Below are 69,436 nucleotides of genomic sequence, written 5' to 3' on the forward strand. Positions count from 1 at the left end.
CCCTGCAAACAGCCACAGAATCCACCTGGGACCGTCCCTATCCCCTGGAAAACCAGCAGCAAAGCATGAGAAACCAAACCTCTGGGTCTGGCTTCAGCAGTGGCCAGGAACACTCCAGGGGGAGATCTGGCTGAGCTGAACACACCGAGGGTGATTTAAAAGCTTCAGTTTGCTCTTTTTCCAGAGGAATGGGAGTTGTGCCTGGCTCTGAAGCAGCTCTTGGCTCTCTAAGTGCTTTGGGTCCTTCCCTCCAGCTCTAATTCCTCCCCTTGACCCTGTGCAATTCTTGCCAGCCCTCAAGGCACCGTTCTGCCTCCAGGTCTGTGACCCTGGTACCACAAAGTGCTGCATGAAAACATCCAGTGCTCCAGTTCCAGGAAGTCCATGAGTCCTGGCCCAGCTGGATTAGCTCCTGTTAACCCCCCCAGTGCAATTCTTGGCTGGTGCCCAAGCTGTACCCTTCAGAGCTCTGCAAATGCTGCTTCAGGCCGTCTGCAGGGGACATCTCCTCTGGGGAGAGCCTGGCAAACAGCACAGGGTGGATTTTGCTGCCTCTGCCCCTTCCTTTGCTTCCTTTCTCTGCAGCCCTCCTACCTGCCTGCCCCTTGCTCTGCATCAAACGCTGCTCCTGCTGCTCCCTCGCTGCTGCCAGCCTTTCATATTCCCTGGGCTTTTTGTGGGAGCAGCCTTTCCAAACTGCCTCTCTTTCATCCTCCCTGGCAAGCCAGTCCCTTTCAACCGTGTTCTTGAAGAGCACAGGGGAGGGGATGGGGAAATGGGGCTTTATTTCTCTTTTTAGAAACTCCAGCCCAAATGGATGGAAATTACCAGAGTAACAAGCCCAGAGCTAAGACACAGCTTGCAGGTGCCTTGGATGGTTATCCCCAGGCATCTCTCCTCTGCTGGAGGGGTAGTGAGGGAAGGAGGAATTCGGGCTGTGCCAGACCCTTCTGTGGTGTGATGGGAGTTTTCCATGTGGAAAATGAGTGTGCAGCCCTGAGCCCAGCAGTGAGAAGGGGCTGGCAGTGAGCTGGCCAGGCCATCCTGCAGGTCCCTGGGCATCCATCGGGATCCCAGCCAGGCACAGAGGGATGTGCAGCCTGCCTGCCACCTGCAGCAGCACCACAGGCAATTGTGCTCCCTGTTTGTTTTGGGACAGGGTTCAGTTGTCCCCTTTCCCCCTTCTTTCTGTAAATGGAACCACTGCTTTAGTGGCTTCAGGGGCTCTCAGAAAGGCTTCACAGCCCTGAGGGGCTCCAGTGGGATGGGGGAGAGAACATGGAATGGTTTGGGTTGGAAAGGCCTTAAAGCTCATCCCTGCCCTGGGCAAGGACACCTCCCACTACCCCAGGCTCCCCAAGCCTCATCCAGCCTGGGCTTGCACACTTCCACAGCAAAGAATGGAATCCGTGGCAGATTCCTGGCAAAGCAGGCTGCAGCTCCCCACTTCCCACGCCATCGGAGCAAACTGTGCTGCTGTTTGTTTGTTGTGGTGTGGAAAGTACCTTGGAGTGCTTGGGATCATCTGAGCACGGCAGGACAGCGCCTGGGAGCCAGGGCTTGTGCTCAGCCAGGAAAGAACCTTCTTCTCCAGGGATGCCACAGATTCCTGGGCTGCAAGGGGCTGCAACACCCCATCTCCTCCCTGCTCCTGCCCTAAGAGCCTCATCCTGCTGCCTCAGCCACAGGTGCTGCCTGGCAGGGCTTTGGAAAAGAGGATAGAGCAAAACTCTCCTGGTTTGGCTTTCTAAAGGTCAGCAAATGCTACTTGTCCTTCCCTGGGTGGCTGCACCTACACCCCTGCAATGTCCATGCACTCCTCTGCCTTCCAGAACCTTCTCTGAAACCAGACATCGCTTCTTGAACAGGGCTGTAAACTCTCAGCTCAGTGAACACAAGGCACTGCACAAAAATAGGAAAAAAACCCCAACCCAAACCCCTAAAAAATTCCAGTCACCCTCCCAGTCTGCACTGAGGTAACTGGGTCCCTCAGAATGGCTGGGCAAACAGTTTGGGGAAACAGCTAAATTCAGTCACTTCACCACAGGCCTGCTCCCTTCCCAGGGGATATCTGCCAGGGTGGCAGCAGGGAGTGAATGTTCCCCTCTGTGTATTTCTTTTCTGCATATTTGGGTTGAACTTACAAGTTTTGTTTTCTCTACTAAATTCCATCCTGGAGCCAAAGATGACAAAGCTCCCCAGTGGCTGTGGCTGGGTAACACAATTCACTCCTGGGTGGGAAGGAACCCCAGGACGGGAAGAATGCAGGAAACAGGCAGCTGAACCAAAATAGGGCCAGGCTGGACTTCCACCCCATAATTACAGACAGAGCCCCCTTCAGGGAGCCCAGGGCTGGCTACTGCTGGGCTCAGATGGTTTAGCCACAAGCTCTACCCAGTCTGGAGAGGGCTCCAACCTCATCCTCTGATCCTGCAACCCTGGGAAAAACCCTTCTCCAACTGCAAAACCAGGAATGCACCTGAACTCCCACATGCTTCAAGCACTGACCATCAGAAAATGAATGCTGATAACACAGAAAGTAAGAATTATAAACATCAGTCACAGAGGTCTGCAGATTCAGTACAAAACCATTTATTAAAAATGATTTATTTTAAAAAACCTACTCCACAAAACCCTTCATGTTTATGGCTTCTGCTCAGTGCTGGCACCACTGAGACACTCAACAGGAGAAACTGCTTTGTGGGACACAAACCCAGGAGGCTGCAGGGTCCATGGGCTAAAGAGTGAAGACTAATCCATGTGAAGGAGCAAGCTGCACTCCTGAGGAGGAGAACAATGTGTGGATGGATCCATGCAGTGCAGGCAGAGTCCATCCCATCCAGGACAGCAGGAAGCAGCCCTGGGTCCATCACTCCAAGCACAGCTTGGCCGTGGGCTGATTCACCTCACCAGCACGGACCGCAATCCACATTTCGCCGTCACACTTTGGATTCTGGGCTCTTTGTGGACTTTCCCGCCAGTTTCTCCTTCTCTGGGTCTGCCTTCGTCTCCTCTGCCTGGCTGGCTTCCCTCTCCTGCTTCCTGAGGATCACATACACGGCCACGAAGCACAGGAAGGCGCCCACCTCGAAGAAGAACTGCAGCCCCAGGTACCTGTGGGCACAGACACGACGGGTCAGGGCAGTGGGGATGCTCCTGAGAGCTCCAAGCAGCACCCTGGCACTCTGGGGAGGCTGTTCCAGGCACGGGCTCTGCCCCAGAGCAGGGAGCTGTCCTGGAGTCACCCTCCGTGGTGAGGGGCAGGGGAGCGTCCCTGGGTGCTCCCGGTGCGTGGCACAGGGTTTATCCCGCTGTCCCTGTGTCCCTACCTGTGCCTGAAGAGGGTATTGTCGTAGTATCTGCAGGCTGCCCTGCGCTCGCAGCGCCTCTCCCACAGCACGCAGGTGGTGTCGATGGCGCTGCCGTACAGCACCGGGCCCGGCATCCATGCTGCAACAGCACAGCGTCAGACTGGCCTCCCCTGCCCTCACACACCCCAAAACAGGTACCGGGGCCACAGACACCTCAAAACAGGTACTGGGGCCACAGACACCTCAAAACCATGGCACTGGGGGCAACAGCCCTAGCCATGGCCCCAGAGGCCACAGCCCGAACCCTGGACCAGGGGCCCACAGGCACCCTGGAAACAGCCCTCAGGGGCCACAGACACCCCGGAAACAGCCCTCAGGGGCCACAGTCACCGCAAAAACAGCCCTCAGGGGCCACAGACACCCCAGAAACAGCCCTCAGGGGCCACAGACACCCCAGAAACAGCCCTCAGGGGCCACAGGCACCCGGAAACAGCCCTCAGGGGCCACAGACACCCCAGAAACAGCCCTCAGGGGCCACAGGCACCCGGAAACAGCCCTCAGGGGCCACAGTCACCGCAGAAACCGCCCTCAGGGGCCACAGACACCCCAGAAACCGCCCTCAGGGGCCACAGACACCCCAGAAACAACCCTCAGGGGCCACAGGCACCTGGAAACAGCCCTCAGGGGTGACAGGCACCCGGAAACAGCCCTCAGGGGCTACAGTCACCCGGAAACAGCCCTCAGGGCCCACAGCCACCCGGAAATAGCCCTCAGGGGCCACAGGCACCCGGAAACAGCCCTCAGGGGCCACAGCCGCCCGGAAACAGCCCTCAGGGGCCACAGGCACCCCAGAAACAGTCCTCAGGGGCCACAGGCACCCCAGAAACAGCCCTCAGGGGCCACAGTCACCCGGAAACCGCCCTCAGGGGCCACAGTCACCCCAGAAACAGCCCTCAGGGGCCACAGGCACCCGGAAACAGCCCTGAGGGGCCACAGCCGCCCGGAAACTGCCCTCAGGGGCCACAGTCACCCCAGAAACAGCTCTCAGGGCCCACAGGCACCCGGAAACAGCCCTCAGGGGCCACAGGCCGAGCCACAGCCTCAGGTACTACCGCCACCCCAAAAACAGGCCTCAGGGGCTATAGCCACCCCAAAAACAGGCCTCAGGGGCTATAGCCACCCCAAAAACAGGCCTCAGGGGCTATAGCCACCTCAAAAACAAGCCCCAGGGGCTAAAACCACCCTGAAAATAGGCACCAGGGGCCACAGGCTGAACTACAGCCACGGGGGTCACAGCCACCCCAAAAACAGGTCCCAGAGGCCACAAATGCCCCCAAAAATATGGCCCCAGGGGCTACAGCCACCCCAAACCACGGCCCCAGGGACCGGGGATGGAGCCCTTGGAGCTGCCTTGTCTCAGCCCCCCATGTGCCCCCAGACCCTGCAGGGCAGCATCCTTTCCTGCCCTGGGAAAGCCCTCTCCAAGAGCTGCCATTATTTTCCAGGAAGGTATTTTAACACATTTCAATTTACCTAAAACTCTCAGCAGCATGAACTGTATGCCGACAGCAAATGATTTGTCTTCAGGCTGGATGCTCCTGAAAAATAAAATGGAACAAAATGCCCTCTGGCAATCCCTCCAGGATGGATGCTTCCCTCGCCCACACGCTCATCCTTCAACCCAGCCTCCGAGGATCCCAGGGAGTTCCCATTCACATCACCAAAGCTGATGAGGGTTCATTCATTAGGGCTGAACACCATGGCCTTTTCCTGGCCTGAAAATCCTGCCTGGCCCAGAAGAGCTTGGAAGTATCACTGACAGACTAAGACAGAGATTCCCCCATGGCTTTCCCCTCTGCCTCATGCTGGGCACCAGCCCCACCAGCCTGGGCGCCCATCTTGGCTGGCTCCATCCTGCTGCCACCTGCAATCTAAGGGCTGGTGTAACTCCCACCCAGGGCTGGTGTAACTCCCATCCAGGGCTGGTTTAGCCCCTGTCCAGGGCTGGTTTAACCCCCAGTCCCGCAGCTGGTGAAATCCTTCCCCCTGCGCACAGACCCGCTCTGGACGCCCTCTGTGCCTGCCCAGGAGGTGCCCAAGCCGTGCCCACCTGAGGATGAGCATGAAGGAGGGCGTGTGGGAGGTGCTGGCCAGGATGCCAGCCAGGCAGGAGAGCACCACGAAGGGCACGAAGAGGTGGGAGCAGCCGGTGCCACAGGGGCCTGGCCTGGCAGCGCCCGCTGCCCCGACGCAGCTGCAGCCCGTGTAGTTCTGCAAAGAGGAGACACACCACATCCACAGGCTGCTTCCAGAGGTGGAAGGGAACGCTGCCAGCTGACAGAGCCAAGGAGAGCAGGTAAGGTTTGTCTGGGAATAATTAGCAGCAATTAGCACTCACTGCTTCGGGGAGAGCTCAGAGACACGTCCAGGGCTCCAGCAGAGCTGGAGAGGGACTGGGGATGAGGGACAGGACACAGGGAATGGCTTTGCAGAGGGCAGGGATGGATGGGATTTTGGGAGGGAATTCCTGGCTGTGCCACCTGTGCCAGGCCCTGTCCTGCTGTGACCCCCTGCATCCCAGGCAGAGCTGCAGCCACAGCTCAGGGAGTGTTTAATCAAACATGTGTAACCTCACCTTTGAGAGAGGCTCATAAATAACTAGCACAGCCTTATAGCAAAGAAAAGATGCCTTGGGGTGGTGGATGAGGAAATTCTCCATTTCTCTATTTCTTAGTCACATTATCTCTTTTTTATCTGTTTCAAACAAGAAACCTCTGTGTTGTTTTTTTTGTTTTAAAGAGACCTTTAAATAAAATGAGTACAATCTTTTGGTTGTTAGGGGGTGGCAGTTTGCATAAGAGTGATCCCAGAGGCAGGGGCAGCTCGGGGTCTCCCAAAACCTTGTTCCTACATCCAAGCTTACATGGTGCCCTCTGGGAGGGCTGCAGCAAAGCTGGGCACACAATTGCAGGGTTTTCTGTAAGCTGGGAGGGTTCCTGGAAACCCTGGGACAGGGAAGGCAGCAGGCAATGAGTGCCACAGGTCCCTGTACTGCTGAAAATGGTAAGAAAAGTGTAAAATTTCTAAGAAAGCAAGGGCTGGAAGAGAGAGGCATGGTTGAGGAGGAGAAAAGCAGTTGGAAAGGGTCTGCTGTACAAGAGGCAGGCGTGGGGGTGCAGGAAAGCACATTTGGGACTGAGTCTGGCAGAAAGCACAAGTGTTATCAAAATGAAGCGCCGCTAATTAACAAAACGCTGCTGCAAACCGCCCAGGCAGCTCCCTGCTGCCATCACAGCCTGTGCCACGAGCGCAGGGAAAGCCACTCATCCTACACGGGCTGCTAACGCCCTGCAGCTCGGGCTTTGAGTGGCAGACGTTTCCTCAGGTGGGTCTGCCGAGCTGCACGGTCCGCAGAAGCAGGGGAGCAGCGGAACGAGCCCCAGCAGGGGAAGGCAGGAGAGAGCAAAGCGCTGCACGGTGACCCCGCACTGCGCTCCCCTGTCCCGCAGACACTCGGGGCAGCGCGGTGGGCCGGCAGGGCCAGCTGTGGCCAGCTGTGACTCACCAGCACGGAGCCGTCGGGGCGCAGGGCCAGGCCGCTGCAGCCAGCAGAGCAGGGGGACGCGTACTCCACGCCGTCGGGGCCGCACACGGGGTTGAAGCCGCGCTCGGGGCAGTGGCACCGCGCGTTGCACGCCATGGCGTGGTGGCCAGAGCCAGAGCTGGGGCCAGGAAAGGGTTAATGCAGGCACGGGGCATCACCCACGTGCATCTCGCAGAGAAAACCAACAGTGTGTGCGCTGGGGTCGGCAAAACCCGCCCGATTGCACAAGGAGCCCTTCCCCATGGGAATCCCACCGTCACCCCAAACCTCTGCTCTGCCTGGCAAAGCATCCCCACCACCCACTGCCCTCATTCTTGGTCCCAAACCTGGCCTTTGGGGTTCTTACAACACCACACTGTAGGAGAGAGCGAGGTTCTCCCTGAGGGCAGGGACCACAGGATGCTGAACAGGGAATTCAGAGACCTGGATCCAGCCTCCAGGGCACACAAGGAGCTCCTGCCCACATTTAGCTGTCGCAGCTTACACGGTGTGATCCCAGGGCTGGCCCCTGCCTGAATTATTCATCCATCACGCTTTCCAAGATGAAAACTTGTGCTGTTTGTGCCAAAACCGTGTTTACTTCGGGTTGCACGCTTGCTCCTCAGTAGGAAATCTCACTGGTGGAACTCTTGTAACCCTGCTCCTAAAACCCCGCTGTTAAAAAGGTTTTAACCCATAGGAGATAAAGCTGAAATGACTCCACCATGTGTGGATAAGTCACAAAGATGAGCTGTACATTTTCTGCCCTAAACCTGAGGACACAGCAAACTCAGATTTTAGTTTACCTCCGCTGGCTGCCTCTCCTGAGGGAACAAACCCATTTCTGGGGATTCTGCCTGGCTCCCACCCCCAGGGAGTGTGGCTGGGGTGTGCCCACCCTGGATGCCCCGTGCCCAGCCCAGGAGCTGAGGTACCTGTCCCAGTGGGTGACACCGGCCACCTTCTGCGTGGGGCAGCCCAGGAAGAGCAGGGGAAAGGCGGTGAGCAGGCAGAGCAGCATGCCGAGCACACACAGGGCACTGCACTGCCTCAGGGACATCTGGAACCGCTTCAGGATGGCACCGCCCACCACGATCCCCACCATGGCCCCGGGGATGTTCACAGCGCCTGGGGAAAGGCAGGCATGCAGTCAGGGAACCTCCAGCACCACCCTGTCCCATCCCCTTCCACCTTCCAGGCTGCTCCAAGCCCATCCAACCTGTTCTTGGGCACTTCCAGGGATGCAGGGGCAGTCACAGGGAACAATTCCCTCCTAACATCCAATCTAAACCCAACCCCTTAGTCCTGTCACTGTACCTTGTTCTCCATCTCTGCTCTGTGCCTGTCCCTTCTCACAGCAAAGGCCCAGAGGATTTGCTGTTGGGTTGCTATTTTTCAGCACAGGTGGTTCAGAAGGGACCAAGGTTTTTGTAGGGATTGGTGCAGTAATGCTACAAAAAAGCTGCTTTTCAAAAGGATCCCACAGCAAGCTGGCTGCCTTGTGGATCCATGGGTGGAAGCTGTCAGGAGCAGTGGAAAGCTGTGCCTCACCCAGCAAAATGTGATTTTTCAGTGTGGACAGGAAGAAGCACCAAATCAGCCTGAGCAGGGTGTTTAATTTCTGTGCAGGGTAGGATTGTGCCCATTTCTGTGGTCACCCTTGTAAACCCCCATTTCCATAAAATCCCATTTCCATAAAACCCCCCATTTTTTGGGGGGAGACCAAAGTTCAGCTAGAGACACGCAAAGTGTTTAATTCAGCTGAGAATGCACAGGGAGGTTGCTTTCAGCCCCTCAATGCCCACGCAAGGAAGGAATTTCCAGCTACAGAAAGCTTTTTGATCTGAAAGGAAAAGGCCAAGCGAGACTCAGCGGTGGGAACAAAGGCCAGATAAATTCATCCATGGAACACGGTGCTGACTTGAATGCAGAGGGTAAATCAAGGCTGGGAACAGCTCAGCTGGCACCTCAGGGCAGGACAGCACTGCTTCAGCATTTAACCTTCCTGCTGCATTCAGCCCTGGCTCTGCCAGCCTGTTCTGCTCATTTTGTTCTGATTTATCAGTCCCAGACCTCAGAGGCCTCTTTCCCTGAGGTGCTGTTTGCTCAAAAACGTGTTTTAAACACTTCTGTGGCAGGATGACTGAACTCTCTGAGAGGGAGGCTTTACTCCAGAGGAACTCTTCCCAATTTCTATATGGTTTTTAAGGAATCCAGAGCTCAGCAGCACTTACCAATGATCATGTTGGCCAGGGAGGCTGTGAGGGAGAACTGCCTCTCCAGGAACTTGCCCATGAAGGTTGCCAAGCCAGCCACCATGGCAGAGAGGTTGACCTGAGCCAGCACCACCAGCAGGTACACGGGGTGCCTCAGGTTCCTCAGCAGCACCACGGGGAAACCTGAAAGGACAGGGAGCAAAATTCTGATCAGGGAGCCACAGGAGAGTTGGGGTTGGAGGGCACTGCAAAGCTCATCTCGTTCCACCCCTCTCCCTGCAGCTTTCTGGCAGGGCTGCTGCTAAAACAAACACAAAAGTAATGGGTAGTCATTACAAGTTAATTTATTTGTTTGCTGCGGTGGCAATTTCAGTGTCCTTTCAGTTTCAATGAGCAAATGAAAAGCGAAAAGTGCAATTTTTGATAAGAGCCAAGGAACACTCCAGCAAACTGCCCCAGGGCTGAACCCTTGAGCAGGAGAGGTGTGCAGCCTGCTGAGCACAGGGAGTGCCCCGTGCTGCCAGCTGGGAGCTGCCACTGTCCCTGCTGGAGCGATGTCCCCTCCCTGCACAGCCCAGAGCCCCTCTCTGCTCTGCTGCTGCTCCCCCTGTGCCTCCCCCTGTGCCTCCCCCTGCTCAGGAGCTGCCACTGTCCCTGCTGGAGCGATGTCCCCTCCCTGCACAGCCCAGAGCCCCTCTCTGCTCTGCTGCTGCTCCCCCTGTGCCTCCCCCTGTGCCTTTCCCTGCTCAGGAGCTGCCACTGTCCCTGCTGGAGCGATGTCCCCTCCCTGCACAGCCCAGAGCCCCTCTCTGCTCTGCTGCTGCTCCCCCTGTGCCTCCCCCTGTGCCTCCCCCTGCTCAGGAGCTGCCACTGTCCCTGCTGGAGCGATGTCCCCTCCCTGCACAGCCCAGAGCCCCTCTCTGCTCTGCTGCTGCTCCCCCTGTGCCTCCCCCTGCTCGGGCTGGCAGCAAAGGGCAACTTCCAAACAAACTGCTGATGAGTGTCCCAGATGAGGGCCAGGGCAGCCAATATGCTGGAGCAGAGATAAGGAATTAGCAGCGAGGATTAATGCAGAGGACTGCCATCAATTAATGGTGCTAATTCTCAGCACTGACAAACAAGAGGGACAATCTTTCTATCTGCTCCAGCAAAGCGGTGCTGGGGACATCTCCCTGGGGTTTGTCTGGGAGCTGGCCCCAGATGGGGACGGGTTTTGGCTGTCCTAAATCTTCTGTGAAGAGCAAAAGGACTCTCTGAGGGTGCAGTGGGGTCCCCCACGTCCCCAGCTCCCCTTCCAGCTCAGCACTCTGCCCTCAGGTCAGGCAAGCAGCCAAAAATCATAGGGAGCTACAAAAGCAAGTCCTTGGAGGGGCCCAGGCATACCAGCATGGACAAGGACCCTGGAATGCTGACCCTCTGCAGGCTGGCAGGCAGCAGGGAGGGAAGGAGCTGCATTACACCACTGTCAACCCACGGGGGGAGATGGTTTTGCTCTCAAGTACCACTACAAATACTGATTTTTGAAGAGTATTCCCCGAATTCCTTAGCTATGCTGCAGATGGGAAACCTCAGCTTGCTGGCTGAAAAATCTCCTGAGAGCCAATCCAGCCTTTTGTGGAGGATCTTTCACCAAAAACTCCTTTTCCCTGGAGGTCTCTGATCTTTGTAATTAAGCCTTCTGTCACCCCAAATCAGAGGTGAAAAGCTGAGGTCTCCACTTCATGGTGGGAGCAAGCAAGATTTCCACCCTCTGCAATCCCTAATTGGATCCTCCTCACAGCTCCGGAGAAGCAGCTGGGCAGACAGGGAAAACAAGTGGAAACTTTAAAATAATAAACAAAAACCATCCTTGAAACTGCCTTTGGGGACCATAAGGGAAACAAACGAGTCACGAGTGCAGCGCTCCAATTGCTTTGAAGATCACCTTCAATGGGCTAATTCCCAGTATGTGCAGCAGAATCTGCACATCCTCCCAGGTGTTTCCAACAGAAGCCTGGAAATTAGCAATGGAAATGACTTCAGGCAAGCTAAATCCTACATTTTCCATTACTGCAGGAAGACCTGATGCTGCAGCAGGAGGAATTTGGGAGGAGTTTGTGAGTGTGAGGAGCAGGGTGTAAGCTGGTGCCACACAGAGTGTCTGTGCCAGGGCCAAATCAGTGCCCAGCTCTGAGTCCAGAGAGAGCTCCATGATGGGCTTGGAACATCCCCAGTGCTTGGAACGTCCCCAGAGCCTGGTCTGACCCTCACCCTGCACACAGCCCCGTCCTGGTGCTGCTGCTGGGCTGGCAAAGCCCTCCCTGCCCCGACAGAGCCTCCAGGGCTCTGCAGCTGCCCCTCACAGCCTGCCCAGGGAGGCTCAGGGGCTCCCAGGAGCTCCTTGTGGGATGGATGAGTTCCAGCCCACCCTTGCTCTGCTTGCAGGACGTGGCAGGAATTACCACAGGGGTGATTTTGCTCTCTGGGTATCCCCAAAGCAACAGAAGACACGGCAAAAGGGTTTCCTTCTCCACAGTGATGGAATGGTTTGGGTTGGGAGGGACCTTAAAGCCAATCCAGTGCCACCCCTGCCATGGCAGGGACACCTTCCACTGCCCCAGTGTGCTCCCAGCCTCGTCCAGCCTGGCCTGGGGCACTTCCAAGGAGATTCAGGCTGGAGAATCTCATCTCCAAAGGCTGCTTTAATATATTATAATGCAGAAAATAATAGTTAAAAGAGAAACGGAGAGAGGAAACAAAACCAGCAGGGGAGTGGTGAAATGGGAAGGAAATTGTCTTTCCAGTGACTTGCAGATGAGCCAGCCCTGAAGTCTTTGGGCTTCACCCAGATTGTCCCAGGTCCCCATCACACACTACCTGCCACCCCATTCCTGGCTCTAAAAAGAGTTTTGTATGAGAGATCCCGGTGATTTCAGCAAGGCTGCTCTCCTGACATAAACCAGACACTTCATTTATTTCAGAGCTGGGCTTTGGGGGATAAATCCTGAGAAGCCCTGACACAGCAACGCTGATTCCAGCCCCGCACCAAAGCTGCAGCCGGAGCAGGGAGCTCATTTTGATTCGTGTTTGGGAGGCACAGAGTAGAGGGTTGGTGTGAAAATCCCATCTGAGCACCATCAATCTGCTCCCACGCAGCCTCTCCCAGCACACAGGTTTCTAAATGACAGTGCCACAGGGTCAGGGAGGGAAGGAACCCCCGAGTGCCTCTTCTAATTGAGCATTAGGCTGACAGCAAGCAGGAGGAAAGTCTGCCCACGCCTGCCTGGCTGAGCCTGCCCTGCACTGACCTTCAGAACACGGAGAATTTGCCATAAATTGATGGGATAATAGTTGGGAAATATGGAGGAAGCTGACACGGAGTGTCTTCAGAGGGTCACTGTTCTTCAGTGGCTGCCAAAGTGCAGAGTATTTAAAAAACCCAAACTTCCCAAGCACTATCAGATGCCTCCACAGACTGAAGCCCAGCTGATCCCCTCCAGCATAAAGAGCCCACTCATTTCCAAACAATTTAACTGCACTGGGTTCAGATCTCCTTATGGGTTTTAAGTGCCCAGACCCTGGCCCCAGGCAGTGCTGGCCACCCTCAGCGGGACAGGGTCAGCCTGCCTTGGACAGCATCTCCAGCCTTGCAGGAGGGAGTCTGATGAGGATTTTTGGGGAGGAGAAGTTGCCAGTGCTGCTGTGGGACCGATTCCTGATTCCATGGCCTGAGCAGTCCCCAGACCCCTCTGACTGAAGGGCTCTGTCCCTTCCCACAGCTCTGCTCCAGCCCCACAGCCAGCACCCCTCCTTCCTGCCTGCATTTGGGCTCTGGTGAGACTTTGGCCTCTGATTCCCACTGCCCACATGAGCCATAGATCACAGAGTCACAGAAGGATTTGGGTTGGAAGGGACCTTAAAGCCTATCCCATCCCAACCCTGCCATGGCAGGGACACCTTTCACTGTGCCGGGTTGCTCCAAGCCCCGTCCAGCTTGGCCTGGGGCGCTGCCAGGGAAGGAATGTGACACTCGGAGTGACCAAGGCCAGGTGCTTTGGCTGGCAGGAGGTGCAGCAGGGCAGGGTGGGCAGGGAGCAGAGGGCTTAAACCCAGCCCTGAGCCTAAGGCGCTGATCCAGGGGCTGGGCTGAGCCCAGGGGAGCATCCCTGCTCCCTGGCAGCACTGCAGCCCTGGCGTGGCCCAGTGGGAGCTGCTGTCTGTGCAGGGGGCTGGCTCACTTACGTCTGATGAACTCCATCAGGGAGAGGCTCTCCGTGTGCTGGGACCTCGGCCTGAGCTGGCTCAGCATGTCCTCCTTCTTCTTGCTGCCTCTGTCCTCCCCTCTTACCACCTGGGGACACACCAGAGGCTGTCACTGCACACGCCATGCCACAGCTTCCCCTGCCCTGGCCCTTCTCTCCCAGACCTGACACACAGCAGCCCAGCATGGCCATCCCTGTGGTGTCCAGCTGTGCTCCCTGCCCACACCAGGGCACAGAAAGCCAAAGGGGCACTGCTGGGTGTGTTCTGATGCCAAAGGGGCACTGCTGGGTGTGTTCTGACCCCAAAGGGGCACTGCTGGGTGTGTTCTGACCCCAAAGGGGCACTGCTGGGTGTGTTCTGACCCCAAAGGGGCACTGCTGGGTGTGTTCTGATCCCAAAGGGGCACTGCTGGGTGTGTTCTAATGCCAAAGGGGCACTGCTGGGTGTGTTCAGACCCCAAAGGAGCTGCAGGGGAGCCCCAGGAGCAGGCTGGGATGTCACTGCAGCCGCTGGGACACCGGCACTGACAGGAGCTGTGCTGCTGTGCCTGGCAGGGCTCAGGGCAGAGAGGTTTCAGGGGAAGCCACAGAGTGTTTACAGCTCTGCCACCCCATCAGCTCAGCAGCCCTGATCCGAGCTGGGCAAATGAGTTCATTGAGCAGCAATTAGAGAGCTGTAATGGACAGGAGGAATCGGCAGCTCTTGGGCTGAAACCTCTGCTCTGAGATGAGAGTGCTCATTAAACAGCAGCGAGGTCACAGTGTCTGTGCTGGGGCTGCCACCTGCCCTCTTTGAGGGCAGAGGCAATGAACTCCTTTCCTGTTTTGAATTGCTGCAGCTCAGGCATTCATACATTTTTCAAATGCAAAGATAAAACCCCTTTCACTTTTCAACTGCCTCACAGGGGCTCTTCTCTGCTCTGAAACTGCAGCGTTTTCCAAAAATACATTCAAGCTGCTCCTTCCTCAGCTTCCAGCTGTTTGTACTTGTGAGAGTCAACAGTCTGCACGTCCAGACAAAAGCCAGCTCCCCCCAGTCCCCCAGGCTGGGATGTCCCTGTGTGTGACCCTTGCAGGGCACGTTTCCGTGCCTCAGCTGCGTGCACACGGAGCAAAGCCCTCACAGAGGGAGGCAGCTCCTCTCCCTGTGCTGCCTTGGCCCTGGCAGGGTGTTTCGCTGTCTGAAAGGATCAGGAAACACATTCCTATGGGCTGAAGGAAAGCAGGGGCAGAAGGAAAAGCAGGAATCCTGCCTGCTTGCTGTGGATGATGCTGGAATGGTGCTGCTGCACCATCAGAGATGCCCAAGCCCTGAGGAGGATGCTGTGCCTCTGCCACGGGGGATTTTGGCATTGTCACAGCAGAAATTTGTCAGGCTGGAGCTGGAAGGCGCAGTAACACGAACTGGCTGCTCAGCCCTGCCCCAGCATCTTGCCAAGGAGAAACAAACTCAGCTTGCAAAATGCCCCCACACTTGGATCTTCCTGGATGAATCCTTAAAGGACTCAGCTCCTTGCTGCCACTCATTACATCTGACGGTTCTGCAATCAGATTTTATCTGCATTTTTATCTGCCCCTGGACCCCTGAAATGTCCAGGTTGGACACTGGGGCTTGGGGCACCCAGGGACAGTGGGAGGTGTCCCTGTAACCCAACCATGCCATGATTCCATGAGTCCACTGGCATCACTGCCACCCTCGGGGGGCTGGAGGAGGCAGACAGGCTTCTGGGGAAGGAGAATGAAGCTGCCTCACAGTCTGCATCAGGAACAGCATCCCCAGCCTGAGCCTGGCCTGGGGAAATCCCCCACCTCCCTGCACAGACTGGAATAAACCCGGGCATGGCTGAGCAGGGCTCTGTAGGAGAGGAAAATGAAAGCAGCTTTCCCTGGCAGCTCCTGCTCTCCCCACCTGCTCTGCACCTGTGAGAAGGGCAGCCAGAGGTGCCAGCAGGCTGGCTTGATCCAAATGCACCCCTGGAAACAGGGATAAATGACCTGCTCTGTGACAGAGAGGTTCTCTTTGTTTATTTTGAGGTTTCTGCAGAGTTTCCCTCTGTCTGTGAACAGAACCTGGCACTCCCAGCTCGCTGAAAAGTAAGGTCAGAGAAGTTATTTTCATATTAGACAAACAAAGTGTAAAGCCTCACTGCTTGGGAAAGAGTTATTTTCCTTTTGACAAGGTCAGGCTCCCTACAAACACCTCATTATGCCTCTTCCAGCAGGTGTGGGTCCCTCCAGGGACCCTATTTCCAGGAGTGCTAAAATAACCAGCTGAGGGGCACCTTGCTCCCACCACAAGGGAGGATTATTTTTAGCTGCTGTTTGTGCCTGCCTTTAGAGCTCCCTGGGGAAAGTCCAGCTGTGGAGAGCAGGATTCCTGCAGCCTGTCCTGCCACTTGGCCCTCTTTGTTCCTCAGACCGTGCCCTGGAAGTGTCTGTTTTGTCTCTGAGAGCAGCTTTGCCCCTTTCAGTCCCTTTTTGTGTCACCCTCAGAGCTGCAGGATAGGCAGAGCCCGTGTGCCAGGAATTTTGGAATCTTGTGACAACACTGCTGCCTGCCTTGGGATGCAGCAACACCAGCAGATGGCAAAGCATGAGCTAAACTGCGGCCACACAGCAACTGGAGCGTGCTGGGAGTTCCTCACAGGAACAGGACACAACTCCAAGGAATGGTCTGGGCCCATGGAGGCAGGATTAAACTGGAATTACTGGGGAAAAAGCTGCTGTTGACTGAAACCAGTTTGTCCAGTATAAGAGCCTCATCCTCTCATCCCCTTCCTGAGATCATGACAACATCATGGCTTTGCCATGGTCAGCCCTCAAGAGGATCACTCAGGATACTTTGGTGCTAGAAACCCACAGACAAGCAGCAAAGCAGAGAAATAAAAATGTTCTGGGTTTGGAGCGACTAATTTAGGAGAAAAAGATCAAAAGAGCAGCTCCACACTATCATTAATGTTAACACCAGCCATTCCAGGGACTTCAAAGGAAGAATTCATCAGGAAAAGGTGAAGCTGCAGCGTGGAATAAAACACGTGGATGTGTCTTGGCTGGTGGGAGGAGGCAGCTCAGTCCCCAGAGGCAGAGAGGGCTCAGTGACACCCAGTGTTTGCTGCAGTGCCCACTGGGGAGGGTGGGCACCAGTGGGATCCCAGCTGGGGCTGCAGGAGCTCCTCAGAGCTGAGCTTTGCCAGGCTGTGCCTGAAGGGATGTGCTGTGGGCAGGACAGCACACACACACAGGAGAACACCCACTTCCAGCACAGCTTGGAGTGTGAGCTCCTGCAGCTCACATGTGTTACCCAGAACAGCACGTGGCAAACTTTCTGCAGAGCTTTTTATTTGAAATTTGTAGGCAGGGCTCCTCGCTAGTGCTGATACCCCCATGGGACAGGTGTGGCTGCCCCAGTGCCTCCCCTTCTGCAAGGAGGGCAGAATTTGGCTATTTACTCACTTTTCCTGCTATTATTTTTAGCTGTCAGCAGATTCCAAGAGCTTTCTGAGGGAGATGCAAAAATGGGGGAAATCCAAGAATTCAAGAAACTCGCATACTGCAGAGGGACACGTGGGTGCTCAGCCATGTGGGATGCTCCCTACAGATCCCAGCCAGCAGAGCAGGGTGAGATCTTCCTGCTCCTTTTAAAATCAATAGCCTGCTCCCCCTTAAACCCTTCCAGAGTGCAGCACTTGCCAGGAAGTGCAGCTGTGCTAGCTGGAAGTGCATTATCTGCTCTCGAGAGGCGTTTATGAAATTAATATTCCCATCAGCCCTAATGAAGAACTTTTCCCTAAGATGAGCCTCGAGCCTGCTGGCCCAAACCTTTCCCAAGGCTTGAGAGCAGCCCAGGCTGCAGGAGGAGCAATCAGGCATGCTGCATTTGGGGTCACCCCCTCCTGCCATGCACAGGGCACCCCATCACCTCACAGCTCAGGTCAGCAGCAATAAATCACTACACCCCCAAGCTGAGCTGGCAGAACAGGTCAGGGAACCCCCAGTCTGCACTGATTCCTGTGGAGACTCAGGCAGCGTCAGAAGAAATGAAGGATTGCTCTGCGCAGACTTGTTCAGACAGGGAGGTTTCGACGCTGTCCCGAGGTGCAGCACACGTGGAGGGCACCGACACCACCTCCAGCACGGCCAAGAGGAGCACAGCTTCACCTCCTGAGCGTGTCCCAGCAGCTCCAGCCACATCCCAGCCCTCAGAAACAGCTCCTCTGCCAGCACAGCTCGTTCTGCTCTGCTGCTCCCGAGGCGCTGCCACGCACAGCCGGGACGCTTGGGATGCTCCTGAGCTGTGTCACGCCCTGGGGAGCAGCTCTGGACTGCTCAGATACTCCCTGCCCTGCTCCCCAGCTCTGCTGTAGAAGAGCTGTCCTCATCTGCCAGGAGCCCACTGATGGAATTTCGATTCCCCCTCCAAAGGTAGTGATTTCTCCTGGACAAAAGCTGCCAGGGTGGACAAAGCCGGTGCCCTTCACCTCCCCTGGCAAACCTCTGGTAAACATGAGAGTCTGGGACTGCATCCTCGCCAAGGCACAGGACTCTCAGCGGTTCTGGTTCCTGAGGCAGACATTTCAGCCCTACCGAGGTGTATGTGTGTGTGCAGAACCTCTCCTACCTCTTTAGGCATTTCCCGTGGGAAGAAGAAGTATGGCAGGGCGCACAGGGCCACCAGGCTGGCGGCCACCAGGAAGCCGAGCCACCAGGCCCCCACCCAGCGCGGGTCCTTGTTGGTGAGCTGCACCTCAGCTGCAAGAGGAGAGGAGAGGGGCATCAGACCGTGCTGGCACAAAGCAGGGACCCAGTGCACCAAAGGCTGGCCCCTGCCACCCCCAGCACCAACCAGCCCCGAGGTGGTGGCTCCCAGCCTGGGACCATCAGTCCTGGGGCCTGGGCAGCATTTGTCCTGCTCATCCCACCACTAAATCACATTTCATGGTCTCTGCCCCATTTCATTGCCGCCCCCAGGGCGTCCAAAGAGCCCCTTTGGATGGAGACAGCAGGCACAGGGATGTGCTGGATGCCCACTCTGCCCCATTGACACAGAGAACCCCCAGGAGGCTGGAACACCCCTGCTCCAGAAGCTGTGCCAGCACTTGTGGTGCCTCACCTGATGTTACTTTGTCGATGTCCACGTAGAACCTGAGCATGGCAGAGCCCAGCATGAAGGCCACCCCCGGCCCCACGACCGTCAGGGAGAACAGGATTCCTGTGGGGCACGAGAGCAGGGAGGGCTCAGCCTGGGAAAGGGACCTGGGGGACACAGGGGCCTCAGGGTGGGACCAGGCTCTGCTGCACCTGCCTCCAGCACAGCCCATTTCCCTGGCAGCTTTCCCATCTCCAGGAGTAACAGCCCCATGCTCCCCACCTTCCTTTCCCACGTGGAATTCCCTTTGGCTCAGACCTCTCCTGACACTCAGCCTCCCAGAAGGACTGCAGTACTCCCAGGAACAGGAGGTGCCCCTTGGCATCAGTAATCCAGGGAACACCAACTTTTACAAGGTGAAGGAGATAAAAGTTATGCGTGAACTCTTCTCTGTGAATTGCTGATAAAAGAAATCCACACATGTAACATTCAACTCCTACCTTACATGTGAGGGGTTTGGATCATCTACCAGAACAAAACTTGATGCTGTGCTTCCTTTTTTCAGCAGTAATGACCTGCTTTTGATCTACCTTTGCTGCTCCATTCAGTTCAAGGCTGTCACAGGTAGCGGCTGGGAAAACTGGAAGGAGCTGCAAGGACCACCTTGTCCATCCCACCATGCCGGGACATCCCTGTGGGCCTGTGCCCAAGCTGTTCTCCAACAGCCCCTCTGCTGAAGGGTACCCTCCCCTCTCCCAGGTGGTTAATACTGCTTTCTTTGGTTTGTTTGGTTTGGTTTAGTTTTTTTGGCTTTGCTGGCAGCTAAACAGGGTCCCCACTGCTGCCCCTTAAACCTACAGCTGCCACTTGTGAACACAGAGATCAGACTGTCCCTCTGGTCCTTCCTGAAACCTCTTTGGAGGAGGATATGGAGTTTTTGCCATCCTCAGGCCAAAACCCCCAGCTTCAGCCCCAAATGGCGTTTCCCAGCTCTCCTGCTGCCTGCCCAAGCCCGAAGCGCATAAACCCTTCCTGCAGAATCCTTCCTGGCCGTGGGCAGAGCAGAAGGGCTGTAATGAACCCTGCTCTCATTAATGCCCATTATCCCAGCCCGAGAACAGCCTCACCCAGGTAGAGGGGGGAGTTCCTGTGGCTGGCGAAGTCGTCGATGTAGGAGATGCCGAAGGGCTGGATGGGCACGCCGCCGATGCCCAGCAGGGCCTGGGCCACGAACATCACCAGCAGCACCTCGTGGTTCTCCCTGGAGCCGTGGGGAGGGCAGCTGGCGTCGCTCAGGTTGGCCCCAGCGCCCGGGGCCCCGGGCTGGCACAGGTCCGTGGTGTTGCTGAAGGTGCCTGAGGTGACAAGGGGACAGCTCTGAGGAGCTGGGTCTGCAGGAAGGACTTCTTCATTTAGGCACTGGAAGGCTCTGAGCTCTCCCTGCAGCCTTTCCCAGGAGAACACCCCCAGCTCTGGATCTGCTCCAGCAGCTCCATGTCCTTATCTCGGTCCTTGTCTTATCCTTATCCTGGTCTTAGATGGCAGGTGAAAGAAAACACAAGGAAGTGCAAAGATCACTGCACTGGTGTTTACAGAGACAGGATCATGAGCCAGGAAAGCCTTCAAGGCTTTTCCTCCATCAAAGGTCACTCCCAGAACCTTTGACAGACCGCCCAATACAGGTAACTGAGCAAACCTGCAGAGTTTGTGAGCGGCTACCCAGGAAATGAGAGCTCGTTTTTCTCAGAAGAGGAAAGGGCTGATTCTAGCACCCTCATCTTCCTCAGAACCCCAGGCAAGGGGGTGCTGGCAGCAGGATTTCCATGGTTATGCCCCAGATCCTGGGGAACTCCAAGCGCTTGGACTCTAGCCCACCTGCAGCAGCACTGCTGAAACACCAACTCAGTGTTTCCAAGCTGGGGTTGCAGCTGGCCCCTGCTTGCAGCCAGCAATGGTTCACCTATTCAGCCTTCCTTTGGTGTCTGCAGTTGCCTGAACCAGCTGCTCTCCCTCTGGTGAGCCAAACAAAAGCTGTTCAGTGGAGGTTTCTAGAAGGTTTGCTGGAACTTCATGGCAGGAACTGGGGAGGTAGCGAGTTACTTGTTTTCTCCTTTCTTTCTGTTTCCATCCCTTCATTTTCCTTAGGGAGAAAATCCCAAACCTACGCTGTCCTGTTCCCTACATGAGTGATTTAAACCCTTTCTCAAGGGAGGCTGATATTCCAGTGGGGTCTAAAACCTCAAGGACAGCCCAGCTAGACCAGGGAAGGCAGGTGAGGCTGGACATGCAGCAAACAAGGGGAATCCGAGGGACAGCCTGCATTTTGATTGTTTTCCTGCCCTTTCCCATGGTTCCCACATCCCCCTGGCTCTGCTTTCCACCAGTAGCTGTTGCCTCTCAGGGCTGGGATGATTTCATTCTCAGAAAAATAACATTTCCTGAGGACAAGCCAACAGCTTGCAGCTCTTAGTGCCTGGTGGGAAGGGCATTTCACAACAGCTCCCACTGCCAGGGGGCAGGGATAGGTGGGATGTTGGGAAGGAATTGCTCCCTGTGAGGGTGCCTGCCAGGGAAGCTGTGGCTGCCCCCGGACCCCTGGGCTGGTGGAAGGTGTCCCTGCCATGGCAGGGGCGGAACGAGATGATCTTTACGGTGTTTTCCACGCGAACCATCCTGTCACTCTGCTATTTGCTCCTGGTGTCCCAGGGCCCAGGGCAGGTTCCTGAGCAGGTTCCTGAGCACTCACTGGCCACGGAGCGGTCGTACTCGTAGGGCCCCGTGAGGAAGTGTGGCAGGGCCATGAGGAAGCCGGCCAGGGACACCAGCAGGGCCCCGCAGCCGATGAGGCGCGGCCGGTGCACGCGGCTGCCCAGGTAGCTGACAAAGACGATCAGCAGCGTGTTCCCAACCTGCAGGGACAGAGCAGCGCTGTGTCCCCGGGCAGGGCAGCACGGGGACAGCGCCCAGGGGCACGGGGACACGGCTGGGGACACGCTCACCTCGTTGAAGGAGGCCAGCAGCCCCGAGGTCTGGCTGGAGAGGCCGTAGCGGCGCTCGATGGTGGAGATGGAGCTCTTCAGGTAGCCCGAGACCAGGAGCTGGGAGAGCTGCAGCAGCCCGTGGCAGAACACAAAGAACTGCCAACACAGAGATGGAACCCCCAGCAGGGTCACCCAGAGCTGCAGGGTCACCCAGAGCTGCAGCACAACCAACTGCATCCCCCCCAGAAAGGCACCATTATCCAACTTAAACCTCTGACCACAAGCCCTGGAAATATCACCCCTGCTCTACCAGCAGTGAAATCTCCTGAGGTCAGGTCAGAACCACGGAATTGACCCCTGCCAAAGATCACAGCAGGGTCAGTATCTGCGAGAAGGCTGTAATATCTTAGCTGAGAAGTGGCTTTGGACAAACACATGGCTTCAGCTGGGATGATCCCTGTTTGTGTTGGCCCTGTCCCTCGGATGCAGCAACAGAAGGGAGGTTGCACAACACCCAGGGGCAGACAGCCATCCCAGTGCTGGGAGCTTTTCTGGGACAGGAACGAGCCCTGCCAAACACACCAACAAACAACTCCTCTGGAGAAAGTCAGCAGGGACAAGAATTCAGGCTGCTTTCCTTTCCCTCTCACAAAGCCCTAGATGTAAAACACATCTCCTTTGGAAAATGTCATGGCTCTATTCCACTTCCAGACTGAAGCCACCTCCCTCCTGGTGCCTTGTGGCTCTGCCAGGCACCCCTCCAGCCCCCGAAGGAGCTCAGATATCCAGCCCAAACAGTCACGCACCCTCAGGACACGGCCCACCCATCTCCCTGTGGGACAGGCTGGATGCCCTGGCTCCTTCCAGAGCTGCTGCCCTCAGCCTGGGCTGGTGCCCAAACGCTGGGGCACTGCTCCTGCTCTGTGTGTTTTGCAGCAGCTCCCACCATGGAGAAACTGCTGAGTCTGGCCTGGATTTCTGGATTTCTGCTGCATCTCGTTCTGATCCAGGCCTCAGTGAGGTCACTGCCAAACTGGGCTGCTCTGACAGCCAAGGCAGCAGCCCCAGCACAGAGAGGGGGAAGGTCAAACCCCTGGGAATGGCAGGGCTGGGCTGAGGTCACTGCACACCAGGACAGCATCCAGGACCCCCTCCTTCCAGGCTCACGTCACCACTGAGGGCTGCAACGTGTCTGGGCTGGGAAAGTGTCACCCAGCCAAAGGAAAGCGTCCCCAGTCAGCTTTGCTGAACTCCTGCGTTCCTCCCAGTCACTGCCCGTGTCCAGGCTCTGCTTGCTGAGCACATCGCTTCAGAGGGAAAGGCTGAAACCAGAGCTGCTCATTGCAGCATCCACAGCACACAGCCCCCCGAGCATCCAGATCCTGGAACTGCAGGGGTTTACAGAGCTGCCCAGCACTGCCCTGCATCCTCTGCAGCTCCAAGTGCATTGGCAATCTGGTATTTTAGGAGAGATGGCCCTGCAGTGGCTTGGGCAATGACCCCAGTCCTGCCTCCAGGGGCTCTTTGCTCTCAGCCATCCATTTTCTGTCAGGAAAAGAAAGAGCAGCCTTTGCCTGGCCTTTGGATCTGCTGGACTGGCGGGACTGATGTGGTGCCCAGCAGGTGACCTGGACTGGCAGACACCAGGCTTTTCCCAAGGCAGCAGGACACACCATGGACACCAGGAGCAGCCCCAGGGCTGAGCTGTGCTTGTAAAGCCTTCCCTTAATCCATGGAATTAAACAGCTCAGAGAACCCAAACCACTGCTGCTCCCACCCCACATGTGCAAGGGAACAGAGAAACACCCTCCATCCTAGGCAGCCAGTCAATCACAGAGCTGGGAATGAAACGCCAGTAGTTCCACTCCTGGTGGTGTGGCAAAGGCCCTTTTCCAAGGGCTGCCTGTGTTTGCAGGGTGGATGGAGCAGCTTGGCAGCAAACTCTGCCCCGAGGGCTCCCAGCTGACAGCAGCACGTCCCCACCACGCTCCCTCCTCGTGCCTGGGACGTTCTGGGGCTATTTTCAGAGAGGGTTTGTGCCTCAGCACGTGGCACAGGCACACTGGGCTGAGCTCACGGCAAATGGCTCTGGCAGGAAAAGCCGGACCAAAAACCAGTTTGGCTGGGCCTGTGGCTGGGAGGGGCTTAAATCCCATCCAGTGCCACCCCTGCCATGGCAGGGACACCTCCCACTGTGCCAGTCCCATCCAGGTGGCCTTGGGCACTGCCAGGCATCCGGGGCCTCCCCACCCTCCCAGGGAGCAATTCCTTCCCAATATCCCATCTAAATCACAGTGCTCCTTGAAGCCAAGCAGGGCAGGTTTTGGTTATGTCCCTCAGCTGCATTGGGACATGTGGTCATGGTTTTTGTGACACGCTCTCTGGAGATATAAATACCCATAAAAACTGCAGTGCTGTGATTTTTGGTCCTCCAGCCACTTCAAACACATCCAACCACATTGTGCAATGGTTCTGCGGCTCTGCAAGAGCCATTCAAACCCTGGGCTGCAAGTTTTGTTCTCTGAGGAAGTCATTTAGAAACCGGACAGGGCGGCCTGACTTCTTGAAAAATAAGCCCAGGAGAAAAAGGGAAAACATCCTGTGCTGAGGACAATTGTGCTCTTGGTGACAAGGGCTTCCTCCACATCTGCCCGTGGCAGGGCTTGCGACAGGAGGGTCTGCAAGGTCCCCCCAGCCCAAACCAGTCTGGGATTTTGGGATCTACCATCACAGGTACAGCAAAATACAACTTGATTCTGCTGCCCCTGCCCCTCAATGCTTCAATCTTTGAACTCTTTAAAATATCTCCTCATGGAAAAATCAGCAGGGCCATATTTCTAGAGATAAACTTGCTGGGGAGTAAAGAAGAACCAAGCAAAGCCCAGCAGATAAAAAGCAGCTGAATGGGCTGAAAGAGGACTGGGCAAGAGCCTCAGGCCATGCTCTGTGTCTCCAGCCTCTGTGCAGGCTCTGCCTCAGTGACTCACTTGGCTCCTGCCACAGAAGGAGGGTGAGTAAATGCACCAGCATTTGTAGAAAAACCCTCAAAACCCCAAATCTTTCCCACAAAAGGGACGGAGAAGTCTTGAGCCTTTAGGTCCAACTGTCATGTTGTGCACTCTGGCCTGGTGAGACTCCCTAATGAGCCAGGTAATTGGCTTCCAGCTACCCTGAATGTTGTAATGCACTGTGATAGGGTGCCACTATTGGTAACAGGGAATTATTGAGCCAGAAGGGAAAGAAGCAGATGTTGCAAACACAGGGAACCATTCCACGTGCAGCCTGTGGTCCTGCAGAGCTCCTCAAGCCCTCACATGGTGGGCCTGGGCTTGCACCAAACCCAGGAGGACCCGGGACTTAGAAGTAAGGCTTCACACTGACAGAGCCAGGGCTAGATGGGCTCTTGGGCAGGAATTGTTCCCTGCACAGGTGCCCAGAGCAGCTGTGGCTGCCCCTGGAAGAGTCCAGGTTGGACAGGGCTTGGAGCAGCCTGGGACGGTGGAAGGTGTCCCTGCCATGGCAGGGGTGGCACTGGATGGGCTTTGAGGTCCCTCCAAGCCATTCCAACCCATCCCATCCCAACCCATCCTGTGACTCTCTGGAGGAGCTGGGAGTCAAACCTGCACTGAAACGTCACTGCCCCACCACTGGCTGTGGAATGGAGACACCTGCACACCAAAGGCACCTGTACCCTGGGAAACCCAGGGGCCATTTCCCAAGCACACCTGGTGCCCATAAATCCTCCCAGGGCCCTCTGCAGGGGGCTGAGCTGCTGTTTCCCAGCCCGGGGAGCCGAGGGGGTGCTGGGGAGGCAGGGGGTGTTTACCTTGATGCTGAGAAAGGGGCTCCTGCAGAGCCTGCTGCGGGCCACGTCGGGCTGGCTGCTCCCCGTCATGCTGTCAGCCTGTCAGGGATAAATCATCAGCACAATGCTCCTGGCCGGGCCTCAGCTCCCCCCTGCCCGGCAGGCAAAGCCCTGCCAAACACCCCCACAGCGGCACACGGGTCTCCCCGGCGGGCACCGATTGTTCCTGCGACAAGGCAGCCTGCGAAATGTGAACCCCAGAGGCTGCGAGGTGAAACGCTGCTCAGCAGGGCCAAGGACAACATTGTGCAACACTTCTGGGGTCGGTGTGACTCCTTATCAATGGCCCGGGTGATGGGGCACCCTCGGCTGCTGCCGGCAGCAAACTCTGCCAGGGCAGCTGGCAAAGCTGATGGCTGTGCTGCCATCCAGAGGCTCCTCAGCTGCCTGGAGAAGTGCGAATCGAAGGGGAGCAGTGGGCTGCAGAAATGGGTTTCCAGAGGGATCCCACGGGCTGCAGAACCCCAGAAGTTCAAGGAGACGCAAAGTCCTGGCCCTGCCCTGCCCAGGACTCCCTGCATCCCTCTGGAGGGATCTGTCCGGGCTCGGGGGCAGCAGCTCCTTGCTCAGCAAGCCCTTCCCATCCCTCTCCATGCTGGGCACTGCTGGATTAAAGCCCTGCATCCCTCCCTGTGCTGGATTAAAGCCCTGCATCCCTCCCTGTGCTGGGCACTGCTGGATTAAAGCCCTGCATCCCTGCACATCCCATTGCCACCGCGGCGTTCCCGCATCTCCCCTGGAATTACCCCTCCAGGCTCGCTTCTGGACCCTCAGCCAGCACCTAAACGCGCCCATGCAATGGAATTCCAGCCCGTGGGGAGCCAGCAGCCCCTCCTGCCCGCAGGTCTCCTTCCCTCCTCCCCAGGGACCCGCGATGTCTTTGTTGGGTTTCAGCGGCCAGGCTTCCTGCTCAGGAAGCTGCATTGTTCCCAGGCACGCTAGAGCCATTAGGCTTTAACTTGTTGTTCAGCACATTCTAATAGATGTTTTCATCTCCGCAGCAAATGGGGTGAAAGGCTTCCCATTATTGCTGTGTGTAATTCTATTTCCCCCGTGATGAGAGGCAAAGGAGCGGGGACCCGCAGCCTCAAACTAATTAACAAAATGCCGGGCTTGATGTAACTTCTCGCAGGAGCAGCCTGCCTGCGCTGTGGTGTTCATAAACCCTGAGAGGTGAATTCCACAGGGGACCCGCACGAGTCCTGAGTGCCACAGCAGCCTCTGCAGAACGCGATTGCTGCCCTCAGCCCCTTCTGAGAGAGACTGCTGTAACAAATGCAGGCTGGGATCAATACAGCGGGTTTGATCCTCGATGGAAGCAGGCAGGAAAAACTGCCCGGCCCCTGGAGGTCCAGCTGAGCAATGCTGGGGCAGAGGCACCTGCCTGGCTCCAGCCCTGATCAATTATCGACAGCCCCGAGCTTGCTGCTGCTGCTGCCCCTGGGGTGCTCAGGGGGCAGGAAAAGGGTGGAACAGCAAAGGCAGGAAACCCAAGGGAGCCTGGATTTCCGGGGATGGGAATACTCATGGAGCTGGAAGCAGGCTCCATGTCCTCTAATGTCTCTGTCCCTCATTAGACCTGCAAACCACAAATCCAGAATGCACCCTGTTATCCTTTCCAGCTCTCCTTTACATGTGTGGAGGAAGGAGGTAGGGCGCCTGACCCCCGGGCAGTGCTCAGCAGAGACATCAAACACCAGGGTTTGCCAGCAGATCAAACTGAGCACAAACCCTGCCCTCAGATCCCGCCCAGCTCACCCAGCTCCTCTCCCTTAGGAAGGAAACTAAACAGAAAAGTACTTTGATCCTGCTGAGAGGACATCAAATAAAGAGGGAGATAAGGCTTAACTGATAAAAAAAAAGAAAAGAAGGAAGGAAGGAAGGAAGGAAGGAAGGAAGGAAGGAAGGAAGGAAGGAAGGAAGGAAGGAAGGAAGGAAGGAAGGAAGGAAGGAAGGAAGGAAGGAAGGAAGGAAGGAAGGAAGGAAGGAAGGAAGGAAGGAAGGAAGGAAGGAAGGAAGGAAGGAAGGAAGGAAGGAAGGAAGGAAGGAAGGAAGGAAGGAAGGAAGGAAGGAAGGAAGGAAGGAAGGAAGGAAGGAAGGAAGGAAGGAAGGAAGGAAGGTTGTTCAGAGTGTTGCAGATCCATCACCTGCTGTTATTCCTTCAGCTACAGGTGCAGGGTTTGTCCTCAAAGCCCAGTTTTCTTCCCACTTCTGTCCTGGGTCAGTGCATCCCTCAGAAAGGCCTGGCGTGGCAATCCCAGGGATCTGAGCTCAGCCTCACACCAGGTGATGCCACTAAAATCCTGCCAGGAATGCCAGCCTCACCTGCCTGGCACCTCCCCTCTGCTCCCAGGGGACAGTGACTGCAGGGAGCTGCAGGCTGGGAATAACCCCCATCTGTGCAGGGAAGGATCCCTTGGGTTGGGAGGGACCTTAAAACTCACCCAGTGCCAGCCCTGCCATGGCAGGGAACCTTCCACTGCCCCGGCTGCTGCCAAGCCCTGTCCAGCGTGGCCTGGGACACTGCCAGGGATCCAGGGGCAGCCACAGGGAGGAATTCCCTCCCCAAATCCCACCTCATCCTGCCCTCAGGCAGTGGGAAGCTTTCCCTGTCCTGTCACTGCCTATATCTGAGGCCATCTCCCAAACCATTTGCAGCACTGATTCAGACGCTCCACTCGTCCCCAGGCTGCCTTGCTTTGACACCAGGGCAGCAGAAACGCCCCAGACCCCTCAGGGAGCTGCAGCAGGGTCCTGGCTGTGCCAGCAGGGTCTGGGCTGGGTGCTCAGCACCCTGTCCCATTCCCCAGGCCATTTCTCCTCCCAAAGCCTTCATCAGCAGCTGCTCCCTGGGCTGAGCAAGGAGAGGCACACGCTGGGCTCAGCAGAGCGTGAGTAAATAACAGCCAATGTAAGACAGCAAATTAAACCCCAGCAGGGCACTGGAAATGCCAGCAAATATTCCAGAATCTGTCTTCCTTCTGCTGAATAATTCTGCCTCTGGAGGCTGGAAGGGTGTCAGGGTGTGTATTTACCAAGGGGTAATTTGTGTATTTATGTGCCTGGGGTGAAGGGGAAGCTGGCTTGGAAGATGTGGGTGCAGAGATGCTTTATAACACAACAGAAGGGAAAAGCAGTGGACACACAGCATGGGAAAAGGCAGGGAACAACAAGGGATGCAGGGATGCGCCCGAGAGCTGCTCCTGCCTTGCACCATGTGGCAAAAAGAAAGAGAAATGAGATGGGCCCAGCTCAGTGACTCTGTGCAATGAGAAATGGGCCACAGATGACAGAAATCTTACAAGAAATTAGAATAGGAAAGCATTGCTGGAGGTTAAAAATGAGAGGCACAAGGAAAGCTGGTGTTGGAACACATGACGTGCAAGCACGGGCAGTGAGGGAGAGGCTCAGCCCTGCCCTGGTACCCCTCTGCGGGGGGATGATGGAACCCTGCTCCCCAGGTGCGTGCTGTGTGCTGAGGCCCCCCAGAGCTGCCTGCCTGTCCCTGGCACCCAGGCTGAGGGGGCTCCTGCGGGGTGACCAGCAGCACCGTTACACTGCTCCTGCCCCGTCCCTGCCGCCACCTGAGGGTTCCTCTGGGGCTCCAGGCTTTGTGGGCTTTGCCACACCGGGACTTCCCAGCTCTGCCAGTTTTGCTCCTCCCCTCCACGGTTCCATGCAGAATGTTGAGCACAGAAGTCACCCCTGTGTTCTGGATGGAGGCAGGTGCTGAATACACCCCCTGGCCTGGGAGGGACAGATGTGGCTGTGCTGCAGGAAAGCCTTGTCCTGTGCCCACTTTCTTATCTTAGCACCACCTCCTGTGTCTGGCAGGCAAACCCTTCCTGCCTCGAGCAGCTCCAGCCCTGGGTGGGAGTCAAAGTGCTGAAGGAAGGATGAGGAGCCCAATTCCAGCAGGAATCTGCCTTCCCACAGGCTGCAGGCAGTGCTTGGCTCTGTGGACAAACACCTGCCAAGAGAAGCCTGAAGGGAAGAGATCCCAAACCACAGCTTCCCCCGTTTGGGGTTCCATACACCATAAATACTTTCCTGATGTTTTTTCCCCTCTGTACTTCACTGCTGCTCGGACAGGAGTGAAAACTGAGAAAAACACAGATTTTCTGCTGAGTTCCCCTGAAAGCTGTGAGAGTTTGCAGTGTAAGGAACAGCTGGAGGAAATGGGCAGAGCCAGAGTGGCTCCAGGGACACAGACACCTCTGGTGAGAAAAATGAACTTTTTGAAGGGGAAGCTGTTGCAAAACAAGGAGCAAGAGCCCCTGCAATGGCCCCGTGCCTCGAACACACATCCTGAGTGGAAACCCCGGCAGCTCCCTGGAGCTGAGACCTCCTGGAGCAAACCAGAGCTTGTTTGCTATTTATTATCTGTAACTTCTGACAAAAGAAACCCCAACAAGTCCAGCTTCTCCATCTGCACTCATGGTCTGCCCAGGAGCACAGACCTGCTCCTCACACTGAGTATTCCACAAGGAGCAGCTGCACCCCAATCCTGAACATTTATTTCCAAGGGACATTCCAGGGCAGCTCTTTACCCCCTCCACACTAACCCAGGGATTACCAGCCAGAGCATCCCCAAATTTTGGAGGTGGACAGTACGACATGCTTCACCAGGAGCTGGGAATGATGCTGGCCACCTGCAAGCAACAGGGAGGGATGGATGGATGGATGGATGGATGGATGGATGGATGGATGGATGAGCAGTAAAATGCTGCTGCCAGGAAAGGGAACTGAGCAGAGCTTAGGAGAAGTGAGAAAATTCCTTAGCCAGCAAGAGAGGAGCTGGCTGTGAACAGCAGATGAAACACTGTGGGTGGGACAGACCTGGTGACATTTCTGGGTGCTGATGGACAAGGAGCAATTGCTGGAGCGAAGCCCCAGCCTGGAGCAGCTGGTGGGGGCTGGAGCTGGCACAGGAAAAGGAGGAAACGCTGGTATTTTGGGCAGCAGGGGGAACTACCCAGTGTCCTTCTCCCATTATTTAACATTGATGGACTGCACTGTGATCCATACACTTGGAGGGACCAAGAAAGTCCAGTGCAAATGGAATTAATTCCCGAGGTGCCCAGACGTGCAGCTGGAGGCACAGCTAGCCCCAGCCGGGCTGTCTGACAGTAACAAGCCCTTTCCTGCATCCCTGGGCGTGATCGTGTCCTGGGGTTTCTCCAGCCCTGCGCTCGCTCTCGGTTTTCCCTGGATGGCGCCCCAGAGCCTTGTGGTGTTCCAGTCGTGTCTCAAGGCAGGAATTCCCCTTGCCGTCTGCTCTGCCTCCCACACTGCCTGCACTTCCCTGGAAAAACACCTTTCCAAAGCCTGCCGTGCCAACGGCAGGTGCTGAGGGGGGAAATAGAGCTCCCAGGCCATCCCCCAAAGCCGCACCATGGCTCAAGACACGCAATATTTAACCTACTCCAGCCAGGGTGCATGTGGCAGGTCCAGGGCAGGGCACGGGGCAGAGCAGCATCCCTAGAGAAGCACTGGGAGCACACTGGGAGCACACTGGGAGCCAGGAACCACGGAGGAACCGGGGCTCTGTCCCACTGTCCCAAGCTGCTCCAAACCCAGTCCAACCTGGCCTGGAGCACTGCCAGGGATCCAGGAGCAGCCAGTGCTTTTGGGACATGCAGTGCCATTCCCTCCTGACACAGGGGCGTCCTTGCCCTTGGGTGCCCATCGCCAGGGGTGGGATCGGAGCAGCAGCCCCCACACAGGAGGGGACAGAGCCCACCCACCCTGCAGAGCCGTCCCCTTGTCCCCATGCCCAGCAGTGCCACCTGACAGAGCAGCAGGTGTGGCCAGCCCCAGCCCAACCCTGAAATCCGTGCTCCAGGGAGGACAGGCTGTTCCCACGGCTGGCTCCCGGGGGACGTGCCCGTCCCAAAGGCTTGAGGGACACGGCAGCTCCCCGTTTGCAGGAGCCAGCAGGAACACAGCCTCCTGCTGCTCCCAGAGCCCTGCAGCCGGGGAAAGCTCGGTGGGAGCAGCTCAGCACTGAGCCCAGAGCCTGCCATGACTCTGGGGCTGCAGGATCAGCGCTCCTCCCTGCTGGAGAGGCTTGGCTCGGCCAGGCTCCCTGTGCCAGCCAGGCACGGGTCAGATCCACGCTGCCTGCCCCTTCCCAAGATCCGGGCTGCAAACAGCCAGTGCCCTTCTAGGAGAAGTGAAACCACGGGAGAAAGCCAGCGGGGCAGCAGTGGGAAAATGGGAAAATTCCCTGCAGCGCGAGAAATGAGTGGGAAAAGAAAAGACCCTCAAGTAAATAAGCACAAGCAGAGAGGGAGCGACAGAGCACGGTGCAGGGGCTGTCACGGAGCGGGCACGGAGCAGGCACGGCGACACTCCTCTTTGCGCCCCTGAAGCTGCTCCCAGCCCAGCAGAGCCCTGCAGGAGCGCAGTTCCCGTCGCGCAGGCACCCTGCCCCGGCGGGCAGCCCTGCACACTCACCCCGGAGCACACTCTCCCGATGCTCCTCACCCCCGGCAGCCGGGCTGTCCCTCTGCCGCCGCCGCCGGGGCCATTCGGGCTGGTCCTGCGGTGGGCATGGCTCTGCGGAGGTGGGGCTTCTTCCTGCGCCTCCACTGTTAGCGGCGGAGCAAATCCCAATTTTGCAATCACGTTCCATAGGGTTTCATGTGTTCCCGTGTTTTCCTGCAGTCCCGGGGTGCCAGAGTGTGCGGTTTGCTGAGCCGGGGCTTTGCCAGCTGCGTACCCAGCCCCAGTCCCAACCGGGCTCGGCTTTCCCTCCAGCTCCAGTTCCCTCTCTCCTCCCTGCAAGGATCCCGTTCCTCCAGGGCACTTTCCTTGCGTTCGTTTTCTCACTTTGCTTCATCTGCGGGCTATTTTTTCTATAAATTTTGAAGCCGTGGTGTAATCCTAGGATTTGGGAAAGGGAAACTTTGTTTATCTAACCCTGGACTATTTATTTTCAAGGTCTCCCCAGTACTCTCTTGCTCTGAGCACCGAGGCTTTTCCCGATGAGAGCAAACAGGCAGCCGCATCCCTGCCTGCCCTCTGGCAGTGGGAGCCATTCCCTGTGTCCTGTCCCTCCATCCTTGTCCCCAGTCCCTCTGCAGCTCTCCTGGAGCCCCTTCAGGCCCTGCCAGGGCTCTGAGCTCTCCCTGGAGCTTCTCCTCTCCAGGGGAGCACCCCCAGCTCTGCAGGCAGACAGGTGCACAAACACAGGCGAGCTTTGCCAGGGCAAATTCCCACTTGGATTCCATAAAGCTGCAGCCACAAGCAGCTCCTGGTTATCCCAGCTCTGAGTGGGACATTTCCCCTCTCAGGGCGGTGGTGAGGCAGAGAAAGGCACAGACCTTTCCCTCCTGGCATTTCTTGGGCTCTGAGGATGGGACAGCCCGCAGGACACGCAGGGCAGAGGCACCTGATGTTTCCCAAGGGAAGATCATCTGCTTCGTGTGCATTACAGCTCATTACACAGTAATTAAACCCCCTTTATTGGCTCTGGCAGCGCAGGAGGGTTTGGCTGGGCAGGACACGGCCACACCAGCGCGTCCCAGAGCACTCTGCACCCGAGTGACCCCGAGCTGGGCTCCACTGCAGAGGGAAGGAACCTCACCGGCCCCAGAGGCTCTGCAGGGCTGCAGGAAGGCATTAACAGATGGAAACAAATATTATTAATATTTTACCGCCGCACTGCTCCTTCCTGTGCACAGAGCATCCCCCGGGACCCCGGAGTGGGGGGGATGTGGGGCTGGGAGGGGGCAGTAACCCAGGGGAAGAGGAGAGTGTATAGCTGCTGGGCAGCACGAGGCAGCCATCCCAAAGAGCCCCGACACGGGATCCTGCAGGCAGGGAAAGGGGGACACCCAGGATCGCAGAGGCGGTAGCGTCCCGCTGCCATATTCCATGGGAGAAGAGCACCATCTATGGACTCCTCCGCAGCTCTCGCTCCGAGCTGCTCGGGGCTCCGCAGCTGCTCCGGCTGCTGCTCCATCCCACGGCCAGGGGGTGCCCAGAGCGCCTCGTCCCCGCTCCGTGCCCCGGCTCCGGGACGCGCCCGTGGGATGCTCCCGAGGGATGCCCATCCATCCCGGGCAGGCTGGACAGGGCTTGGAGCCACCTGGGGCGGTGGAAGTGTAAAACCCCTCAGCCCAGCCCGATCCCAAAAAGCCCCGGGGTGTTCAGAGCAGGGCGGTGCTGGTCCCGGTGCCTCTGGAGCCTCTGGCGTCCTGCCTGCTGCTGCCGCTCTCCGGCCAAGAGATTTCCCGCTGCTCCTTCGGCCTTCAGTTCATGCGGTCTCCGACTGTAGGGATGTGCCGCCCCCGAGTGCCTCCCCAAAGGCTAATTCCTGTTACAGCAGGCAGGGGCTGGGGCAGGTGAGGGGGCTGAGCGCTCTGGGGCATGTGCAGGGAGGAGAATTCCTTGGAACACTGGGGAGCAGCTCACAGGAAATGATAGCAGCACTTACTGCTGCAAAGAGATTGCCAAATCTCACAGCTGAGATCAGGGATGTGCCCTGATGATGGAATCCAGGCTTCCAGCCTGGAAAATAGGGATCCCACAACTGCCCGGGCTCTGCTGCTTATTCCAAGTGTGCTCTTGGCTCAAGGCTTCAGCTGGGGTTGGAAAGGAGCAGCTCAGTGTCCTGCGTGGGAAATGGCACCGGTGGCCACTTGTGGGGCCGATCCTTTTCTGCCTGTGGGGCTGGAAAAACCAGCTGGGTTAGGGCTGGGATTTCACATCTGGCCTCTGCTGATGCCAGCCCAAAGCTGGGATGCAAATGTTTGGAATTGTGCAGAAATTGTTTGAAGAGCTGGGATTTAAACTGGAGCTGGTGGTAATCAGCTGCCTTGCCTCTATGAATTTTGGGGCTGCCTTCTGAACCCCTGCTTGGATCCTGCCTTTTGATGTCTGTATTTGTAATGCTTGCAGAGGACAACAGGAAAGGGTCATCAGAACTAAAGTGAATAACCTGTCCTCTCTGCTTAATGAAAAATCCCAAACCACCACCAAAGGAAATAAGACCAGGATGTGTCAGATTCTGGGAAACGGAAATTGGGAAATCACAGGATTTCCAGAGCAAGAAGAGACTTTTCCATTATTTTCTTAACCAAAAAAAGAAAAATAAAATATTTGTGGGTTTTTAAATGACGATTTAATTTCTTGGAACAGCCCGGTGTGGTGGAATGTGTCCCAGCCCGTTCCTTTCCAGCTGGGAACCGCAGATGGCAGCACGACCCTGGGATTGCCGCCTCGCTGCTCCTACGGGACAGCAGCGCCACCCCAACGCCTTGCCTTGAAAACCCCGAGAAACCCAGCGGGAAACCGAATTTGAACTATTTGTGGACAAATAGGGCAAAATAAAAGGCTAAGTGCCGCGTCCTGCATGTGGCACGTTTAAGCACTTTTAATATTGAACTTTTAGCACTTTTTAATATTAAATGGGCTAATAGTTCAAGAAGCTTCTATTGCTTCTATCTAAAGGAGAAGAGGTTTTAAAATTTGGAAGAAAAGATTTGCTGTTACCCCTTTTACACAGCATCACTTCCAGCTCTGAGCTGGTGCCATGAAACGCTGCCTACAAAGAGTTAGTGGAGATAAAATAGCATAAATATAAATATAAATATAAATAATATAATATAAACAATACATTAATTATTATAACTTAGATGTCAAATGGTCTCATTTTGCTGAGAAGCTAATTGTCATTATTTTGCTGAGAAGCTGCAGTGGGATCTGTGACACTAACGCTGTGCCAGATTGAGTGAGGGTATTTAAAAAAGAATGAAGAAATTCCAAGCTCATATTTATCTGCTTACACAGATAAAATACTTGCCAACTCAGCAACACACAGGTGCTGGCAGGAACTTATCCTTTATTTGTTATCCATCAATTAAAAAACCCCCACACTTGTTAGTTCACATCTATGTGGCTTTTCCCCCCACATTGTTACAGAAAATCCAGTTATCTTTTTACAAAACTCTTCAAATACCCTCAGCAATAAAAGTGCTTTGAGGGTTATTAATTTGATTGAAAAATTACAGGCTAGACTGGAAAGCAGCTCTTTGTTGGAACAATAAGTGGGAAAGTCTTTGTTCTTGAGGTATTAAAATGCAAATGCTAAAAGCAAGAGGGTAGTGGTGTCATAAAAAGAAAATCATTATCTCAAAGGTGATTATTGCTTTACAGTTGTGAGTAATTTCCAAGTACTTCACATGCTTTTTCTCACTAATGGAAAATAACCTGTGTATGACTCCAATCACAAAAACAGCTTTGAAAAATCCTTTATTTAAGCCATCCAAAAATTATTTCTGCTCCGTCTTAAAACCAAACAGTTCTGCTTCAAACGAGGGAGTGCATTTTACACCAGGCTGTAAAACTGTGGGGATACAGCCTGAAACCTGGGCAGAAGCAGGCATGACAAGGCAGCAGCACATCCATCCTGCTTTTCTCCTGCTCTGAGGATAGGTCTGTGATCCCAGAAATGCTCTTTGCTCGCTGGATTACCCTGTGGAGCTCTTCATGGGGAGCAGTACCTGTCCCTGGAGTGCCCCACTCAGGTGGGCATGGGGCACAGCTGGGGCTCAGGGCTCTTTTCCAGCCTCAGGCATTCTGGGATTCCAGGACTCCATTCCCATGGCTTGGTTTTGCTTCCAGGGTCACAAATTTGGGTGTCTCTCCATCAAATCCCTGCTGTGCCAGGGGGGGGGAGTTTGGATTTGTCCTCCCAGGGAGATGCAATTTGAGATGTTCCAACTTCCAGGGAAAACACCTTGGGGAGAAATGTGATTTTCTGGAGCTGAATTGGTGATTCAGAGCCGCCTTCTGCCGGTGGCCCTGGTGGGAGCTGGAGATCCTGCCCCAAAAATCCAACTCTTGGGTTCTATTCTCACATCAGAAACCAAAGTGCAGCAGGACTGCGTAGGAGGATTCAGGACTCTCCTGTTCACCAGAACACAATTTATGGTATATGTGTGTGTGTGTGTGTGTATGCCCTCTTTGCTGATAGCCTGCTGCTGGTTTTCATCCTTTAAAAAAAATTATTTTCTGCTATTCAGACAATATGAAAAACATGGAGAAGTGGTGCAACATTACTCCCCACAGATTTTAAAATTACTTCACACAGGTTTTAAAACGATGACTTAATCATTTCAGGGATGTTTCTTAAAAGTTTCCTTATCTTCCTCAAGGCAGGGAGGAAGATCTCATCTTAATCCCTGTACTCTGTGAGTAACATTTGTGTTGCAAAGGCACTGCACAAAATCAGGGTGTCTGCAGCCACACTGGAAACATTCTTGTTATTCACTGAGCAGTTTTTTCCTGTGTTTATTTGCTGGTCTGTATAGCAAATGTGTTTTTCCTTCTGACCTTTCCCGGCTCCTCTCAATAAACCCCCAGATAACTTTTGTTGCTCTGTCCAGCTGTGTGTGCTCTGTAAGGAAACAATCCAGATTAAGAAAAGTTTAATTCTGGCTCACTGGCAGCAAACTAAGTTGAAAACAGTTCCAAACTCCTACTGAACTTTGGGAAATTACTTTTCCATCGACTCTGCCCCTATTTAAGTAATTGGAATAATTCAGGAACAGATAAAGCAGGATAACCAGCAGTAACAATGAGTAAATAAAGTGTTTCTAGGGCTACCACGGAAAGTGGAGGGAATTGAAAATGAATTGTGGAATGTTTTAAAAGAAACACGCCGTGATGGATTTTAACTCTTTGCTGAAGAGACAGAAGTGTTGCTGTGCTCTGCCAGAGGATATTTATGGGCTTTCCTTTCTCTCCCCAGGCCTCTCCCAGGTCTGGGTGCCTCTGGGGGCAGGAGAAGGCGCAGGGAGCTCCAGCTGTGTGCCAGAGGCAGCTCAGGGCCTCTAATCTCCAGTCTGTACACACAAGATTAAAGATCCGCCCCGAGTTCTGATTAAGAACGCAAAGTTAAGAGATTAAATACCAGGAAGCCAAATTAAAGAGCTTTGAGTCAATCTCTGAACTCATCAAAGTTCCAAATTTCTAAGCTGTCATTACGACACGGGATTAGTGCAAAGCTTCCCTACCCTGATTTGATGTCCTTCCCTGGACAATGTGATTTATTCCCCTGCGCTCCCATAAACCCAGCTATTGTCTTGTCTGCAGAGCTCAGCCCACCTGGATCCCCCCGGGGCTTTCCTGGCATTCCAGCCCTGCCCCACTTAACCTGGGGCCCACCATGGTGAGCATCCTTTGTGCTGCCCTGCTTGGTGACCCTGGAAAGTGCTCTGAGGCACCCACAGCATGGCCTAAAGGAATAAACACATCCCAAGGGATGAACATGTCCCAAAAAATAAATACACTCCAAGGAATAAACACATCCTAAAAAATAAATACATCCCAAGGAATAAATAAATAAATAAACACATCTCCCTTCCTTCTCACCTCTGGCCAGACAGATCCCAAAGACCTGGGAAATAGGGAGACACCAGAGTGGGATGAGGCCACAGTGGTTATTCACCTCCAAGTACCTGAAAATGAGCCTGAAATTCCAGAATTGATGTTCACACCTTTCCAGAGCCAGTTCTATCCAGGGTTTTCTATCCAGGGACCGGCTGAAGCAAAGAACTGCTCTGAAAACACATCCTGCAAGCTGCCACACTTGGTCATTTAAAGCTGCTACTGAAGTGCATTAAAGTAAATGTCCCCCTGCTTTTCAGGATAATAAATCTTGTCCTTCCCATTTTTCATTTATGGAATTGGGATGTCTCAGCTACATTAAGATTGTGCTTTCCAGGGCTTTTTCCACAAAAGATAACTTAATAACGTTGCTAAATGCTGTGCTAATTAAAGCTTTCACTTGAAGTTACTCTCCCTTGTAAGGACACTGTGCCAAGTGAGCCATTTCCAAATTTGCATCTCAAGCTTAGAACTTTTTGTAAGAGTTAAGCACACAATTCCAAGCTTTTTGAACCCACTTTTTAACTTTCCCACATCCCTGTGCAGAATGTCTTATCCAGAACATCAAATTAAAATGTTAAATTATGGAGAGTTCTTTTTGTTTTTAAAGCAAAATTGGAACTTTTGTTCTTCACTGAATTTTATTATCCTCCTTTACAAGTGCAGTTACTATTATTGGTTATTTAGTGTGGTTATTATCAATAGTTATTTAGTGTGGCCATTATTAATGGTTACTTAATGTAGTTATTACCAGTGTAATTTTACTCCTAAAAGCCATATCAGAGTGAAGCTTTCCATGCTCTGGAATTACTGGGATGGCTACAGACACAGCTGCTCTGTGTGGTGCCACCAACAAAAGGGGCCTGGTCCAACAAGTGCCCAATGCTGCCCAGTGCTTCAGTGCCTGGAGCATTAATTCCAGAGGCTGTGGCTCCGAGTCACTGCTTGCATTTGTGGCTGCATTAAAAGGCTGTTCACGTTTTCCCAGTTAAACTAAATTACTATTATTTCCTTCTCCTGCTCCCTCCCCCATCCAACTGTTGTTGTTTAATTAAGGATAGCGTGCTGCTCTTCAGTGGGTGTTTGTTTATAGCCTGATAAATGTCAGGAATATGCTCTGCTGGGAAGTCTTTTAGCTGGGAATACTCAGGTCCTTTTAAACACTACTGCAGCTGTAAAAAGAAAAATTGTTTTAAAATCTCCTTTTCTGATGACTTTAAAATATTTTCATTATTAATTTAAAGGGAATGAGAAGTTCAAATTGTGTTTTTTACAACAGCCTTATTCTTGCCTTTTTTTCTCCTTTGTTTGTTATGGTTACTTGCTGGCAATCTGCACGTTTTGAACCCGGAGAGGAAAAGTGCACTTGTGATTTACAAGAATAGAGAATCTGTACAAGCTATTGCCTGTGGACACATTTATTTTTTCTGGTTGTGAAGAGAACCTTTTCCAAAGCCAGCTCAGGCAGCAGCCTCTCCTCGGGGCCCCTGGGTGTCCTGGAGCCTTCAGCAGGCAGCGCTGGGGCTCCAGTCAGAGCCAGGAACATCCAGTTTTTCCACTGCATGGCAAAATATCCGGTTGTGGTGTTGTAGGGTTTTTTGATTGGTTGGTTGGGGTGTTTTTTTTGTTGTGGTTTTTTTTTTTTGGTGGGGCTTTTTTGTTGTTGTGGGTTTTGGTTTGGCTTTTTTTTTTGTTTTGGTTTTGGTTTTGGTTTTGGCTTTTTATTATTTCTTTGCATGGGGCTTTGTGGTTGAACACAGGCATTTTACATCAGCTTTGCCACGGAAGATTTTACGTTGCTTTGCCCTTTCCTATGTATGGAGAAAAAGATTTCATGGCCCTTTACAAAAGTCAGTGCAGCTGCCGTGATTAAATAACCTTAACAACAAAGAAAACACTAATTGGGAAGGTGTCTAAATGCCTTTACTTTTCAATTTCCCTTCATCACCCTTACCACAGTTAGGGCAAAGTTTATTTGAGCCCTCGGTGCATTTTTGGTGGCCGTGCCCTCCCAGGGAGTGTCCCCTGAAGAGGTTCAGAAGGGTGGGGAGTGTTCCCTGGATCATGCTGACCGATGGGCCTGGCACAGCTGCAGTCCCCGAGCAGCGCCTGTAGATCTGCCTTTTCCCGGCACCTTTGTGCCACGAGGGGACAGCCACCAGGTGCTGCAGTGTTCTCCAGGTGCTGCTCAGTTCCAGCCAGGTCTGTGGGACACAAAGCCCCAGGTTTGTACAAACCTACAGCCTGGCACACACATCCAGCACTTTGGGGGGTGCTGGCCATAGTTTTGTTATTATTATTTAGGGAATTAAATAAGGAGAAGACAAATTAGTTCAGAAATTCCCCAGAGACTTTGCCATTGCCAAGTTTGGTTCTTGGCTCTGCCAGCGATGACCTTGTTTGCTGAACACCTCTGGAATGGGTCACTGTGCAGTTTGCACCTGTGGAAATTCCTGGGAATGGTTTCCCTCTGCTTTCACTTGCCCTTTCTGCCTGGAGGGTATGGGAAGTGCCAGCTGCTTGCTTGGCTCTGCATTCACTCCTGAGCTGAGCTCAGCTTAACGTGCCCTGCCTGAGCTCAGCCTGGGCAGGCTTTCCCTGCCACCAGCACTGCAGGCTGAGCAGCTCAGCTTAAGGGCTGGCATAAATGATGAGTGCCTGAGAAGCTGATAGGAGAGGCAAGCACGTTTTCATTCTCTCTGGGCAACCTGGGGGTTTTTAATGCATAGCTCTCCTAATGAAAAGCTGTAAATTCACGCTCCTCTCAGAAGTGGAGCAGCCTGCAGGTTCAGAGCGCTGAATTTCTAAGAGGCTGTTATCAATCACAGTCCTTCTGGTTTAGCCAAACTAAGACAGAAAACCTGGGGAGGAATCTATTTGCCATGAAATTCACAGAGCAGGTTTTCAGCTTGGTGGGAAGTCACACTCCTATCCATAACTATTGCCTCTGGGACTTTATCTAAGTGTACAAATCCAGGGCCATCCAGCTCTTTCAGGGCTTTCTTGGGCCGTTGGTTGAGGTGCAAAACCAAATTTGGCTCCATCTGTTTATGGGATTAGATTTCTGACCCAAGCACCCTCTTTCTTCCCTTCATCTGCATTTGACCTGAGCAACAGCAACAAAAAAAAAAAATAGTTACAATTTCTTTATTTCCTTTATATCCAAAGAAAAACCCTTACAGGGATATCTACATCTCTGGTTTTGTGTGGGAGAACTGAGGGACCTCTCAGGACTCTTTTCAGTTCAGTTTTCTGGCTTCTCTGTGTAGGACATTGGAATATATTTAGAAAGAGCAGAAGAGGTCCTGTATGTGTGTGTGTATTTATACATATATAAAAAATTATTGTGCTATTTCCAATAGCACTGGAAGGTCAGATTTGAGGGGAAATGCCCTTTACAACCCTTAACTCCCAAGGTGCCATTGGATTTCCTAAACAAAAAGCAAACCCCAACACTGCCTGAGTTGAATAAACATTGATCATCTGTTAATATCAAGACTGGTATGTCTTGCTGCTGCTTTGGCTCTGGATCAGCATCATCATTTATTAGCATTTTGAAATAGCTCTGCAGAGTGGGTGATGCTCAAACCTGTACCTGAAAAATCTCCCCAGATCTCTCCACAGAGAATCTGGGAGGTGAGGAAAGCAGAAAAAAACAATCAGCCAAGATGGATGCAGGAAATTGAGCCCCTCATTTTGCCCACTTTCTATGCATTTTGCCTAAATCAAATGCCACATTTTAAGTCTGTGTTAGATCATCAAATAGCTCTTTTCAAAATGTCAGCAATTCGCTGCCCAATAGCCTGCCAAATAATATTTAATCAATTGCAAATGGGATGCAGATTGTCCTGGAAACTTTGGGGAATTGTTCACCTCAGCTAAATGCAGGTAACACTTTAGGTCACTTCCTGCACTCGCCTTGGCTGAATTAGCCTGGACAAAACTTTGATTGGAATAACGGCAGAAATGTGCAGAGATGAAGCTGAAACCCAAATAAATAATGAATGCAGCCTCCTGTTGAACGGCTCTTCCCTAGCACTGGGTCTCATTAAAATCCATAGAAGGAGCACAGAACAAAAGGCCATGTGTTTACTGAGTTTAGCCTGTAGATAATGAAGTGGCAAATAGGTCACACTGCTTAGGAATTTATTTAAAGCAATTTTGTTTTGATAATGCCAGCTGTCACCAAGTGCTGCTCACAGGGATGGTCTCCCAGTTAATTTTTCTTATTACCTGAGCAAGCCTTGACCCTTGGAATACCAGCTCTGGGTGCACAGTGCAGCTCTGGGCAGGGGGCTGGAGGTGTGGGCACTGGGCATGGTGAGAGGAGAAAATGGAAAAGGGAATTTAGCCATCCATAGCTGGGCAAGTTTGCTGTCTTTAATTCCATAGCCAGATAAGATTTATACTTGGCTTTAAAACACTGCCCTGCTGAAAGGATTGCAGCTCCTGAGCTCCAGGTGTGCACTGAAATGAGGAAATTACTTTGGGGTCTAGAGGAGAGCAAAGATCCCCTTGCAGGGCTCAGTCTCTGGCTGGGATGGCATTTCTGTCTGGAGAAAGGGAGGTGATCATTTGGGAAAAGTGGGGACAGTGACAGCATGCTGGAAAAGATTTCCTCAAGCCTCAGAGCATCCCCTAGGGATGCTCAGAGCGATTTAATCAGCAGGGAAAGATTATTTAATCAATCATGAACCTGGGGTTGAATTTTTTAAAGAGAAGTAATTTTCTGTTCATTCTGAAAGGGAGCAGGAAACAAGTGTGTCTGACAGAAAGCTGTCCTGGCTGGGGACAGCCTGTGGTGACATCCGTGACAAGAGGAGCCTGTGTCAAACAAGTGTGAACTGGGTCCTTGTGCTTCTGAAGCAGCAGAGCCTCTGCATTCGGCCATTCTTGCAGAGGGGCAGGTTGAGGGTGTGTGTGGTGCCTGTGTGTGGGAGATGAGGGGCAGCCCCAGCCCCTCTGGGTGCAGGATCCCTGGCAGGGTTTGTGGGATGGAGCTGCTGGGCCATCCCTGTGCCCCGAGCAGAGCCCAGGCTGTGCCTCTGAGCAGGGCATTCATCTCCAGGCAATCCCTGCTGCACAGCAGAATGCTGCATTAGCAGTTAGGAGCCCTGGTGGTTAGAGAGATTAACTGCTAAACACATCACTCCTTCGGGGGCCAAGCCTCCCTTTTCATTTGGAGCTGGTAGCCCGTTAAAATTACTGCTCTGGCAATTAGGAGAGCACGAAGCCGCTGACCTGCACAGGGGTTGTGCTTTAGGAGAACCTTGCTAGCAGTATTTCTGCCTGTTTGCTTGTTAGGCAGCCCACTTTCCTTCCTCCGGACATTTAATGTGTTGCCTTCTCAGAAGATGCTGCTGGATTGCAAGGAAAAAGACCAAGCAGCTCCAAGCCCCATCCAACCTGGCCTTGGACACTTCCAGGGAGCCTGTGCCATGGCTTCCCCACCCTCACAGGGAGGAATTCCCAGTATCCCATCCATCCCTGCCCTCTGGCAGTGGGAAGTTCATTCCCCCTTGTGCCATCAGCCCAATGAGGACTTCAGCTTTCCTAACCTCTAACCAGGCTTCTCTGGAAATGGGACTTGTTGGGACACAGGGAGGTCACTGCAGTCAGGGAAAAGAAAAGTTTCACTCCCAGATTCTTGGAAAAAAGAACCCTGTCAGTTGTTTATTTATTTATTTAGAAAGCACATACAGCGATGCACGGGGAGGGGACGGAGATGCAGACCAGGTGAGCAGAGAAATCCAGCCCAGAGGAAGAGCCAGACACCTCCTGGAGGGTCGGTGGTACATCAGTCTAGACGAGATTAAAAGAAGGAGCCATGGGGAGCCTCTGAGGAGCGGGAGCTGGCTCTGTCCTGGCTCACGCCATGGTCTCCTTCCTCAGCGTGCGCCGCTGCTGGCACGTCAGGATGCTCGGGAAGGATGACTTCCCCTTCGTCCTCGACCTCTTCTTCAGCTTCTTCTGGTGCTTGAGGGAGATGCCCAGCTCCTCCATGATGGCATTGAAAGAAAGACACTGTGGGGAGAGGGGATGGAATGAAACGTTTCCCACAGGGAGAGCCCGGCCAGAGCTGGGCCTGGCCCTCACGGAGCCCTCAGGTGAGGGCAGAGCTCAACGTGCGCCATTGCGGAGCCCTCAGGTGAGGGCAGAGCCCAACCTGGATCCTCACAGAGCCCTCAGGTGAGGGCAGAGCCCAACCTGGGGCCTCACAGAACCCTCAGGTGAGGGCAGAGCTCAACCTGCACCATTGTGGAACCCTCAGGTGAGGGCAGAGCTCAAGCGGGGCCCTCACGGAGCCCTCAGATCTTGGCCCGGGCCCTCACGGAGCCCTCAGTGCTTGGCCTGGGCCTCACAGAGCCCTCAGGTGAGGGCAGAGCTCAACCTGGGCCATTGTGGAACCCTCAGGTGAGGGCAGAGCTCAACCTGGGCCATTGTGGAACCCTCAGGTGAGGGCAGAACTCAACCTGGACCCTCACGGAGCCCTCAGGTGAGGGCAGAGCTCAAGCGGGGCCCTCACGGAGCCCTCAGATCTTGGCCGGGGCCCTCACGGAGCCCTCAGCGCTTGGCCTGGGCCTCACGGAGCCCTCAGGTGAGGCCAGGGCTCGGCCTCAGAAGATCCAGCTGGGAAAAAATCCCTGGACACAACAGGTGACTGCAGGGTTTTTTCCCTAACTCATCTCCCAGTGACTTTCATGTAACTTTGGCTCAACTAAAGACGTTGATGGACGTTTCTGAAATTCCCCACAGGCGCGTCCGCCATGTTTTGGTGGCCTCGCGTCACTTACCCTTTCTCGGTTGGCCCTGGCCTTACAAAAGAAAAGATCTTGTTTTAAACACCATATACTTTAGTCACAAAAGAACCACGAGCATGCTGGAGGAAACAAAGAAGAGTTTTTTTAAGGTTTCTTTGTGGCTTAGTTATTTTTCCCTCATGAAATGAACGGACATTTCTCAAATATAGCGCAGGCCTCAATCTTCGTCTTTTCTTTGGAAAGAATCTTTTCAAATACCGTGTGGTGAAGAAAGGAGATAATTACCACAAGAATAAGGGAGATGAATGGCTTGGAAAGAAAGAAGAGATCTTCATTCTTCCCACCATCACAACATTAACAAAGACATCTGGGGTAAGTGGAAACATATTTTAAAATTCACAGCTGGAATAATTATGTATAACAGAAAGAAACAGAAGTAGCCTTTAAGTGGAAGTATCTGGCTTTGCTAAAAAACCCTCCAATAATTGTTCTGTGCAAATATACATGAATAGATGATTTATATATAAAATTGAATGATGGCAGCAGGGGGAAACTAAGCTTTAAACCCCTTACCTTATAAATAAATAAAGTGTGTGACTGGGTCTGCAGCGAGCTCCTGTGCTCGGTGTGGGTGTAAATTTTGGGTCCTGTGTGCGCCACCTCGTCCTCATGGGCTGAGCTGCACACAGCTGAGATCCCAGATTCACAGCCCAACATTCTCCTTCCCTGAGGTGCTTCATGTTCGTTCATCTGCGGTTCCGAGGTCAATTAGACTCCTGTTAATTGGTGCCGCTGCCCAGAGCCAATGGCACAGCCAGGGCGGTGCATGCTGTCCTTTCAAACGGCAGCCGTGGTGGGCAGGCCTCCGCTGCGGCAATCGTCATTGAAATGCGCTCCCTTTGTGGATATAAACCCGGCATCCCGGCTCTCCTTCCCCCTGGAGCAGCAGGAGGAGCAGGTGTGCTCCCGACCCTTCCTGTGTGCTCCGAGCTCTCCTGGAGAGCTGCACCGCTCATCCCCAAACCTATGAACCCAAAGGCTCTGAGCGGATTACTGCTCTCTGTGCTCTCAGCTTTAACTGGTTTCAAAGGCTGAATTACAAAGTGAATCCAGAGCTCCGTGGTAACTAGGGTCCTATTAACCCTTTGTAGGATGGATCAGTCTTTTATTTTCCTTCCCTGTGTTTCTCACTAGCCTCCTAATGTGTTGTATTTAATCCTGGCCATTACTCCCTGCAGAGTGCAGACAGGGATGATTTCTGCAGGTGAAAGAGTGCATTTTATTGCCTTGTTAATAGGCTGGTACTTTAATTTTCCAACGGGATTCCTGTTACTCAGACTGTGCAATAACCACAACGCCTTTCACATTCATCTCCACAAAATACCCCCCTGAAGTTCATTTTGCATGTGCAGACAGATACACAGAACATTTTGCCGGAAGGTTTTAATATCTGATCTGTGGAGTGCCCAATGGCTCCACTTCCAACTGCTTTGAATTTTAAAATAATTATATCAGGAAGACTCCAAGGTATTCTTAGGAAAAGTGGTGCACAGCCTCAGCCAGAATGGTGTGGGGTTTATAGGAAAGCCATGGACAGGAACACACCCCAAGACCTCTGAGTCCAAGTCCTCTGAGCAGCACCTGCACAGCAGCCTTCAGAAAGGGGATGTTGACATTAAAATTCGATTAAAAAGGGAAATATACTGTTCTTTTGTCTCATAGTCAGGTGGCCAGACTGAATTGCTTTAAAACCCCCTTTTTTCCCATGCTGGTCAGTCCACTGCTGAGGTCTGCCCAGAACAACAGCAGAGTGGGCACAGATCAATCCCTTTTACAACCTCATGATGAATTTAACATTTTGCTTTCAGCCAGCTTAACTTTCTCATTCTGGCAGTGTCAAAATGCTGCCGGCCATGGCATGGAGAAGGAAATGCCATCCTTTGAAAACAGACTAGGTTCTGCTCTCTGTGTGATGTGGGACTCTTTCTCTGTGCCCTTTGGTCATTCCAGCAGCTGCTAAAGCTTAGTCATGAAGCTCCCAAATCCTTCCTTACACTCCCATGCAGAGGTCTGTGCTAAGCTTTAGGAGAATTACAGACTCAGAATGAAAAAACACATAAATAAATAAATAGCATAAAATAAAGTAGAAACAATGAAAAAAAAAAAGAGTTGTAGTCAGGATTTATCAATCTGTTGCTTCTGCTGCTGGGCTGCCACTGAGGACAAGGCATTTTATTAATACCTTGCAAAGCCAACCAAGTAGCAATAAAGCAGCCACCCAAACCCCAGCGTGTGGTGGAAGCGCTAGAACTGTGAAAATCGAAGGATGTGGGGCAGATTTCATTCTGGAAGGACTCCTGAGCAGCTCAGGGACAGAGGAGGAAGTGCAGAAGTCAGGATTTTTCTCCTGCACCCATAGCTGGGACACTGACCTGTGCCTTGTGCTGAAAGAAAATGGATTTACTTTTGCACGGAAGGAAAAATATCTGAAATAGTTTCTTTTAGTGAGCAAACTGCTGCTGGGGCACATTGAGTATTCTGTCACACAGATGGCATGAGGAGAGGCATATTCTGGTGGCATGAGGAGATCCCCAAATTAACTCCTTTAACCTGCCAGAGTCTGTTGAGCTGTGACTGTCAAAACAGTGTGACAGTAACCCAGGGATTCATTTAACTCTTCCCCGCTTACAGAGACTGCTCCTTTGTGCTCTGTTCACAAGGAAAGCCAGAAAAGCTGCTTGCTGCTCACCTGAGCACCAGTGATGGTTTTTGATAACTGTTCTTGCAGCTGGGATGGGGCTCTGTCGGGGATGGCGGGAGCTGCTTTGGCATTCCCCAGGGAGCTGCTGCCAGCCCGTGGGGCTGTGTGTGGGACAGCTAAACCCAGGGAACGATGCTGTCCCTGCCAGCAGGGCTGTGGCACTGACAGCTGGGACAACGTTTACCCAGCAGGTGACAGGAACGCTCTGGATCCGGCACTAATCTAAGGAACAATTACAAAACCGCTCCAAGCTGCAACCCTGAGGATTTCTTGTGTGGAGCAGTGATGGAGATAAACACATTAGGCATCTTCCTTCTCCTCTGAGAGCTGAGAAGAGCTGAATTTAATTAGTTGTAAGTCTCTTCTACTGGAAAGCTGCAAATAAGAAGTGTTTTCTTAAATCAGGTATTCAGAGGACCTAATTCAGGTCTTTGCTGGCGAGAGGGAGCATTTTATGGAGAGCCAAAGCTTTCAAGGCCCCATTCAAACCAGTTAAGAGATCATTCTGAGCAAGACAGTTTCTTGCAGCATCTGGAGTGCAGCATAAAGGCCCACCCTGGATGGGCAGGGGAGAATGGGAGCAGCTGAGCTGTGAGCAGCAGAGCTTTGTCACTAAGCACTCCAGCCTGCTGCCAGCAGCACCAGCACTGGGACAGGGCTGAGGGGAGATCAGGGGGCACTGCTTGCTCTGCCTGTCCTCAGCAGCAGGAACACAGACACATCCAAGGGGGAGCGCTCGGGTGTGAAGGAATCCCCTCCAGCAAGGGCCCTGACTGCACAGGGGGCAGAAATGGCCCCAGGGAAACAGAGCAGTAACTTGTCTCATGAGCTGAAAACATAAAATAGGGCTGAGGGGAGGGAGACGAGCTGGTGACACTGATGGGAATCTGGGATACAATGGAACACAGGTAACAGGGTTTGGGAACACTGGGGTGTGCCACAGTTCATGACATCCCTCGAGCTGGCATTTCTGTGCACTTTGTGTATCTCAGATTGTTGACATATGCTTTTGGTGGCAAAACCACATCCGGTCCGCTTTCCCCTGCCCTGTCAGCCCCTGACTGGCTGAGGGCTGGAGGAAATCCAAGTGTTGTGGTCCCAGGGTGTAAAACACATCCAGTGCCAGCCACCTGCACAGAACGTGCCACCGGGGTGCAATATGCAAAGCAATGCAGGGCCTGGCTGTCTGGGATAAACTGATGCCCGACTTTCCCACAAAGGACTTTCTCTGTTACAAATGAACCCCGTGAATTGCTCAAACAAGACAGCGGAGTTGCTCTATTAATGGTCTGTGTGGGTGTTGCCTGAGGGTGCTGCTGTTGAATATGTCCTTAATGGCTACATGGCATAAAATTTAACTGAGGGGTCTGACTTTGTGCTATGAGTTACTAGCAGGCTTAGAGAAATGCATTTTAAATGGAGGAATTAAAATTCATTAAATATTGACACAGGGCACAGGAGATGCCAGCTCACCATCTCTGGCAGCCTGTAACAGGGTTCGGGAAGTTAATGGAGCCCCGCAGGGTGTTTGGGAGGTTCCTGAATTCAGAGCTGCCTGAATTCAGAGCTGCCTGGCCCACTTGCAGCAGAGACCAAAGTGGCTGCCCCTCCCTGCTTTCAGTAACCAGGCTGCCACTGCTCAGCTCGGGTTGGGGAGGAGATGAAAAGGAGGCAAATCATTTTCTTACCTGAAGCAGGTGAATTACCCCAGGAAATGACAAGGTGACAATTGCGCATGAGAGGCTGTGACAATTGTGAAAGGCTAGCAGCTCTCCAGAGCTCCCTGCTGGGGGTGTAATTATTTCCTGTGACACCGTTTAAGCTGCCCCATTTCGGGCTTTGGCAGCTCGCTCTAGATCGGCTCAGCCCCTGCGTTAACCCTGCGTGAGCTCCCCCGGACACACCTTGCTCCTCTCCTGACTACACCGTGTGGATCGAGGGCTGCGCTCGGATGCCCCGCTCCTCCCGGATTAATTTGCCACAGTCTAACTCCGTGGATAAGGTGGTGCCAGAGGTGGAGTTGGACGGGTGGGGTTGCTTACACTGCAGTCCGTAAAAGAAACAAAAGGCCTTGCATGCAAGAGAAGAGAAATGGAGAAAGTAAATAAATGAACGAAGCAAAACTGAAAACAAGCGTGAGAATGATTCAAAAGCCATTTAAATCAAAAGAGACTCAACTCATGGGAACAGAAAAGTCACAGATTGTGTTCAACAATGCTTTGGATTAGCTTAGTGATAACACACCCGGCACAGCATTTCCCATCTAAGCGGCTTATCTCACCAGGGAAAAGAGAAAACAATCCCAGAGAAACCAGAGAGAAGCGCTGGAATCGCTGCTATTGTGCTCTCGGTGAAATTGCTTCTGGAAAAGAGGCTGGATGTGCCATATTAACTCACTTGATGATTCTAATTATTAAGCAACACCTTGCTGAGCAGCAGCAGTGCAGGTGCAGAAATGGGGGTGTGCACACGTGTGTGCAACCCCGAATTGTGTTATTCATCCCACTTATTGCTCAGTGAATTAACACTCCTGGCCTAAAGCTTTAGGCCTGCTTTAGTCCTGCCTTCAGGGAGGCACTGCCTTGCACAGACGTCTGCAAAGTTTCCAGGCTATTCTGCACCATGTTAGCACTTAAACTAAACATTTTAATTCTACTAAATATTTTAATTAGCTGCAACTGTTCTCCAAAACGTATTTGAATAAACGATCTCCTGAGACAGGAACAAAACAAAGATACCAATACATTTTTTATGCATTTTGTGCTAAAACGGGCTAAATTACTAATTAGAAAGCTGCAATATGTGCAAATACATTAATCCTTTCTCTCTGCCTTATCCCAAACCAGGGGCCCTTTAGTTGGCATGTCCTGGGGTTGCTCCATGAGCTGCATCTGTTTTTTGTGGACAGTGACGCTGCTTTTGATGCAAACTGCACCTCCCAGATCGAGCTCAAAATGTTCCCTTCTCCTCCCACTCATCCCTGCTGCCCTCGGGGAGGGTCTTTGCCTCAACAGCCACTCCTGGCATTTATGTCACCACCCTTGTAGGATAACACCTTGGATGGGGAGGGGGAATCCTCCATGGAAAGGCCTTTCCCACCTCAAAGTGCAAAGGGAACTTAAACCTGCTTCGAGGTGGGTGCCTCATATCTGGGAGCCTGGAGTGAGGAAATGGGAACCTTTGGGGACTCAGGGTCACCCCCTGCTCCTGCAGGTGGGGTCCCCTTGTCCCTCGGGAAAGTCCTGCTGGAGAGAAAAGGAGCCAAACAGGGCCAGAGCAGGGTGCGGTACAGAGCAGGACAAACTGCCCCGGGGCAGGAGGGGCTGGCTGACAGCTTAGGGACACTCTGCCAGTTCCTGCTCAGCCCTGACTCTTTCACAGGGCTGGATTGATCCCTTCTCACAAAATGCTCTAAGGCTCAAGGTGTGATTTACACACAGCATTTACTTCGTTTTCTTCTGCCCTTTTAAGTTGCTCATTACACTTCAGCGGAGCTATTACCAGAACTTCTTTGGCTCCACAATCTTACTTTACAGTGGCATCCATCACCTCTCGGTAGATCTCCCTGCTTTGAAGTGCATCCCTCAGCACAAGTGGTAAACCCCTGGCTTTGAAAAAAGATGCTTTCTAAAACAAGAGGAAAACGACTCTTGGGATTTGGATGTGCTTTCCTTGTGATAATGCCATATAAAAGACCCAACAGCCCACTTGTCTTTTATTCCTTTCCAATGTAATTTTTGCTGGAAGTCCTAAGTCCAAACAGAAACTGTTTGAGAAATTAATTGCCCTTGTTTTGCACTGCCCTGCTAAGCAGCACTAATTGGACCGTGGGTGAGGCACTTCCCTGTCATTATTAATAAATTATTTGTCATTAAAGCCGGGGCTGCCTGGTGGGAGCTCAGCAGCAGGAAATGCACGCTCCATCACGGAGGTGTGTGCTGCTGAGCCCCACTGTGCCCAGGGCTCAGCCCTCGGGAGCAGGGCAGGGTCACTCACTCACTCACTCACTCACTCACTGCTCGATGGAGCAGGGCAGGGTCACTCACTCACTCACTCACTCACTCACTGCTCGATGGGGCAGGGCAGGGTCACTCACTCACTCACTCACTCACTCACTCACTCACTGCTCGATGGAGCAGGGCAGGGTCACTCACTCACTCACTCACTCACTCACTGCTCGATGGGGCAGGGCAGGGTCACTCACTCACTCACTCACTCACTCACTCACTCACTGCTCGATGGAGCAGGGCAGGGTCACTCACTCACTCACTCACTCACTCACTCACTGCTCGATGGGGCAGGGCAGGGTCACTCACTCACTCACTCACTCACTCACTGCTCGATGGGGCAGGGCAGGGTCACTCACTCACTCACGCACTCACTCACTGCTCGATGGGGCAGGGCAGGGTCACTCACTCACTCACTCACTCACTCACTGCTCGATGGGGCAGGGCAGGGTCACTCACTCACTCACGCACTCACTCACTCACTGCTCGATGGGGCAGGGCAGGGTCACTCACTCACTCACGCACTCACTGCTCGATGGGGCAGGGCAGGGTCACTCACTCACTCACTCACGCACTCACGCACTCACGCACTCACTCACCTGCTCGATGTCGCTGTTCTTGCGCGACTTGTAGATGAACTCTCCGATGGCCACGAACACGGAGAGCACCAGCCCCGCCGCCAGCACGATGAAGATGCCCCCGATGTTCTCCACTCCGAGGGCGCTGGCTTCCTTGCTGTCCTCCTCGGGGCAGCCGTTGCCTCGCCACCACTTCTCCTTCATCATGTGCAGCTTGCCCTCCTCCTGCAGCTGCAGGATGGCGATGGTGATCTTGTCCCTGTATGGGGACCCTGCAAGGGGACAGCGAGGCCTGGCAGTGCCACCATCTGAGGCAGCAGCCTCCCTTGTCACAGGGGAGATTATTCCAGCTGGAAAGGGGGATCTCTGTTGGTGTCTGCCCTGGGGACTGGGAAGCAGAAGGCTGCACTGCTGCAGTTATTTGAGAATTCATGATAATTTTAGGGTCTCCTAGGGAGGTTTATTTAAGCCTTGGCAGTGGGTTTTCTTGCCGAGGCATTCCTCCACATCATATTTGAATATTGCTGTGAGCACTCGTTGAGAATTTCCGCTTTGCATCCCTTCTATTGACTTCAGCATCTGTTGGTTTTTCCTGCTGCCTGTAAATGAGGGCTGCCTCAGAGGAGTCCACAGCCGCTCAGACACCTTCTCTTCTCATTTACACTCACAGCTCCACCTCGGCTACCTACAGCTTACCTACAGTAAGAACACTGTGTGGACAAGTCCTTTTTATTTTGATTTGCAACAATAGCAGCCCTGCAAGCTGAAAATAGGAACAATTTCATGCTTTTGGTTTGCGGGCCACCATTTGCTAAATGATGTGTGTGCAGGCTCTGCAGCTTTATGGGCTGGGCAGTGTCTGGCGAGGAGTGGAGTCACACTGGGTGGCTCAGTCTGCTTAGATTTGCTCTCACTCTGCTCAGCCTCTCCATCTTCCAAACTCCTGCAGCCTGTGTTTGTGAGAGAGACTTTGTGGGATCAGGATTTTGTGATAGCAAGGAGGGGGCCTTGCTAGAATGATTCTGTGATTCTGTGAGATGCTGTTTGGCTCCAAAGGCACGTGTGTGCTCCCAAATCCTGACCTGCTGGACTCCCTACAGCTGGAAACATTCGGAGTCTGGGCTGAAATGCAGAGCTGAAAGCCCTGCAGCTATTTCTTTCCCCTCCTTTAGCAGCACATTAATAAGACATGGAGGGACAGGACACAGGGAATGGCTTCCCACTGCCAAAGGGCAGGATTAGGTGGGATATTGGAAAGAAGTTCTCCCCTGTGAGGGTGGGCAGGCCCTGGCACAGGGTGCCCAGAGCAGCTGTGGCTGCCCCTGGATCCCTGCAAGTGTCCAAAGCCAGGCTGGATGGCACTTGGAGCAGCCTGGGATGGTGGAAGGTGTCCCTGCCCACGACAGGGGTGGCACTGGATGGGCTTCAAAGTCCATCCCAATCCAGGCAGTTCTATGATTCTCAGATTTTCTTCAACCTCTATTTTACCAAAGTCACATTTTGCTGCACGTTAGAGATGTCGCAAACTCAGCTCCATGAAGGCAAACCAAGCTTTAAGGCAGATTGTGTGCCAGAATGGAAGGGATCACATGGCACTTCAGACAAATCTCACTGAGGCACCACTCCTCATGCACTGAAATAGCCTCGGAAATTCGGCCCCACAGCTTCAGTTTTGCTCCTTATTTTGCTGTGCAGGACATTGTTAAAAACCTTGTCCCACGGATGCATGTGCCCTTCTCTGCTCTCCATTTCCTTCATCCCCCAGCCCTGTCTGAGGAGAGCAGCGTGAGGAACATCGCAGCTCCTCATTTGTTGTGCCAGCACTGAGCTGCTGCTGGGGCACAGCACTGCCAGCACTGGGCCATGCTGTGCCCACAGCTGCCAGGAGATGTGTGTCAGTCTATCCCAAATCCATCTGGGAAGCCAGAGACCAGCACTGCTGCAGGCAGCCAGCTCTGAGAGGAAAACGTGCCTGCTGTAAGAATGGATGAGTTGTGTGCTTGCTGTTAAAGACCCAAAAATAACAGCACAGAAAACAGGCCAGAAACACCTCCAAAAACTGGCTGAGCACAGAGGAGTGAATTATTACCCCTGGAAACAGCAGTGCCTGGCAGAAGAGAGAGCAGAATTGTTTGTGCCTTGTCCCCTGCAATGTGTGAGGCTGCAGGACTCATCCATTTCCCCTGTCTGGAAGGACACAGCTGGGAGCTAAAGTGGAGCAGCCAGAGTCACAGCACAGGATTTGTGGGGCTGTTCATTCTTTCTTGTGTTGTTTATGTTGCCATCAGGATTACCACAATTCATCTGGAGGGTAACAGGCACCTCTAGATTTCTGCACTGGCTTTTAGAGTTTGTCAAGAGTGCCTGGAGAGCTGCACTGGTGGTGGTTTATTGGTGAGCTCTACCACCACCCACAAATCCATCTCCACACCTCTTTAAATATTCAGCACATTACTTATGACCTCTGAGCTGTTAACAAACCTCTTAGGCCAAGAAATACATTTATCTACTTTCTAAACAGTCTCCCAAGGAACTGGGAAGAGCTTTAGTGTTAGAATTACCTGCATCAGCCTGGCACTGATCCTGGAGTTACATATCACAGAATTCCAGCATCACTGAGGGTGGAAGGGAACTGAGAGTCCAGCATGTGCCCAGTGCCCACCTTGTCCCCAGCCCAGAGCACTGAGTGCCACACCCAGGCCTTTCTGGCACCTCCAGGAATGGGCACTCCAAACCTCCCTGGGCAGCCCCTGACAAGGCCTGGCCCCCCTTTCCATGGAGAAATTCCTCCTGATGCCTATAACTGCTGTATTTTACTTGCAGAAGATGCTCTGATAAAATTATACATTTCCTGGATACAGGAATTCTCCAGTTCTCCTCCCTGTTTCTTCAGGAGCCATAAGGTGCTGTCCAGCTCCCTCACTGGAAATTCTGGAGTCACAGGCCCTGTGGTTTTACATTCCCCTGCAGTTAAGCCCTGATGAAGATCTGGTGTTAAGGGTCACTGACAGCCCTTTTAATTTTTTTATTTTCCATACAGCCTCTGCAATCAATACTCTTGAATGCTCTGAGAGAAATAACAGAAGCTTGGGGGTCCCTCTGAACAGTGGCAGGTTTATCTTGTTTATGAAATCAGTTGTTTATGAGATGCTTAATGATGCTGGATTATTCCACAGTGCTTGGGGATATCTATTCCCCTGAATTTTGCAGGTTTTTCTCAACAAAAATATAAAGGTTCACTTCTCATACAAGAAACATCTTATAAATATATTTCACAGCTGCATTTCCAATGGCTGCACTGTCTCTGAGGATTGCCATCTGTTCCAATTATTCCTTCATTGTTCTTAGTTTAAAGTGTGGCAGTTTTATAACCGCAAGGAAACTCTTGCCATGAGTTTGTCATTCCTGGGGGTTTTAGCTTTTGTATCACTTTTCTCAGGGTGCCAGGGCTGTTCTCACATAGCCAGTGGTAAAATATACTTGGGATGTCATGTCTGTGACAATCTGTCTGCGGGGCTCAGCACCACAAAGAATGACAGTTCCAAGTGCAGAGGTGTTTCTCCCTTATTTATATTGCTCTGTCAAGCAATGGATGAACAAATCCCCAGCTGGACAGGGCTTGGAGCAACCTGGGATAGCGGGAGGTGTCCCTGCCATGGCAGGGGTGGCACTTGGAGATTCTTTCCAAGCCAAACCCTTCTGTGGCTCCATAATTGTATGAACACAGGACAAAACCTGGCCCCCCAGTGCCAATTGTTCACAAGTGCACAGCACAAAAATCTGACACAATTTTTAATGCTGTACAATTAGAAGACCTTAGAAAGGGTACTGGACATGCTAGAAAAGGTCTGCCAGAGGGAGTTCAGAGAAATTGGGAGTCTTAAAGCTCCGCATGAAAGGGGATGACTTTCTGATTTATTCAATGACAGTGCAACACTGAAGAACAGTGAGGATCACCTGCAAGGTTCTGCATCAGGGAGATGCAGGGTTTTGAGTAAGCAGTTTTCCTTGGGGCACATACAGAATCCCAGAATGGTTTGGGTGGGAAGGGACCTTAAAGCCCTTTCTATCAGGTGGGCAGGGACACCTTCCACTGTCCCAGGTTGCTTCAAGCCCCACGCAGCCTGGCTTTGGACACTGCCAGGGACAGGGCAGCCAGATTATTTGGGCACCCCGTGCCAAGGCCTCAGCACCCTCCCAGGGAGGAATTCCTTCCCAACGTCCCATCTAGCCCTGGTTTTGTCAGTGTGCATCCATTCTCCCTTGCCCTGTTTCTGAGGTCCCAGGAGTGAATGGTTTGCCTCAGGGGACACTGCTGCGCTGCCCAGCCCTTACCGATGGGGGTGCCCACGCCGTAGCCCTTGGAGTCGATGAGGCCCCCGATCTGGGTGAGGTTGCAGTTCCTCTGGGTCACGTACTCGATGCTGGTGGACTCCATGAGCAGCGCGTAGTCGGTGGTGAGCACGCGCTGGATGCCCTCGTCGTTGTTCTTCACCAGCGCCGTCTGCTGCCGGCTGCTCATGAACGCCCACATCTTCTCGTACGTCGAGATTTTGGATTTCTGCGGGGGAAAGGGGGCACAGAGTCACACCGGCACCACAGCTGCCCTTGCCAGGCGTGCCTCAGCCTCCCCAGCCTCAATGGTGGCACCGCATCCAGAGTGACAGGGCTTCCTTCCAGCAGCACTCCCCTCTTACTGGGCTTTGTGCTGAGGAATCTCTTGTTGTTAACCCACTTTCTCTGCTGTGCCAGGAATGGAATTACTGCCTGCTCTGAAGTGCTCTGGAGTTTTCTGGGCCCATGATGCTCCATGGATTGCAGCATGCAGGCAGCTGACCCAGTGCAGCTGGGCACTGCTGTCCTGGCACACTGCTGCCCTGGCACACTGCTGCCCTGGAACACTGCTGCCCTGGAACACTGCTGCCCTGGGACACTGCTGCCCTGGGACACAGCTGCCCTGGGACAATGCTGTCCTGGGACAATGCTGACCTGGCACACTGCTGTCCTTGGACACTGCTGCCCTGGGACACTGCTGTCCTTGGACACTGCTGCCCTGGCACACTGCTGCCCTGGGACACTGCTGCCCAGGGACACTGCTGTGCTGGGACACTGCTGCCCTGGGACACTGCTGTCCTGGCACACTGCTGTCCTGGCACACTGCTGCCCTGGGACACTGCTGTCCTGGCACACTGCTGTCCTGGCACACTGCTGTCCTTGGACACTGCTGTCCTGGCACACTGCTGTCCTGGGACACTGCTGCCCTGGCACACTGCTGTCCTGGCACACTGCTGCCCTGGGACACTGCTGCCCTGGGACACTGCTGTCCTGGCACACTGCTGCCCTGGGACACTGCTGCCCTGGGACACTGCTGTCCTGGCACACTGCTGCCCTGGCACACTGCTGCCCTGGCACACTGCTGCCCTGGCACACTGCTGTCCTTGGACACTGCTGCCCTGGGACACTGCTGCCCTGGCACACTGCTGCCCTGGCACACTGCTGTCCTTGGACACTGCTGCCCTGGCACACTGCTGTCCTGGCACACTGCTGTCCTGGCACACTGCTGCCCTGGCACACTGCTGTCCTGGCACACTGCTGTCCTTGGACACTGCTGTCCTGGCACACTGCTGCCCTGGCACACTGCTGCCCTGGCACACTGCTGTCCTTGGACACTGCTGCCCTGGCACACTGCTGTCCTGGCACACTGCTGTCCTGGCACACTGCTGCCCTGGCACACTGCTGTCCTGGCACACTGCTGTCCTTGGACACTGCTGTCCTGGCACACTGCTGCCCTTGGGACACTGCTGTCCTGGCACACTGCTGCCCTGGGACACTGCTGTCCTTGGACACTGCTGTCCTGGCACACTGCTGCCCTTGGGACACTGCTGTCCTGGCACACTGCTGCCCTGGGACACTGCTGCCCTGGCACACTGCTGTCCTGGCACACTGCTGTCCTGGCACACTGCTGCCCTGGCACACTGCTGTCCTTGGACACTGCTGTCCTGGCACACTGCTGCCCTGGGACACTGCTGCCCTGGGACACTGCTGCCCTGGCACACTGCTGTCCTGGCACACTGCTGTCCTTGGACACTGCTGCCCTGGCACACTGCTGCCCTTGGGACACTGCTGTCCTGGCACACTGCTGCCCTGGGACACTGCTGCCCTGGCACACTGCTGTCCTGGCACACTGCTGTCCTGGCACACTGCTGTCCTTGGACACTGCTGTCCTTGGACACTGCTGTCCTGGCACACTGCTGCCCTTGGGACACTGCTGTCCTGGCACACTGCTGCCCTGGGACACTGCTGTCCTGGGACACTGCTGTCCTGGCACACTGCTGCCCTGGCACACTGCTGTCCTGGCACACTGCTGCCCTGGCACACTGCTGCCCTGGCACACTGCTGCCCTGGGACACTGCTGCCCAGGGACACTGCTGCCCTGGGACACTGCTGTCCTGGGACACTGTTCCTGCCCATTGGGGCACGCTCCAAGAGCCTGGTGATGAACAAAGCATTCCTCTGCCCCTGTCTGTTCATATCACTTGCCTGAAGTCACACATTTCAGGGATAAAGTTTGAGGAACAGACCAATCAACTCCTGCTTTGTGCTTCCCGTTGCAATCAGACTTGAGGATCTGTCTGTGATCTCTTTGCCACAGGGTTTAAAGGCAGAGTCTCCTCAGTCCCTCAAGCCCTGTCTCTGGTTTACAGCCATCTCAGCTGATTCCAGGCTCCGTTTTAAACACCAGCTTTGGGGAGATTCCTGTGAGAAGTCGATTTTCTGGTTCTTTGAGCTTTAAATGTTAATATGCCTTATCTATAAATTCAGTATCTGTGAATGTCACCTGAATTCCACCTCAGTTTGGTGAGCCACACGATGCCACTAAACTCTGAAGGTGGTTAAGTGGCTCTCCACAAGTAGTTACCAATTTTATAGCTCAGTTGGGAATATTTTTGAAATTGATGCTATGTTTATGTACTAGACTGAGTCTGACAGTGGAATTTAGTGGAAGAATGTGTTCCTTACTCAGAAGAGTTTGTAAGAACAATCTTGGCTTCTCAACTTGCCAGCTACCATTTTTTTTTCATCAGGATGGATCCTGTGCCAAATTTTGGCCTTTGAATTTTCATTAATTTCAGTGGAAACACATCTGCACTTTAGAAGGCAGGAGCTGGCACAAGCTGCAACACAGGGTTAAGATCTGTAATGATGGAGGGGCAAAAAAGCAGTGGAAGATTTATGGACATGCTGGAAACAGAGCAGGACAGCAGTCTGGAGAAATAAAGTGTGTCACTGCTTGTGGATGGGGAACATCTTGCCTTCAGCTGGACTTCTCCCACATTTGTCATTCCCACAGATGGGCAATGCTGCTGGGGTGCTGCTGGCTTGCCCTCCTAAAAGGCTTCACTGTCGTGAGCTGCCCGGGCCCTTGTTTTGGGGTATTTCCATCTACTTTGGCCAGATCTGGCATCTCTACATAGGGAAAAGGCCAATTCTGAGGTTCTTTTCAAAGTAAGAACTCCATTTCCCCCCCCACAAATAATTCCAGTTGCTTTTGTTTTCTTCCCCCCACTGTCTGGCTAAAAGTAACTGCAGAAAAGTGACTCCCTTGATAAATATCTCATCCTCAGAATAATTTTTTTTTTTTCTGAGGAAACTATAGCAACAAGGACACTGGTGCTAGGCATTCCAAACCTGGGCAGTCACAACAGTTAGCATGAGCCTTATAGACACCACTAACTGCAAGTGATGTCAGCTTGAAAAACTGCAAGTGGAGCTTTGGAAAGTGCATTTGAATAAATGCAGGTAAAGCAGTGGGAGTACCTTGCTTTTCCAATGTGCTTCCTGACCTCCATCCCATCCAGCAGTTACACCTTGTAATCTCATCTTCCAGGGCTTCCTGCTGCTACTTTGAGCACAAAGTCCTAAATCAAAGCTCTTTAGAGTCTGCTTTGTGTTTTCCTGTGCCTGATGTCTACAGAAACCTTTTTTCCATGTGTGTCCCATTCAGTCCTGGAAACCAGAGGGATTTGGGCTGTGCCCCTCCTGTCCCGCATGTCAGTCCCTTGTTCCTGTCCCCTCCACAGCGAGGAATGCTCCGCGCATTGTGGTTTGCTTTGAAAAATGTTGTTCTGAAAACAATCTGTTCCCCTTGGCATCCCTTGGCTTTGGCACCGTTTGATTTGACAAACCAGGGCTTGCAGCAGAGAAAGCACTCGAGGCCGTGACCCTTCCCAGGCACCCAGCCCTGCGCCTCACTCCTCAGGGTGTGTTTGCTGCTGCCTCAGCGATCCCTCCTGTCCGGGTGCCTGTCCCCAGCGCTTCAGCACTGCCGGGGACCGGACAGCTCCCGGGAAAGGGGCAGAGCCCGGCGTGTCGCGGGAGCTGCGTGTGCCCTGGGGAGAGCGGGAGTGGGGTTACTGCTGCCTCAACTCCCTCCCGCTGCCTCCTCCCAGACCCCTCCCTGGGGTGTTTGTTTAGCTCAAGGAGCAGATGCGCCATCTCAGTCTGAGGAAGGCAAAGTCAGAGCCTTCCTCTGCAGACACAAGTAGCTGCTTTTGTACAGAGAGCTACTCCAGGATTTTTTATTTCAGGTTTTGGGCAGACAAAGAACTCCTTATCTTGTGAGGATCTGGAGATGCTTCCATAATAAAAAAACACCACAGAGTGTTTACAAGTGTGATACACTGCATTTCTCATGCATTTCCACTGTGTCCCCATCCCTCTGCCAGGGAATCCATCTCCAGTTTCTGTACTGCCCTTCCCCTGTGCCTCTGTGCACACGTATTTCAGGCACAAGTAAGCTGGCACATGTAGCGCATAAATATTTAACCACCTTGTCTGAAGGTTTGCTTTTAGAAGCTCACATGCTTTAAAGCCTACATATTTCTGCCTGCAGGATTAATGGTGCAAAAAGAAATCAGTGTAAAACTAAAAACAGCTCTAGGAAATTTGTTCTGAGCTTCTCATGTACAGCTCCAGGACCTATTTCCTCTAAAAATGGAAGGATGCAACAGGATTGAAGTTTTGTCTCTGAAGCTAAATTTGACTTCAGAATATCAATGGCAGTGAGCTTCTTTGGGCATGAAAGAGCCAGAGGAGAATGCAGAGCTTGCTTTGCTGGAACATCTCCAGGTGGGTTTCCATCTCAGTGGAAATGTCAGCTCATAATTTCAGGAGCTCACTACAGCAAAATGCTGTAGCTGGTGTTTTCCTTTCAGCAAGGAAACATCTCTGCTCAGCCACAGCAGAGCCTTGGCAGGGGCAGTTCACCCCTGGCAGCACCAGCAGGGACAGACTACCCAGGATCCCAGAACCCTGGGATGGCTGGGGTTGGAAGGGACCTCCAGAGATCAGCCAGTCCAACCCCCCACCAAGGCAGGGTCACCTGGAGCAGGTGACACTGGAATTTTTGATTTTTGTGGTTTTGGGATGTCCCCAGAGAGGGAGAGATCTCTTGTCACAGATGTTGCTCTGCCCCACTGCTTTCCCCAGAGTCTCATCCCCTCCCGAGGCCCTGTGTGTGTGACTCCATGAGCACCGTCCTCAGACACCACAGGGAAAAGCCTGATCCTGGCTCATCCTGAGCCTGCCTTCCCTGCTGACACTGCTGAGGGAGCTGCTATGTAATTCTGACTGTCACAGGGTTTTTGTGCATGTATTCTGGATTTATAGCTTGTTGGCTTTTGCACTGACATTTTATGAGATTATCCATTTGGTCTGTAATTAATGTAATAATTAAAAAACAGGAAAAAGACATAATTATCACAGTTGTCTACCAAACAATTAGCTACAGAAAACTCTTCTCTTGCAGATGTGTTCAGGTGTGTGTGTGGCCCCTGCATTGACAGTCTGGGTAATATGACCATGGAGCACTCAAAAAAGGGACAAACAAACTTGCATTTTCCTGTGGAATTACCATGGTGCAAATGCGACTTTCAGAAGGGGAAGCAGACTTTTCCAGCTGCTTTTTAGTGAAGTGGCTGGGAGGAAACAGCATCCCATCTGGAGGAGAATATTCCCATGTCCATGCCCTTGCTCCCATCAGTGGCAGATGGGTTTACCCCTTGCTGCACTTCACTGCCAGGTTTGTTTTCCACATGTCCTGGGGGAAACCTGCTGGGTTTTACATTCCTGGTGCTGAAGGATGCCCTGAGGCTGGGGTACCTGCTGTATTTACCTTCTCCAGTCCCTCAGGATGCTGTGGTTGTGGCTGTGGGTGAATTATGTATTTACAGACTCCTCTGATCCCTTGGGATGCTGTGGCTGTGGGTACCTGGTGTATTTATCTTCTCCTCTAATCCTTCAGGATGCTGTGTCCCTGGGTTTGGGTGAATGCTGCATTTCCCCATCCCTGTCATCCCTGGGGATGCTGTGTGCCTGGGTTTGGGTGAATGCTGCATTTCCCTATCCCTGTCATCCCTGGGGATGCTGTGTGCCTGGGTTTGGGTGAATGCTGCATTTCCCTATCCCTGTCATCCCTGGGGATGCTGTGTGCCTGGGTTTGGGTGAATGCTGCATTTCCCTATCCCTGTCATCCCTGGGGATGCTGTGTGCCTGGGTTTGGGTGAATGCTGCATTTCCCCATCCCTGTGATCCCTGGGGATGCTGTGTGCCTGGGTGAATGCTGCATTTCCCCATCCCTGTGATCCCTGGGGATGCTGTGTCCCTGGGTTTGGGTGAATGCTGCATTTCCCTATCCCTGTGATCCCCCAGAGATGCTGTGTGCCTGGGTTTGGGTGAATGCTGCATTTCCCCATCCCTGTGATCCCCCAGAGATGCTGTGTGCCTGGGTTTGGGTGAATGCTGCATTTCCCCGTCCCTGTGATCCCCCGGGATGCTGTGGCCCTGGGTGAATGCTGCATTTCCCCATCCCGGCAATCCCCAGAGATGCTGTGTGCCTGGGTTTGGGTGAATGCTGCATTTCCCCATCCCTGTGATCCCCGGGGATGCTGTGTGCCTGGGTTTGGGTGAATGCTGCATTTCCCTATCCCTGTGATCCCCCGGGATGCTGTGTGCCTGGTTTTGGGTGAATGCTGCATTTCCCCGTCCCTGTGATCCCTGGGGATGCTGTGTCCCTGGGTTTGGGTGAATGCTGCATTTCCCCGGGATGCTGTGTCCCTGGGTTTGGGTGAATGCTGCATTTCCCCATCCCTGTGATCCCTGGGGATGCTGTGCCCCTGGGTTTGGGTGAATGCTGCATTTCCCCATCCCTGTGATCCCCGGGGATGCTGTGGCCCTGGGTGAATGCTGCATTTCCCCATCCCTGTGATCCCTGGGGATGCTGTGTGCCTGGGTGAATGCTGCATTTCCCCATCCCGGCAATCCCCAGAGATGCTGTGCCCCTGGGTTTGGGTGAATGCTGCATTTCCCCACCCCAGCGATCCCTGGGGATGCTGTGCCCCTGGGTTTGGGTGAATGCTGCATTTCCCTATCCCAGCGATCCCCGGGGATGCTGTGGCCCTGGGTTTGGGTGAATGCTGCATTTCCCCATCCCGGCAATCCCCAGAGATGCTGTGTGCCTGGGTTTGGGTGAATGCTGCATTTCCCTATCCCAGCGATCCCCAGAGATGCTGTGGCCCTGGTTTTGGGTGAATGCTGCATTTCCCTATCCCAGCGATCCCCAGAGATGCTGTGGCCCTGGTTTTGGGTGAATGCTGCATTTCCCCATCCCTGTGATCCCCCGGGATGCTGTGCCCCTGGTTTTGGGTGAATGCTGCATTTCCCCATCCCTGTGATCCCTGGGGATGCTGTGTCCCTGGGTTTGGGTGAATGCTGCATTTCCCCACCCCAGCGATCCCCAGAGATGCTGTGGCCCTGGGTGAATGCTGCATTTCCCCATCCCTGTGATCCCTGGGGATGCTGTGCCCCTGGTTTTGGGTGAATGCTGCATTTCCCCACCCCAGCGATCCCCGGGGATGCTGCGGCTCCGCCTCCCGGCCCCGCAGGGGCCCCGTGAGCGGCTCCGGCCCCGCGGCTGCCCCAGTTTTTGCCTTACCTTGAAGAAGGTCATGGTGGATCCGTCCCTGACAGCCCCATACTCTATCTTGGTTTGCTTGGCCAGGTCATCTGCCGAGTCGATGGGAGATTCCATCCTCTCCACGGTCAGGAAGGCAGCCAGGTTGGCAGTGTAGGATGAGATTATGATTAAGGTGAAAAACCACCATATTCCTCCAACTATTCTGGTGGAAAGAGCTTTGGGCATCAGCTCTGATCCTGTTACAACACCATCAAAACAATCATATTAAAATGAGCCTTTCCTGATACCACGGCCTGGTTTTAGGCACAGAATGCTTTTATGAGCTATAGCATGATAAAATGATTTCAACAATAATCTCACAGATGCACAGCTGACATTTATAATGGTAACACACTGGGAAGGGGATGTGTGCCATGATACATGACAAATGGAATTATCCTTGGGTCTAAGCCCCTTACCTCTCTGAGCTAACCAGCCTTGTGATATTAATCTTGTACATCCCCAGCAAGCTACTCTGGTATTTGTCTGCTCCTGGAGCCCCTTTGTGCCTGTACACTGCAATCAATTTTGTAACCAGAGCTCTTTAGCAAACGCTCTTCTGCTCCCAGCTGCCTGACAGAAATACCTCCCAGGAGGAGCCTGTCCCGTGCATCCTATGGACACAGCTCAGCACCAACAGGGAGATCAGTGCAGCCCCAGTCACCTCCACTGAACCTCAGCTCAGCCCCCACAAACCCTCTTCTAGCAACGTGGGCTTCACCTCTGAGAAACCAGAGGGTCCATGGACACATCCCTTGGATCCTCAGGGCGATGTAAAGTTTTGGACAGTGTGTTTAACACATTGTTCTGAACAGGTCTGAGCGGCTCTCTGCCATTGCCACGAGTCCCCACAGAGCACTATGTGTTACCTGCACTGCAGTGGTTTCCAGGCACCCAGATAACCTCTACTTCAGCCACAGAGATACTCGTGTTTCTAGGCATTCTGAGGCAAATCTTCTGCTCTTTAACTGGGGGGCCATTCCCACTGAATTCTGTGCATAATGTGGGATTCAGGATCTGGTTCAGCAAAGCTCTTAGGTCTACACCTGAGTAATTTGACTTCAAAGTAAAGGTTTTGCATCATTATTTTGCTGATGAGGGATGGACTTAAGAAAATACTTAAGAGCCCGTGAACAGAGTGCTCAGGGCTAAAGCTTTTGATTTCATAAACATTTCTCTATTACTGGAAAAACATGTTGACATATTATGCCTCCTCAGCTATTCACTGAGTTCTGCAAGAAATTTCAACATTGCATAGAACATTTTCAGACTTTGCAAAAACTCTGAATATGACTTTTGGGGCAGAGACCGAAAGGGTAAAGCCTTCCCCACCAACCAGCAAACAGATTGGAGCTGTATTTGTAAACACAGAGCTGTGTCTCTTAAAGGTCAGAGCTAAGCTTAGCCCAAGGGTTGGAGTGTGTTGACAGAACTGCCAAACAGCGAGAGCAGTCTGAAGGCAAAAACTCTCACTTGAAATTTTCCAGGCCAAATGGAGTTGTTTCCAGAGCTGTAGCTCTGCCTGGGTTTGTGTTTGAGTTTCTGCTGTACTTTCTTGTTTGCCTGATTATATTTCTTTTTCAATACAATGGAATATTTCCTTGTTGCTCTCTATTTCTAAGCTGAGGTTGAGCTGCAAAAGCTGTGCTCATTCAGGTCATCCTGAAGGGATTCTTGCTTTTAAGCTTAGGCAGCCATACAATAGAATTGCTGCACCTGGCCCCTGATGCTGTGCGCACACATGGAACGTGCCAGTGCTGCTCAGGAGAGGATGGAAAATCCCTGTGAGCTGCACTTGTGGGGAGAGGTGCCAAACCTCCTGTGATTTCCTGCAGCAAAACATGGTTTGTGGGAAACAACACACTCAGTTCCCACCCTGGTAATCCTGCCCTGAGTGACTGCTCTGGTGAGGTGAGAGCAAACCTTGCTCCTGGCTGAGCTGAGTGGGGCAGCATTTCATTTTTCCCATGGTTATTCCAGGGAATATCACCTTTCTGAGTGCCTCAGTTCCAGCAGAGAGCTCTGGTTTATCCTAGAGTGGCCTGGGCTGGAAGGGACCTTGAGGATCACCCAGTGCCACCCCTGCCATGGCAGGGACACCTTCCACTGTCCCAGGCTGCTCCAAGCCCTGTCCAGCCTGGCCTTGGACATTCCAGGGATCCAGGGGCAGCCACAGCTGCTCTGCCCACCCTGCCAGGGAGGAATTCTTTCTTAACACCAAATCTAAACCTACTCTGTCAGTCTGAGTCCATTCCCCTTGTCCTGTCCCTCCATCCTTGTCCCCAGTCCCTCTGCAGCTCTCCTGGAGCCCCTTCAGGCCCTGCCAGGGCTCTGAGCTCTCCCTGGAGCTTCTCCTCTCCAGGGGAGCACCCCCAGCTCTGCCAGCCTGGCTCCAGCCCTGCAGCAGCTCTGGGGCCTCCTCTGGGCTCTCTGCAGCAGCTCCAGGTGCTGCTGCTGTGTCCCCAGGGCTGCAGGTGAGCTCTCACCTGGGCTCAGGGGCAGAATCCCCCCTTCCTGCTGCCCAGGCTGTGGGATCAGCCCAGGATCTGCTCCATCCCCCCTGCTCCACCTGGGCACTCCCTGCTGCTGCCTGCCCCGCTCCTGGCTGAGCTGAGCTCTGAGGACAGCTCTCCTGTCTGACAGTGACAGCTTCCCTGCATGGATTGGATGAAATGTGCCCTGTTTGGATGCTTTCGGAGGATGCAAACACATCTGAGACTTCCAGGCAAAAACAGGGGAAGCAGCATCTAAATCAAAATGTTGCCAGCAAGACTCGGGGGCAGAGACAATACTTGCTGAAGTCTCTCTAGTGCCTTTTTATGGCAGACATGACAGCCAATCCTGATCCAGACTTTGCTCACGCTCTGTAGAAAAGAGAAAGTCTGATCATCACATTTTAAAATTTAATCACAAGTGGCTTCCAGTCAAGCATAACGAGCAGCTGCTGCCAGGAGGAGGAGTGCAACGCTAGACCCAGATTCCACCACCGCTCCCATCATGTCCAAACTCTTCACGTGACCATGAGGCACAGACAATCACACCACAAGTTTGCACATGGAAACATTTGTGTTGCCTTACAAATGTTTGCTTTTGCCTTTCTTTCTTTTTCTCTCGTTCTTTTGTTTTGCTTTGAATCTCCTTAAAAGACAAGCAGAGTCTGGTTGGGGCTGACTGTCATGTACCCAAGGTAGTGGTAACGAGCAGACACTGCATCCCACAGTTTGCTGTGGATGATGGTAAACTCCAAAAACGGCAGGACAGGAAACACAAAATCCTGGGGCACTTTCACACACAGGGCAACCACAGTTAGATACACACACCTGCCTGATACTGTAAAACCTCAGCCTGCGTTTTACTGACAAATTGGAAGGAAAACAAAACAAAAAAGCTCCAAACCAAAGCAGAAATGCTCTTCTTTCATCCAACCTCCTTCAAAGCAACTTCTGCGGGGAAGTTCTGTACTCTCTCAATGCAATAATGCACCACTAAAAGCAAGTGCCTCTTAGGTCAATACAAACTTTATTCTCTACCACATCTAGGAAAAAAATCCTCTTTATTTTTATATTTATTTTACTCATGTCTGTTAAAGAGGAAGGAATAAACTGTACCTGTATGAATGCAGAGATGGTTTTACATTCCTCACTTAAATGTTTAGGAATTTAATACCAAGGTGCTGCTGGGCTTTGCCTTTTTGGTTGTCGTGGGATGGGGTCTTTTTTATTCAGCTTTGATTTAACTTGAAATGTTTGTCAGAAAACATTTTCTCTCTTTTCAGTGGACCCCAGTTGTTGTGAAAAGTGATTTAATTGGAAACCTTGGGACATAAATGCCATAAACAAATGTGTTTAGTACATAGATCTATTTGACTTCCCACATGGAGTAAGCTTCACTGCCCCTCCTTGGCATCTGAATAAAATGTCAGCTGTTTCCAAAATCATCAGTAACAGGGGCTTGTGACCGGGTTAAGTTCAGGCTTCTAGGGTTGGATGATTTACAGAAGGATAGGGCTCATACCTGCAGAAAAGCCATAGAAAACCAGGGTTTGGTGTTGGTTTTAAACAAGTGTTTGACAAGTGCCTACAAACTCAACAACCCTCTGGAGAAAGAGCATCTTTCCCTGTTTGGCAGCTGGAACAGTTCTTCTAGGGCAGCTGAGGCTGTTTGTGTTGGGATGGAGCCCAACATTTTCCTGTTGTCAAACCTCCAATACCAATAGACTCAACTTCAGCACGAGGCACTTCATATCCCTCTTGCAATTAAATTCCATTTCAGCTGCGGAATTCCCGTGCTCCCCTTCCTCTCAGACGCTCGCCCTCCTTCCTCCTGGCTGGGCTGCAGAGTTCCCCAGCGGCAGTGGCCCTTGGCTTCCCTCCCCTGTGCTAGCCTGCGTGTGTGAGATCAGGTTTTACAGTACATGCTGTTTACAGAGGGTGGAGTTTACCAGCACAGAAGCCCTTGAGCAGACTGTGGGACGTGTGCGAGAACGAAGTGTAACCGGTGTACCTTGCTGCATGAGAGCTCCAACTCCAAACCAGAAACTATTTAGTAAAGTAAAATTGTTTTCCACCACATCTGAGTCTGGGTTGCACGGGTGGGGGTTATACCACTCGTATGGTGTAAACCTGTGGCAGTCAACAGAAACAGTCTGTAAACATCGAGCAGAGGACACACAGCAAACCTGCTGAGCAGCGCGGCACCACGCGGGGAACGGGCACGGGACAGCCTGGCACGGAGGGATGACCCAGGCCAAAGGAGAGCTGGGCGTGAAGGGTGTCCTGGGACATGGGCACTGCCCCGTGCCAAAGGAGAGCTTGGCACGAAGGGTGTTCCCAGACATTGGCACTGCCCCGTGCCAGCCGTGGATCGGCTGTGGAGCGATGGATGGCACGCTGCTGGGCCTGGCACGGGCACTGCTGGGAGCCACGGCGGCTCCTGGGCTGCACTTTGGGAATAAGGAAGGAGCAGCAGCCCTGTCAGCGCAGCACCCCTCACTGTCAGTGCGTGCTGGACGTGCTGTCCCTGCAGCAGCACTGCCCAGCATTCCCAGCATCACGGGAGGTTCTGAGCTGGCAGGCACCCACCAGGACCATGGGGTCCCCCTCTGGAGCAGGTGCCCCACAGGCTGGGCATTCAGAGCCCCCTGCTCTGCCCAGCTTGGGAGGCAGCTCCCCACGCCACAGGGACACGGGATGGGCACTGCAGGGACGCAGCTGCACAGGGATCCCTGGAGAGCTCTGGGCTGAGCACACACCCAGCAGGAGCACCCCAAGGACTGCTCCTCCTCCCCAGTGCCACGTGGCTTCCTCGTGGAACGTGTGGATGCAGCTTTAATTGACAACCTCACCCAACACGTTCTAATTGCTGTTGCAACAATATAATTAAGCATTGAATTTATGCACGGTTGTGAGTGGCGTGCCTTGCCTGGCTGAAGTAATGAAGTCTGGTAATAATGAACCCGTTAATTGGGAGAGGATGTAGCTTAGGATGCCATCAGCTGCACAATACCCAGAACAAGAGTATAAAAAATCATGACAAAAGACAGAGTTTCCAGGTTCAAGTTAGAACAGTTCTGCATGCACCCATCAAAAGAAAAGCAATTCCCGAGTTAGATGTTTCAGATTTCTGCTGCAATAA

At 53.2% G+C, this 69,436-nt stretch overlaps 2 protein-coding genes across 4 annotated transcripts in view; both read right to left on the reverse strand.

Annotated features, from left to right (window-relative positions):
• Window positions 1–2,576: 2,576 nt before the first annotated feature.
• Window positions 2,577–31,817, reverse strand: SLCO2B1 (solute carrier organic anion transporter family member 2B1). 3 transcript variants are annotated; one of them, XM_059466676.1, is made up of 15 exons: window positions 31,743–31,817; window positions 25,245–25,322; window positions 21,437–21,574; window positions 21,184–21,346; window positions 19,565–19,792; window positions 18,462–18,560; window positions 17,970–18,100; window positions 13,332–13,440; window positions 9,129–9,293; window positions 7,830–8,022; window positions 6,877–7,033; window positions 5,422–5,582; window positions 4,845–4,909; window positions 3,330–3,450; window positions 2,577–3,114 (listed from the first exon to the last, which is right to left on the reverse strand). In XM_059466676.1, exons 2-15 carry the CDS (start codon window positions 25,311–25,313, stop codon window positions 2,940–2,942), a joined length of 1,974 nt encoding a protein of 657 aa, XP_059322659.1. In that variant the 5' UTR covers window positions 25,314–25,322; window positions 31,743–31,817; the 3' UTR covers window positions 2,577–2,939. The 3 variants fall into 3 exon arrangements, with proteins under 3 accessions (XP_059322659.1, XP_059322660.1, XP_059322661.1); XM_059466677.1 differs by lacking the exon at window positions 31,743–31,817 and adding an exon at window positions 26,030–26,118; XM_059466678.1 differs by lacking the exons at window positions 19,565–19,792; window positions 21,184–21,346; window positions 21,437–21,574; window positions 25,245–25,322; window positions 31,743–31,817 and adding an exon at window positions 18,938–19,539 and having other exon boundaries at window positions 18,462–18,843.
• An 11,548-nt stretch (window positions 31,818–43,365) lies between these two features.
• LOC132087386 (glutamate receptor ionotropic, kainate 1) overlaps window positions 43,366–69,436 on the reverse strand; it is a 104,806-nt gene continuing 78,735 nt past the window's right edge. The window contains exons 12-16 of the mRNA XM_059493535.1: window positions 68,306–68,424; window positions 63,782–63,999; window positions 56,125–56,350; window positions 51,811–52,061; window positions 43,366–43,706 (exon numbers count right to left, since the gene is read on the reverse strand). Of these exons, the coding sequence (XP_059349518.1) occupies window positions 43,551–43,706; window positions 51,811–52,061; window positions 56,125–56,350; window positions 63,782–63,999; window positions 68,306–68,424 (970 nt within the window). The 3' untranslated portion in view covers window positions 43,366–43,550. The remainder of the gene's footprint in view (window positions 43,707–51,810; window positions 52,062–56,124; window positions 56,351–63,781; window positions 64,000–68,305; window positions 68,425–69,436) is intronic.

This window comes from Ammospiza nelsoni, chromosome 2, assembly GCF_027579445.1.
Source record: "Ammospiza nelsoni isolate bAmmNel1 chromosome 2, bAmmNel1.pri, whole genome shotgun sequence".
Lineage (NCBI taxonomy): Eukaryota > Metazoa > Chordata > Aves > Passeriformes > Passerellidae > Ammospiza > Ammospiza nelsoni.

Excerpts from the sequence above, each read along its gene's own strand:
- SLCO2B1 (XM_059466676.1), bottom strand. The coding sequence starts at position 25,313 with ATGACGGGGAGCAGCCAGCCCGACGTGGCCCGCAGCAGGCTCTGCAGG. Across the intron at positions 18,561-19,564 it reads GAACTCCCCCCTCTACCTGG|GAATCCTGTTCTCCCTGACG; the intron begins GTGAGGCTGTTC and ends CGTGCCCCACAG. Across the intron at positions 4,910-5,421 it reads TCCTTCATGCTCATCCTCAG|GAGCATCCAGCCTGAAGACA; the intron begins GTGGGCACGGCT and ends TTTATTTTTCAG.